At 41.5% G+C, this 72,089-nt stretch overlaps 2 protein-coding genes across 3 annotated transcripts in view; both read right to left on the reverse strand.

Annotated features, from left to right (window-relative positions):
• Positions 1–22,915: 22,915 nt before the first annotated feature.
• tbc1d17 (TBC1 domain family member 17) lies at positions 22,916–53,766 on the reverse strand. 2 transcript variants are annotated; one of them, XM_031905197.1, is made up of 17 exons: positions 53,480–53,645; positions 50,865–50,963; positions 49,873–49,944; positions 44,928–45,045; positions 40,856–41,063; positions 35,671–35,782; positions 35,128–35,289; positions 34,873–35,004; positions 34,579–34,682; positions 33,523–33,617; positions 32,880–32,996; positions 32,700–32,800; positions 27,277–27,376; positions 26,612–26,709; positions 25,701–25,817; positions 24,133–24,219; positions 22,916–23,465 (listed from the first exon to the last, which is right to left on the reverse strand). In XM_031905197.1, the coding sequence occupies exons 1-17, from the start codon at positions 53,582–53,584 to the stop codon at positions 23,253–23,255; spliced, it is 2,040 nt and encodes a 679-aa protein (XP_031761057.1). In that variant the 5' UTR covers positions 53,585–53,645; the 3' UTR covers positions 22,916–23,252. The 2 variants fall into 2 exon arrangements, with proteins under 2 accessions (XP_031761057.1, NP_001072902.1); NM_001079434.1 differs by lacking the exon at positions 53,480–53,645 and adding an exon at positions 53,673–53,766 and having other exon boundaries at positions 23,151–23,465.
• A 5,275-nt stretch (positions 53,767–59,041) lies between these two features.
• Positions 59,042–72,089, reverse strand: part of bax (BCL2-associated X protein) — a 14,853-nt gene continuing 1,805 nt past the window's right edge. Inside the window, 5 exon segments of the mRNA NM_203854.1 lie at positions 59,042–61,174; positions 61,788–61,892; positions 61,991–62,126; positions 63,738–63,893; positions 64,264–64,312. Of these exon segments, the coding sequence (NP_989185.1) occupies positions 61,073–61,174; positions 61,788–61,892; positions 61,991–62,126; positions 63,738–63,893; positions 64,264–64,312 (548 nt within the window). The 3' untranslated portion in view covers positions 59,042–61,072.

Below are 72,089 nucleotides of genomic sequence, written 5' to 3' on the forward strand. Positions count from 1 at the left end.
AGTGCGTCCAGGTTTCTTTTCCCTCACAGGAAGCGCAGCTAATATATGGGACACATCTTCAAGAGCCAGCTGCTGTACAGAGACATCTGACCTAGTTTTGGGCTTATAACGCTATCTCTGCTTTAAGGAAGCATCCGGCTGTGGGCTGAGCAAGAATCCCTTGTATGGTACCGGGACAGCATTAATTACTGTGCAGAACATGCCAGCACAAGGAAAATCGCACCGGGACACTACACTTACATGACTTGGCCAATAATTCATTAAAGTGTAGATTGGAAGATTTACTGTATTTCAATCATCCTGATTTTTCTGCCATGGTGCTCTTAATGCATAACTATGGAGCCAAGGTGTCCCTTCATACAGGTAATGATCACAAGAAACATCTCAAACAGCTCAAATGAGCAAACAGATTTTTTATATTTAATTGTGAAATTTGACTTGTGCTCTGTTAAACTTCAGTTACACTTTACTGCTGCGCTGCAAGTTGGAATGATATCACCCCCTCCCTTTCCTCCCGAGCAGCCGATCAGCAGAACAATGGGAAAGCAGCAAGATAATAATTCCCTGACACCTGTACTGCTAAAAATGCTCATGTATGCCACCTAATGGTAGATATGATAACAGCACTCAATAGTAAAAATCCAAGTCCGGTTCACCCAGTTCATGACTCCTCCAGTTACATGGGAGTAGGAGAAACAATAGGTTACCTGAAAGCAGTTCTAATGTGTAGCGCTGGCTCCTTCTGAAAGCTCAGACACAATGCAGTGAGATGGCGCCTACACACCAATATTACAGCTACAAATACATTTGTTGGTTAAAGAATGACATTTCAAATGGTAGAGTGAATTATTTGTAATGTACACAGTATCATAAAATAAACTACACCATAAAATCATAACAGAATCCCTTTAGCTGGCTGAGGAGCTACCCCTGCCATCAGTATACTTTTCACCACCCATATACTGTGGGATTTTATGTTGATCAGTTTCCTTTTTAAACAGGAATGTTTCTTTTACTTTCCCTCTGTGTGAAGGTCTCTTATTTTGTCCATGCCTCCATACACTGTGTGGCTTATTTACTCCACCTAGTATCCTTAATATATCTCATAAATAAATTCATAATAGTACTTCCAAAACAGTCAATATTTATACCACCCCCTTACCAGAAACCATAGTTTACTGTTATTCTCTCTATCTCTGATATTCAATCCCTTTCTTTAAGGCCACCAACCTAACCGCTCTATTGACCCTTCTGATAGACCACTGTCCAGCATCTTCTGACCTTAATATACTGCTTTTATATCTCAGAGATAACTGCCCTGTGTTATCAGCAGCCGTGCCCCTTTGTGCAGTCACAGCGCTCACCCTAATACCCCTGATCTTGGCTGAATTCCCATGCAAGTATTCTCTGTGCCTTCACTCACTGTGATGAACAGCCCTCTAGGGAATCTCACGTATCTGCTCTGCTCTCCCATTAATCTTTTCTTTTTCTTCTTCCCTAGAAAAAGAAACATCACTATCAGACTCATAAATCCACATTAAACATTTTTTCTATCCCTAACACTCTGTTTAATACCACGCTGGTGTCTTCCTTCATACAGTTTCCATAAGCCTTTATTGGCTACTTCAGCATCAAGGTGGAGTCTTGTCACAGGCTGCCGTTCCCTCCTAAGCTGACCCAATACCTTTAAAGTATTGGTTCAAATCCTTGTAATCCAGATGTTTCATTTTGGGGTTTTCCACCCAAAAATGTAATACATTGCATTTTTTTCAGTGGTTTTAAAGTAGTGGTAATATTAATTAGTAATATTCTCTCTCTTTTAAGATGAGATAAAGACCTACCCAAGAGGGTGACAGTAGTGTAAGGTAAAGACCTACCCAAGAGGGTGACAGTAGGGTAAGGTAAAGACCTACCTAAGAGGGTGACAGTAGGGTAAGGTAAAGACCTACCCAAGAGGGTGACAGTAGGGTAAGGTAAAGACCTACCTAAGAGGGTGACAGTAGGATAAGATAAAGATCTACCCAAGAGGGTGACAGTAGGGTAAGGTAAAGACCTACCTAAGAGGGTGACAGTAGGGTAAGGTAAAGACCTACCTAAGAGGGTGACAGTAGGATAAGATAAAGATCTACCCAAGAGGGTGACAGTAGGGTAAGGTAAAGACCTACCTAAGAGGGTGAGAGAAGGGTAAGGTAAAGACCTACCTAAGAGGGTGACAGTAGGTAAGGTAAAGACCTACCTAAGAGGGTGACAGTAGGGTAAGGTAAAGAACTACCCAAGAGGGTGACAGTAGGGTAAGATAAAGACCTACCCAAGAGGGTGACAGTAGGGTAAGGTAAAGACCTACCTAAGAGGGTGACAGTAGGGTAAGGTAAAGACCTACCCAAGAGGGTGAGAGAAGGGTAATGTAAAGACCTACCCAAGAGGGAGACAGTAGGATAAGATAAAGATCTACCTAAGAGGGTGACAGTAGGATAAGATAAAGTTCTACCCAAGAGTGAGACAGTAGGATAAGATAAAGATCTACCCAAGAGGGAGACAGTAGGATAAGATAAAGATCTACCAAGAGGGTGACAGTAGGATAAGATAAAGATCTACCCAAGAGGGAAACAGTAGGATAAGATAAAGATCTACCCAAGAGGGTGATAGTAGGATAAGATAAAGATCTACCCAAGAGGGTGACAGTAGGATAAGATAAAGACCTACCCAAGAGGGTGATAGTAGGATAAGATAAAGATCTACCCAAGAGGGTGATAGTAGGATAAGATAAAGATCTACCCAAGAGGGTGACAGTAGGATAAGATAAAGATCTACCCAAGAGGGAGACAGTAGGATAAGATAAAGACCTACCCAAGAGGGTGACAAGACAGAGGAATGTTCCCTTTAAGCTTTGTGCTTGTGCCCATGCACACAAATATTGGGGAAAGTGCACACAAATTGTGTTGTGCATAAAGGCTTTTGTGTGTAAACACCAAATTTTGGATTTATTCTGACGAGCACACAAGTTTAAAATGTGTGCACAAGATAATTTATTGGCACACATAGCCAAGAAGGAATTTGAGGGAATTCTGGCTGGGAGTAGTAGTCAAACAACAGCAGGAGAGACGCAGTTTTGTTCCTGAGCTATAATAAGAGAGAAGACAAGGGGTGCATTGCAGAGATCCAGCAGCAGCAGTGTCTAAGCTGATTACTGGATGTATTGAGAGAGGTTTGCTGCAATGCACAGCGCACTGTCAGTTCTGCCTGTAATACTACTGCATTCCCTGCTCTGTACATTGCTCTCTAACTTCTCTGCAGTCCTCTGCTTTCTCCTATACTGTAACAGCCATTACTGGAGCAAGCACGCTAGGGGTTTCATTTCAAATTTAGATGACATATACAATATGGGCTTGCCATTTGAGCTAGTATATGTGTGGATATTTATGCTTACACATCATACAGCATCTGCAATACATTTGACATATCCTCAGGTTTGTGTACTAGTACTAGTTAGACAGCTTGATACCCCTAGAGCAGGGCTGTCCAACTGGAGATCAGATGTGGCCCTCCAAAGGATCTTTAGTCCCACCAGTCTGCTTGGAGTCTCCTTGGACTACATGACTACTGACATCATCAATTTTATTTTATCCGGGCCTTGAACATGCTATATGAGAATTAATTGCCCCACTACATGTGTTAAATTGGACAGCACTGCCCTAGAGCATGCAAGATGGCCAACACTGGTACGTTTATCCTGAGTCTGATCCTGACCTAAGAATACAGAATCTGTATGTTTTCTTCATGCCAGACTCCAGGCAGGATCATTGGCTTCTGATAAAAATGACCATAGTTAATGAGATTGTAAGCTCCACCGGGACTGGGAGTGATGTGTCCTGACATTTATAAATATGTAACTGGAAAAATGGAAATAGCAAGAGAGTTATTTATGTGTTACATAATGACAGCACTGTATATTTCACTATAGCTACGCGGGGAAGCCCAGGCTAATGTACATGTACAGTCTCAATGCCCTGAACAGGGCACGTATTAGACTGATCCACGCTAAAGGGGCTAAAGGGCACATAAAATATCAGCAACATGTGGCAACTCAGCTACTGACTACAAGCAAGCTCATTAGGAACATTCCCAGCACACAGTAAGCCCTATGTGTAGTATTAAAGTGAGAGTAAATGCATATTAAATTGAATACATTGCACTGAGGGTGCTTTCTCTTTAACACACAGAATCCAGTATATAGGCTTTATATATATAGTATATAGGTGGCTCCTCCTGCAGTTTTTGCCCAGGAAGTGAATGGAGTTTGCTGATCTCCCCCAGCAGCCAGCAGGTTAATGGCACTGCAGCATTCTCTTGCCCCTGTCTCTGCATCAGCACAACTGCATCCCTCCCTGCACTGCACAGTCCATTCCCACCATGACAGATGTGTCACTACTGGATTTCCCCTTGTGCCAATAAACAGACACGGGCTTCTGCCTACTGGGCTTTTGTTATGGCTTCGTACTCCTTCCTCATTTGCTCAATAATTCATGTGATGAAAAATCTCCATTAATGGGATATATAGGAGCATGTTTACCAGGCATAAGGGCACAGATACATGGGCATTTTTTCATGTATTTGATACCAACTTGAAATGTAAAAATTAATAACTTATATATCAGTGAATATTGCCCTTTTACATCTATAAGACATAGCAATTACTAATGTAATTAGTCTGGATTCCCCCCTCCCCACAACACCTTTGCTTATTATGACACTTTGGCACAATTGTATTAGGAATGTACATTCCAATCTGCACCCCCCCCCCCCCCCCCCCCCAGATATTCCTAAACTACAATTAATACAATTTCCAAAATGTATCCCAAGTCTCACCCCTATTGGTCCTTCAATCCAGCCTTGCCATACACTGTTTTTTTACCCCACCTGGTTTGGGGGCCTCTGTTCTTGAAGTTAATTGCTTCTGGAACGTTTGTATGTCTCTGAGGGGCGGCAATGCTATGCCAAAGGCAGTTGTTCCACCCCCATGGCAGTTACATACCCCAGTTAATATATCCGTCATGTCTAGCAGTATTGACTCTCCATTCTATTCCCCTGTCTATACTGCTCTTCTGACAAATGGCAGAAAGTATTTGGAGAGTCACATAAATGATATGTGTAGTCTCTCTGTTAATTATGGGTGTTAGCGCAGGCCAGCCGAATATAGGAGAGTACTGTGTATGACCCAACCACAGGCAATTGGGGAATGAGCCTGATATGTACAGGCTGTAATAAACTGAAGGGAAACCGAAGTCGGCGTTCTGGGAAGGTCAAGAAGGTTTTTTTTAAAGGTCAGGTCGGTGCTACAGAGATGCCAATAACAGCGCAGTCTGGTCTAATAAAGCACTAAGCTTTGTCAGAGTTCTGCTGAACTACAAGTCCCAGCATTTGGCTACAGCCAAAACACAGAGACAGTTTAGTCTACAAAAGGCTCAACATAATGGGAACATGTTCCTTATAGATCTACATCATCAATATCTTTAGGGATCTCCTATTCCTGAATATTATCAGTTGAAACATATATCAGTCAAGGCCTGCAAGGGGCACTCTATAATCCTAAGCCCCCACAGATATGGCATTGCTGAACTTATCTCAAGATACTGCAGTTGCTATAAAATGACAACATCACCTTTACATGACATCATCACAACGTCACATCCCTATATTATAAGAGCACATTACCAGGAAATGACATTTTCCCTCCTGTAGAAACTCCAGTAGGCCAGACTTTGGGGTGGGTGACCAGTGTAGCCATGCAAGGGGTGCATTATCCTTCTAGATCAGAGCTCTTTGTGTTCAGGACCCCCTTTTAGTTAAATATTTGGTTGTGCTCAAATCAAGGTTACCAATGTATGAACCCATTGCACTGATTGTATTCACCTATAGATACATATCTGCTATCCTCAATAGTATAGGCCAGCATCAGAGTTTGGGAACTGCTATTCTAGATGAATCCCTGTAACAAACAACAGTGTCAGACTGGGCCACCTGGGTACCAGGAAAACTCTTGGTACCCTGGTGGGCCAGTCTGATACTGGTAGGCCCAGGTGTCCGGGGACCCTCCTGATCTGCCAACTGACTTTGTCAGTATTCCTATACTATGGCCATTCCCCATTCATGTATAAGAGAAGGGGTGTGAGGATAGATGAGTGCATGTCATGTGAATGAAGAAGGTGAGTAAAGAGAGGATAAAAAGTTTTGACCTGTGGTCCAAGGCTTTCGACAATGCCAGTTCGACAAACAACAGCAATTACCCTGCTTTTTTATTTTTGAGGGGCATCCAATGCACGTAAAGCACTGGGACCTGCTAACTCCAAGGCCAGCTCTGGGCACTAGGCAGCTGGAGGGGCTGCAGGGGCCTGTGTGGTACTGTTTAGGACATTCTCTGCCAGTTACTTGTCCTGCATGCCCATTTCACAGTAGGGAAAATCTCCAGCTACAAAGGCTCTAACAAAATGGCAAAATGGTACCAATTTTACTACAACTTTGTTAAAAAATAAACCTTCTTAGCATGTTAGTATTGATATCCCTGAGGCTTATGTGCCATCACACTTTAGGCAGAGCTTAGATTATGGTTTTCTAGGGATGCCCAGATAAATTCTGGAAATGGATTTGCCACCTTGGCCAGTGGCTAAACCCAAACAAAGAGAGCTGGGGCAGTGACGCTGGAGAGGGAGGGCATAATGACAGCGGGCGAGATCATAATGATTTTGGGTGGGAGTATGATGCCGGGGGCGGGGTTAGTGCATCACTTAGATGCCACCTGGCTGTTTTTTTGTTTTTGTTATGCTAATTTAGAAAAACAATTCTCAAAACTCATTTTTAACTGATTTGCTTTTTCTTTCTGTAATAATAAGAAATAACGACTTGATAACAAAGCCATGTTGAGAGAAAAAAATTCACAGTGAGTATCTTAAAGGAGAAGGAAAGGTACAATCACTAGGGGGTGCCAAATGTTAGACACCCCCCCCCAGTGATAGTAATCACTTACCTGAAACCCCAGGCCGGTGCCCCTGTCAGCAGAAAACTGCACCGACACGGGATAGCTGCGTGCAAGCGATCCTTTTCCTCCTGTCTTCTTTGAGAACCAAAAATTGGCTTAGCAAAGTTATAGTTAATAATTATTTTGTAGAAAGTCAAGGGCCCATCCCAACCAGCATGGAGACCCTAGATGAATGTGGCACGCATTGAGTAAAAGCTGCCTATTACAGTGTCAAACATTTCAGTTCAACATCCACTTGACGGTTCAACCTTTGGCCAGGGCTTCCCCCATGAAGGTTTTACTGTTGGTCAGACCCCTTAGGTTATGAAATGGGTACAGTTATATAAAATGATCTGTTTATGAATCATGCAGTTTCAAGGATATCTAGGACAGTAGATATATTTTCATCTCACCTTAACTGACCTTCAAGCTGGGCTTTCAGGTGTATCTAGGAAAGCAAATGCCCATTCCGCCTAATTCTCATCCTAACTGGCCTACAGGCTGAGCCCCTTCTTCCACTGCGCTACTACTCTCATCCCCAGCCCCGCACTTTGGGAACCACTGTCCTTATTGCATATTAGAAGGGTAAAAATGCAAATGGATAATAAAATTGAAATTACTGCCAAACTGTCAACCCTCCAGCTGTTTCTTGTTTGTCCTCATCTATTTAAACAGTATGTATTGTATGACAGAAGCCACGTATGATTTACAGTTGTACAAAAGGGTCACAGAGCTCTAGTGGCAATGGTTAAACCCAAGTGACTCTCAGAATCTTCAGATTCTGCAATATTCTCTACCTAAGGTCAATGGGCAATTTTTATGAAAGGATTTGATGACCTCGGCAAGAATTTATAAACCCCCACCCCAGCCACTGTCACTGCAACACCTGTTCAATAAATGCTTGGTGCCCTTGTTCCTGCACAGCACAAACACACACAAATGATTGCAATCATAATAAGCTCTACTTGAGTTATTCCTGAAATTAATATTGATTATAAATTTCTGCTTAGTAGAAGATGCAGCATCTGTGTAGATCCGAAGCTCTACTAAGCGCAGAGAAGGATGGGAGGGCTGAGGAGCAGCCAATCAGGTCTTTAGTAGAATGCAATGACATCATACTGCTGTTGAGTCGCATTTTAGGTCCCACGTGTGTATTGGAACAAGGGGGTGGGAGAGAAGAGCCAGGGCTCAGTGTTACACTATTTACACATAGCATATGGAGCTCCCAACACAGTGATAAATGAGAATGGCGATGAATGGTGATGTGGACTGACAAGAAACCACCAGACCAAACTACTGAAACCTTATAAATTAGTGAATGTAATTAATGAATGGGAATAGAACCTAAAGTGGTACATAACAGAAAGTCAAGGCCCAATTGGGTTTGTGCCCGGTGGTGCAGTGCAAGTGCAGAAGGTGCTGGGCCACATCACAAGTCACTTTAGGCTGCACAGCTGTAGGCCACAAACCTCTCTCCTATTTCCTTCTGTTATTATTATTAACATTTATTTATAAAGCGCCAACATATTCCGCAGCGCTGTACAATAAGTGGGTTTCATACATTGGACATACAGAGTAACATATAAAGCAACCAATAACCGATACAAGAGGTGAAGAGAGCCCTGCCCAAAAGAGCTGTCAGTACCTGCCAGCCAGATACCACCAAACAGGACAGCAAACAGCCATGGCTCTACAGACCATACCAGGGATTGGGACAGAGAAGATATTTGAGTGGAGATACTCCATGCAGGCCCCAAATCATTCTGCAGTGAGTCTGTGTGGCGGCAAGTTGGGTTGTGTAGGGCTTCTGTACTGTGGAGAATTAGCTGCCAATCTGCAGAGAGGCACTAATTAATGTTTTTGCCTAGGGTGCCACAACGCCTTGGCACAACTGTAGCATTTACTCTGCTGGCAGTGAAGGGGATCTCATTGATCCAATGGGAGTGGCATTAGGTTGTTGCTCTGTTGCTTGGAACATTGCTCTTTTGGTCTGTCAATGGGTTCTAAAAGTGGCTAGCACCCCAAAAGGATTTTCTGTTTAGCCATGTTTTTTTCCCACAGTGCAGTATTGTTCAAGAAGTCCAAAATGTTGTGCCTGGTAATACAGCATTGTACACCAGTGGGTAAATGGAGTGCAATTGTGAGCGTTATAGAATGATCATGCTGCATTGGCCTATCTTTACTTTTGACTTTGGGAGAGCTAAAATGTATGATGCAAAGATGCAATGTGCAATGGGAGCTCCCTAGCACCTATTTACATTAATGGTCACCACATATACCCTTCCACGCATCTAACAAGTGTGCCTGCATCAATCAGCGTGGCCCATTGTTTCATCTTGCTCTTTTCCATACAGGAGAAGTCATTAGGCTTGAAAGAAAACCATTTATGCGGCACAGAGAAGCTTTCTCATGAGTCCATGCTCTACTGGGAATCCATCCACACATGATGAGGATTCAGCAGGTCATTAGTAGATCTTCTGACAGGATTAGAGCAGAGGCTACACTGGCAGAGGAGCAACCTCACAAGAGGGTATCTGTGCAAAGCCGCTGTTCATTTGTTGGCCACAAAGCCAAGAGTTAAGCCAGGAGACCATTGTCTATAATGCAGCATCACTTTCAGGGTAAATATGCTAACAGTCCCTAACTTCCATACACAACCTTCTTCAGGTACCAATAACAATGGGCAGCTCTGTGGGTATTGCAAAAGGTACACTATATTTATTGCTTCATTGGTTATATGAAGAGGACGGCGATACCTTTTCAGCTTAGCTCCAGTAAAAAATCCAAATTAAGAAACAAGCCTTGCCCCACCCACCTACACCCTTTCCTAGGGTCACATGCCAATACATTAAGCAACCGTGACATTTACTGCTTTGTACTGCTTTGTAAGTGCAACCTAATCATGATATTGGCCTGCAACATAAAGAAATATAGACTCCGGATTGCACCGTCCATGCATTTATAGACAGAATCACCAATAGAGGGGAAAAAAAGATAAATAGCCAGAAAGATAAAGATGGTTCAGCAAAAAGGAGGGTGGATGGTATGTAACAGCCAAGCTCTTTCCATCCCCAATATCCCATAACTAATTAATGCTCCAATATTGATTCTCCCCCACCCCTAATGCTTAAAGAGTTAGGAGGGGTTTGTGCTGAGAGAGCATTCCTCCTCTGCTCTATGAACTGAGGGGGTAGGACCAAGGCAAAAGGCTAGTGCAGAGAAATTGGCTGAGCTAAATCCTTTGCATTATGGGAAATTCACAATGCTGTGAAGGCTTTCTCTGAAATAGATTGGGAGATTAACCCCTCACTCACCAGGGACACCAAGGCACTATGATCAACAGCTCTTGTTTTTTCTTATACATTATATGGGAAAAGGTGGGAAAGCAATAACTATTCAAAAGTAAAAGAGTAATCGACCATTTTAAATCACAATTTGGAGGAAAAAAATATGTGCTAAATATATAAATTCTATGCATTTGCTGCATTCTCTACTGCCAGTATGGAAGATGTGCTAGAGGAAAAGGACAAAGGAAATTGCCTATATGCAGATATGTTTTTTCCCAAAGGACCTTTAAAACATAAGAATCCAAAATAATACAAGGGCCCTGTCCTTCAAGGCTTGTAGCTGGGAAAGGAGTGAAAGTGTTGTGTAGAGAGGATTTCCAGGATCAGGATGGCTTAATGGGAAAGGGAATGGGCTTCTATGATGCAATGGAAAAGGAGCCACCTGGGAAAAGGAAAGCGTTTCAAGGAGAAATTTCTCTAGAACTGAGCTTGAGTTGGGGAATATTTCAGCTTGGAGAAGGAGATGTAGAAGACGTTGAGTTATAATATTTGGCTTGAATTCCTGGTGTTAAGTGCCAAAGTCTATTTTGAATTAGTGCCAGCGGGAATGGTTTAGAATGGGCGAGAACAGAAGAGCTAAATGAAATAGGAACAAGAGAATATGATATAGAAATAATCAAGATAGAATGTGATAAGTGTTTTGCAGGACCTTGTATGAGAGGGTTGGATTCTAGAGATGTTCTGCAGAGGGTTTCGGTTCTAGAGATGTTCTGCAGAGTGTTGGATTCTAGAGATGTTATGCAGAGAGCTTGGGTTATAGAGATGTTCTGCAGAGTGTTGGATTCAAGAGATGTTATGCAGAGAGCTTGGGTTATAGAGATGTTCTGCAGAGTGTTGGATTCTAGAGATGTTATGCAGAGAGATTGGGTTATAGAGATGTTCTGCAGAGTGTTGGATTCTAGAGATGTTATGCAGAGAGCTTGGGTTATAGAGATGTTCTGCAGACGGTTTGATTCTAGAAATGTTCTGCAGGCGTTTGGATTCTAGAAATGTTCTGCAGACAGTTGGATTCTAGAGGTAGCTAGAGGTAGCTTAGGCATTGCATGTAATGGGTTCTTTGCTGTTTTTAATGGATTGAAATAAATGTAAAGACATTTTTTGTATTCATTTACAAGTGGTCTTTGGGCTCTTATTATTGTATTTAGTAGTCTTACCCCCCTTTGGTCACCAGGGGGAGTTTTGCCTTTTACCACTTTATATTAGTTGCCCGTTTTCATTTTGGAGTTCCAGGCATCTCCGATTTTTTGTTATTTGGATTCTAGACGTGTTCTGCAGAAAGAAGGACACAGAGTTGTGGTATCTGGCTATAGCTAGGGCTACAGTTAAAGAAGAAATTGGCTTTCAGACGTTGGTGTGACGCTAGGAGTTGCAGCACAACTGGAATCTGAAGTATATACTGAACATCACAATATAAAACATAATTTTTCTTTGTGCCTTTCCTGCTCAAGGGGCCCCTCTGAAGCTAAGGGCCCATGTCAAATATCCTTTAGGCTCTACCCTACAACCAGCCCTTTTAAAGCCAAGCACTATCCCTGTACAACATATACGGGTGGCCTTTAGGAATGATATATACACACAAGCTGCTCTCGCCTCTGTCAGCCTAACCTCTCCCTGGGGAGTCTGCAAATGCTGATTCTCCTACATGTGATACAGCTGAGTAAAAGGTTTCCTACCTGTACCGACCCAAAAGCTATTTAATTTGAGTGAGAAGAGCATTGCCTATGGTATCTAGGCCATTTGGAAGGAATATGCCTTTCAGCTGACTTACAGCTTTAGTCTTTGGGTTGGGTGTGCCAGGGCCGGCCTCTCAAGTGAGCATCTTTGCCAGGTCTCTATAACCAGCAGCTCCTCATTATCTCTGAGAAAAAAAGGATAAAGCTTTCACTGTCCAAAGAAACAGCTGTAGTTTCTGAGATTATTGACTTGCCCCGTGATTCATCAATCTTCTTTTACAAACATGGTTAAAGTGTTATGACATAGAACAAGCCTGGAAACAGCTAAGGAGAAAGCCTGGTGCCTGAGGGCATGCTCATCCGTCACTGGGGGGGGGGAAGCTGGTTCAGCCAAGGAGCCTGGGTGGCAAGGAGAGGATTTTTTTTCAGCTGGATGTATAATACATAATCAGACATTTACTCTTATTCATGCAAGTCATCTGCTAAATCTCAGCTTTCAAATGGCCCTGATAGTGTAACTGTCTTCTTCTTCTGAATTCTCACCATTTGTTTCCATAGTGTTTGAACAGATGCACACCTTGATGCAGGTGCGAGAGTGCAAAACGTAGACTTGGGACCACTCCATTAGCTTTTTAATCTTTTCATCCCACCTCACTTATCCAGCATTATCCCTCAACCACTGATGGGGAGGTTGAACCAAAACCCATAAATAAACCCTACTTTTGAGTGGTTAGGGTGGGTGGCAGGTCCAGAAGGCACTAAGGATATGGTCCAAGATTGTTCAGTCCTGTCCCCACCTTCTTTGACATCACTAGTGGGCTTTGTCGGAAAAATGTCTGCATTCTGGGGGTCGGAAAGAAGCAAGTTATATTTTTTTACCCCAATGCTCACTATCTGTAACCCACCAAGTTGTAATGTGTGTCCCCTTCATACTGATGATTTTTTTCCATCCTCACTGAAAAAGCTCTGTGCACCCTGTGAGACCAGCAGCACCCATGTACTTTAATTTATCTAATTTCTGTGAATAAAGAGATTAGAATTGCGTTGTTTTATTCCTTGACATCTGTAGAAATAGCACTGAAACTTCTCATAATAACAGAGGTCAAACCCAAGCTGGTAAACTGATATTTATGGCCAATGCTGGCCCAAATGGGCTTAGGACCACTCCATGCTATACAAGCATCCATGTTCCAATTAGCTTTTTATTCTTTTATTCCTACCTCACTTATCCCTCAACCATTGATGGGGAGGTTGACCCAAACCCCATAAATAAACCCTACTTTTGAGTGGTTAGGGTGGGTGGCAGGCCCAGAAGGCACTAAGGATATGGTCCAAGATTGTTCGGTCCTGTCCCCACCTTCTTTGACATCACTAGTGGGCTTTGTCGGAAAAATGTCTGCATTCTGGGGGTTGGAAAGAGGCATTGTTTTATTCTTTGACATCTGTAGAAATAGCACTGAAACTTCTCATAATAACAGAGGTCAAACCCAAGCTGGTAAACTGATATTTATGGCCAATGCTGGCCCTAGTGGGCTTGTGGGTCAGTCATCACTATGCCAAGCATTAATGGGACCCACTGGAAGGTTAAATCTAGATAACCCAGCACCCAAACTTCTAGGCCAGTGGGCTACATTTGTCATAGCCACATCCAGTGGCCACGCTCATTTGTATTACTAGTGCAGGCACTGAATTCCACCTGTATAAGAGATCCTTTTCTCTAGCTTCCCCTGCCTCAAAGCCATTCCATATGTCCAAGGATGATCTGCCACCTAGTGGTGCAATAAAAAACAAAGTCACCCTACGATCACAGCAGCATTGATTCCTAAGCGCAACTCGATGCAAAATAGGTCATAGGAAAAAAAAAACATTCTGTTTCCCATGATTCATTGTTCCACCAATGCATTGCAGCCCAGTCTGGCATTCAGAGTGTTAAAGGCACATTTCACCACTCAGTGACTGTACATTTTCTGCATTTTATGTGGATATTGACTGCACCATCTTTTAACTGCTAGTCAATATGCTTATCGATTGATTCTATGGACCGTGCTGCTCACCCCCAGGAAGGAATACAATGATTAGCATGGAACCAGCTGTAAAGCTGAGACTACATCTGGCTACAAGGGGCCAATCTTCCTTCTGAATGGCCTTGGGGGGTGTACTGTTGGTTTGCCTAATGCTAACCCTACATATTTATTACAGTGAAAATAGATCTCACCAGAGGGGAACTCTCTCTTTATTGCATATACAGTATACATACTGTACACATATATAGGAGAGGACTGTGACAAAAAGGAAAATACAGCTGGTGTGCCACAAAATGTGAAATTCAGTGAGGAGGCTCAATCACAATGGTGTAGATTTCGCCAGGTCTACAAATTGGTACCATGTAGAAATAAAAAAATCCACTGGAGAGCCAAATGCGTTCTGTGTTGTTTATTAGTTCAGAGATGCATAGCACTACATGTTTCGGACCGCTGGGGTCCTTCCTCTGGTGCAGTATATACTGCACCAGAGGAAGGACCCCAGCGGTCCGAAACATGTAGTGCTATGCATCTCTGAACTAATAAACAACACAGAACGCATTTGGCTCTCCAGTGGATTTTTTTATTTCTATATATAGGAGAGGCCATATTGCTTATGTTGGCACATTCTCCATGAAAGTAAAGGTCACAGCAGAGCCTGGCTGTAGGTTGGAGCTGAGGTGCAATGGTGAAACTGAAGAGAAAGAGGGAAAGAGCTGTCTCCCTGCTGCCCGGCTTTGCCATGCCGTTAATTCAAATGGACTGCAGCTCTGGCACTCACCCAAGCAGTTGGCACTAGATAGGGTATTAGGGTGGCGGTGGGCACTACAGTCACTTGCGTCCTGGCAGAACATCCCCAGGCCCAGCTGCTACTCCATTCTAACACCAATGATACATGTATTAATACCCCAATCTAGTGCTTCCATTTTCTTCTATAAAGCCCAAGACCAGCAGCTTCGTGATGGTTAATATTTTTTGCCCACCTCAGCTTCACCCTAGGGCTGTTCAGTGGGTCAGAAAAACATTGGCTCAGAGACTAAAATCCCAAGACAAGTGGGGGAGAAGGGCTCCAGGCTGCGCTAAAGACAACCCAGGGTGCTCCCCCATGCTGCAATGAACTTGGGATATTCAGGGAAATGTCAGAACTTGTTCTAATCAGGAGGCGGATTTCTCCCAAGTCGCACGCAGAGCGGAATCTCCTGGGCTCCATGGGCTGATTACTCAGCATTTGCTGCAGATTTGCCTTTAAAGAGAATATATTCCTATGAAGGGCAGGGAGTGTATGCAGTATTTCCCCGGAATAAATCTAAGGCACAGGCAGCTCTGAAAATCAGAGATTTACTGAGCTTATTTATATCTGTGCTGCCTCCAGCTTCCCTTAGCGTGCACACTATATATATTATAACTCCTTTATTTAATGGCTCTAAAGGGCCACAGTGACCTGGGAAATGGAGTGAAGGACAGAGTCATCAGACTGGCCCCAGCCAGCAATGTAGTGGCCAAGAATGTTATACCATGATGCTAGGGGATGGCTAGTGCTGGGCTTCTCTTTCTTTCTGAGGGCCGACTGGATCTGTCGCTGACTTTGGTTGTTTGATCTAGAAAACAAGTTTAAAAAAAGCAGATGCACCTCCACTCCATCCACATACTTGCAGTCTCAGGGGAAGCAGCATGGCAGCACTGTTCAGCCAACCCAAAGGAACTTCAGGGGAAAGAATAGGGGTAAAAGGGGAAATACAGAAGCCCTTGCCAGATGGAATTAGTGTATTATATACAATATAGCGGGCCCAGACTGGTATTCAAAATAAGCCCTGGCCGTGGGGCAAGGGAACAGGGGGGAGGAGCCGTGGGGCAAGGGAACAGGGGGCAGGAGCCGTGGGGCAAGGGAACAGGGGGCAGGAGCCGTGGGGCAAAGGGAACAGGGGGGAGGAGCCGTGGGGCAAAGGGAACAGGGGGCAGGAGCTGTGGGGCAAAGGGAACAGGAGACAGGAGCCGTGGAGCAAAGGGAACAGGGGGCAGGAGCCGTGGGGCAAGGGAGTAAGCGGAGACAGTATGGCTGAATTTACCACCAAGCCGAAGAGGTCCAAGCTTATGGCAGTGTCATTTAGGCAAGAAGTCTTCCCATTTGGAATCAGCAGCACACGCTAAAAATACACCCCTGGGCGCACAGTAAACCTGCATGAGATGGTTGTGTATTACAAGTACCCTGACCTGTATTAAAGCACTCAGTCTGTGGCCATGGCACTTCTCTGCTGCTTCTTATATCTCTATATATTACAATATACTGTATATATTCACACAGTTGTTGAGCCCAGCAGATCGGTACAGGTATGGGATCCCTTATCCGGAAACCCGTTATCCAGAAAGTTCTCCCATAGACTCCATTATAAGCAAATAATTCAAATTTTTAAAAATGATTTCCTTTTTCTCTATAATAATAAAACAGTACCTGTACTTGATCCCAACTAAGATATAATTACCCCTCTTTGGGGGCAGAACAGCCCTATTGGGTTTATTTCATGGTTAAATGATTCCCTTTTCTCTGTAATAATAAAACAGTACCTGTACTTGATCCCAACTAAGATATAATTACCCCTTATTGGGGGCAGAACAGCCCTATTGGGTTTATTTAATAGTTAAATGATTCCCTTTTCTCTGTAATAATAAAACAGTACCTGTACTTGATCCCAACTAAGATATAATTACCCCTTATTGGGGGCAGAACAGCCCTATTGGGTTTATTTAATGGTTAAATGATTCCCTTTTCTCTGTAATAATAAAACAGTACCTGTACTTGATCCCAACTAAGATATAATTACCCCTTATTGGGGGCAGAACAGCCCTATTGGGTTTATTTAATGGTTAAATGATTCCCTTTTCTCTGTTATAATAAAACAGTACCTGTACTTGATCCCAACTAAGATATAATTACCCCTTATTGGAGGCAGAACAGCCCTATTGGGTTTATTCAGTATTTAAATGATTTTTAACAGACAAATTGTGGAGATCCAAATTATGGAAAGATTACTTATCCACAAAACCCCAGGTCCCAAGCATTCTGGATAACAGGTCCCATACCTGTATAACTGAAATGGAGACATAAATGAGAGGAAATACCGGCGCCTGTAAGATCAGAGCATGCAGAATATTCTAATGTTTCTATTCCCAGCCCAAGTAGAATTTACCTCGTCGCCGTTGAGTCACAGAGATGTGCAGATTTCACACACAGAAGACAAATGACCAGATGGAAACTGACAGCTGATTGCAGAGAATATTCTATAATATCAGGGTGGAACTTAAAATGAACTGATGATAAATGACTTAACTGCCACGGCATGAAAACAAGTACTGATGGCATTTAGTAAACGGAGACGCTCTGAAAAGCGACTACAGCAACTTCATGTATCTAACTGGTAAGTATCAGGCAGCCCATTAAAGGGCAACTCCAGCTTCAGTTCTTCTCTTTCTGCCTTATTTGAAATCCTGGCAGGGGAGGAGGGACTAAAACATTGATGTTACAAATTGTAACAACTTCTCCACAGCTTACAGACAGCATGCAGGAACTACATAACCCATAATGCATTGCACTGTGATGTTCCTTTCCTTACTGACATCACATGTGCAGGGAATTGTGGGATTGGGAGGATGCAGGCTGAAGGCAGGCTGAAGGCAGGCTGAGGACAGGCGACTACTGTTACATTTTATTTGAGTCACAAAGTAGTCAGCCAGATCAGCAGGGGAACAGGGGGCGGGGCTTAGGGAACTGTTCCAAACCATATTATTACATTAAATATCATGAAAAGGCAGTGTATGTTTTAATTGATGTATATTGCAAACTTGCTTGAAATTATGTTTTCTTTTCAATAAGCTTAAATTGTGTTTGGGTGGAGTTACCCTTTAATCAAAGCTGCATTACAATGTCACTATAGAACAGTCTAAATTGTACTTTAACCAGTCACACAGGGCTTTAGTGTAAGACTGAACACACAGCAGCTCAGTAACACTGCAGAACTGCCCTCTTACAATCAGACCCTGTATCCTATTCATTTGACATCAGTGCCTTTATTTTGGCCAGCGCCCCATCCTTTGTGCCCAATGGGCTGGTGTGCACGGCGAAAAGCAAAGTAGGCAAAAAGGCCTGCAAAGACAACAACCTGCACTATATTAATAGCCTCTGCAGCACAAAAGCAGCCGCCTTAGGCATCAAAATAGCCCCAGATTGGTTCTGTACACATTGCTATATACAAGCATCAGCTTTCTATGTTTCTAACATGAGGTGGGCCATAAAGCTGGGCTGGCTGATTGACTAATGGACAAGTAGGGCCTAAGGATGGGATGACTTGGGATATTTTAGATGGGATCATGGTTTCAGTGTTCTTTTTGCACACACGTACAATGATTTGCTAGATATCCTTCCCGTTTAAAGAATGCTACACAAAGAGTGCATCCCGGCTATACAGCAAGCAGCCCCCCAGTAACAACTCACTGCAGATCTGGGAAAGAGAAAGCGACATATGTCCGTTAAGAATTGCTTTTGGTTTAATGCATTTTTAGCATGGAAGGGCATTATGTAAAGAGCGGGCATGCCAAACCTGGCATTACACAAAGTTATTCAATAGCAGTCATTTTATTTCTTAATTCACAAGGTGAAAAAGAAAACTTGGCATGGAGTGAGCTCAGAATATGATATGACAGGATCCCGGGCAAGGCTGCCTTCCCCTTCTGAGCAATACAAACCCCTATAGCAAACGGCATTAGTGTCAGAGCCCACCTTGTCCTGCCCACCTCAGCCAATCGATGGAAATATATTCATATAAGCATATTAAATACAGAATACAAACAGTTATGATACACATACAAAGATGTATAAAAAGTGCAAAGATCAATTAACATAAAATCCTACATATTTTCAGGCCTCTGACCCAACAGTCACTGCTGAACTATTACTCCCAGCACTGCTGGATGAAATGGAAAGTTATAGTTCAGCTTCAGCAACAGACAAATCCCCATGGAGTTGTTGTTTGCCATAGGAGGGGGGGGTAATTTTTATGTCCCTTCAGCTGTTTTTGAACTGCAACTAACAAACACAAAGAAAGGGCCACAGGTAGGGCAATATTGATACAAAGGGTTCCGGATGCCATCTTGTTTTTCTTGCCCACTTTTCCTACCTGCAAGTGCTGCTCTGTGGGTCCCCACGCCCTACTATGGGCAAAGGCAATTCCACTTTTAGATCCACTTTAAGATAGCTCTGACTTTAACCCCTACCCTTCTACCAGCCAGCTACCTGTATAGTTTAACCCAAACGGACATTAAAGTAAAGGATGAATGGGCTCTGTGATAGAGGCCAATGCATTGATAGGCTGCATATTCCCCCACGGGCAAGACTGTCTCCACCAAGTTGTGGGTTCCAATGCCATATTCCATTCTCAGACATAAATATACAGCTTATATTGTATATTCTTTCTAATGCATGGCAACCTAAGGGATTTAGTTCTGCCTGGTGGGTAAGTACCAACAGGGCCAGATACCGTCAGTAAACTCAATCAGCAACACTGTACCCCAAATGCCCTGCATTCAGAGCAAGGTCACACGTGTGAATGAGGCCTCTATGCTTTGCTGTGCCTTAAACGGTCAGTAATGCTGTAAAACAAATGACACTTATTATATATAATGCACGTATTTAGCTTATGTATTTTTCAGCAGCTTGGGGCAATAGTTTTATGGTAATTCCATTTTCCTGCTCTGTTAGAGGTACCCAGAAGCTGCCATTGGCCAGTAAGGGTAGCTAATGAGTTACTTACTGATCAGACCCTAAGCTTTAGCATTGTCAGTGTGGGTAATACTGTAGTAAGTCATCTGTTGCCTAGCTTTTGCCTCCAGTCTACTTCCATGTTATTCTATGGAGTCAGCTATATCTGGGCAGAAAATCCAGTCTGCTGGGGTAAGTGATGAGCCCACGTAGGCAGTAAGCAGATGACTCAGAAGCAAATGGGGCTGCAATGTGTAAGTTTTGCCCTAAGGCAAAATAACTGTCAGTCATATTATATTCTGCATGGGTGGTCAGATCGGGTCTTAATCATCCCGCTTTGGTACAAGACTTTCTAAATCAGTTTTTTTGCCTATGCTGTTAGCAAATAATTATATATGTCCATTTAAAGCCAATTTTCCATATCTGTTCGCTACTATTTGCTGTACTATTGAGCTACACCAATGTGCATCTCTTCTGTCCCACAGACTGTTGGCAACAGTTTGCTTGTCTGCCAGTAAAGGAATGAGTCTTATGGTTTTCTTTCCTTGTGGGCACACAAGCAAAGCCAATATCTTATATTAACCTTCCTACTATTAACATTTCTCTCCCTCGGATTAAGTCACAAAACAAAATAATGCAAATACGTAAGTGCAGGAACCCATGCTATGGAACACAAATAAAAAGGGATAAGACCCCATAAAATGAACATTATATCAACAATAAAAACACTTTAAATTCTGTTCTTGCTTTGTGTTAAATAACTGAATAGCCCCAGGCCTAACCCTTCAGATTTTGAAGGTTTCTAGTTAAACAGAATATACTACTATACCCTATTTAAAAGTTGATTGTATTTTCCCTATTGCCTGTACTGACATTAACTTCCTTCTTGGCACATGTGCATGTATGCAGAGGAGAATGTTCTTTGTCATACTGTAGGCTCCCAAAATGTTGGGGTGGTTCTCCCTAGTGGGGGCCAAGACCCTGAATGGTGGTGCTAACACTAAAAGTAATTTAGGGCAAAACCAACTGCACATGTGTAAATAAACTGGAAGCTGTACCTATCCTGTGGCAGAATAACCAGGGATTGGATGGTATAAAGGGCATTAAATCATTAATGGGGGCTGCTAAAGGCTGAGAATAGGCTCAGACCCATGTAGGTGAGACATCCCTAAAGAGAAAGCCAAAAGAGCATATCATTATCCCAATAATATAAGGCACTATAGATTTCTTATGTCTCAGAGTTATTTAGAGATGTTATTCCTTCAGGGAAGCTTTGCCTTGTCTCCTTCAGATTCTGCCTCCTTAAGAGGCATTTTTCAATATTTATAATATAATAGTTATTCTCTTCCCAGAGCCCTAATGTCAGTCTTAGTGATGTGTGACAATATTCCTACATTTAACCAGGACATTAAAGTAAAAATCATTATCTCCTCAGAGGGGTAGTTCCCCGTTAAGTTAATTTCTAGTATGATATAGAATGTCCTTTTCTTAGCAAATATAAAAAGTTTTTAAATTACCTGCCTTCCTCCTCTGCCGCATCCAAGTTTATAAATGTGTTGCTCTGACTACAATTTTATTGTTTTTATTATTTCCCTTCCTATCCAGGCCCTCTCCTATTTATCATCCAGTCTCTTATTCACACCACTGCCTGGTTGCTAGGGTAAACTGGACCCTAGAAACCAGAGATCTGCTGGAATTTAAAAATGAAGACCATACTGAAAGTTAATTCAAAGGTCAACAGCCCCTTTGATATAAGGCTGTTTTTTCTTTAAGAATTAGTGTCCCTTAATATATTAGGTATATTAGAGAATTAGGAAATGCACTTATTGTGTCCCTTCACCAACTAAAGTTCTCATTAGTGCAGGTTTTGCATTCCAATATGCAGATCCTTCTTTCCTTTAAGTCAGTTTCTATTTAAGATTTTTATCTTTTAGTTCTTTTACATGTGTAAGGAATGGCCGTATCACTGTGAAAAATCATTACCCAACATCAAAGTGTTGTATGACCATCAGCTGGGGCTATTCTATTGCCTTTGCCGAGGTGTATATATATATATATATATATATATATATATATATATATATATATATATATATATATACAGCAAAACCACAAGAGAAGCAGGCACTCACGTTTAGAATAAGGTCTCCGATGCCTGGGTGCAGTATACAAAAAATGGAAGAATGTACAGGATAAATGGATGCCGCACTCACAGGTCTTATTGTGAAAGTAAAGAAAAATTTATTTTGTCATGCTAACGTTTCGGCTGACTCCACAGCCTTTCTCAAAGTGAGAAAGGCTGTGGAGTCAGCCGAAACGTTAGCATGACAAAATAAATTTTTCTTTACTTTCACAATAAGACCTGTGAGTGCGGCATCCATTTATCCTGTATATATATATATATATTATATATATATATATATATATATATATATATTTATATATATATATATATATATATTTATATATATATATATATATATATATATATATATATATATATATATATATATATATATATATATATATATATATATATATATATATATAATATAACATCCCACTCAGCCCTCCTGTTCTGTGTTTAACGGATACTCCCATCAGCCTCAGTGCAGACTGCATTAAAGGAACAGTAACACCAAAAAATGAAAGTGTATAAAAGTAACTAAAATATAATGTGCTGCTGCCCTGCACTGGTAAAAGTTGTGTGTTTACTTCAGAAAGACTACTATAATTTATATAAATAAGCTGCTGTGTAGCCATGGGGGCAGCCATTCAAAGGGGAAAAGGCACAGGCACATAGCAGATAACAGATAAAACACTATTGTATTCTGCAGAACTTATCTGTTATCTGCTATGTAACCTGTGCCTTTTCTCCTTTTTTCCAGCTTGAATGGCTGCCCCCGTGGCTACACAGCAGCTTATTATATAAATTATAGTAGTGTTACTGTAGCAAACACACCAGTTTTACCAGTGCAGGGCAACATTGCATTATATTTTTATTACTTTAAAGCTCTTTTATTTTTTGATGTTACTGTTCCTTTAATAATGTTGTGTCAGCACATCTATAAGTAAGAATGTCTTGGAGGAAGATGGGGTGGGTTTTGATGTTCAACACTCTGTTTAGTAATGGGCTGTTTGATTTCCAAATGAAGTGTTGAACAGTTTATAAACAGCTGGAGGGGTGTAGAGTTTTGTTTTGTAACAGACAGATCTGATATTCTGATATAAATGGTATATCTATATGAAATAAAAGGGGTGTGGGGGGGCAGTGGGCAAAATTCTCTTAGAAAACACCCTACTGTTAGTGTGAAGATTCCTCTAATAAATGTAACGGGTATTTGCATGTTACCAGTAAATGAGTCTTTGATGGGCCCTGAGTACGAAATAAGGGCACAAGACAACAAGAGACAGCACAGGAGACCAAGTCCCTGCATTAGAGATGGCCAGTCAAGGAGACAGACTCTGAGAGGTTGTAGTATCCTCTGTGGGCAGGATCTCAATACTGCTGTCGGGCTGGCTCGGAGAAACGCTGTCTGTGAGATCCAACTCGTTGACTTGGCTCGGTGAGAGGGGTTGAGGTGGGCTGGCTGTACCTGTGCTGGGGGCTGGGCTCTTCACTTCTGCCAAACCAAGAAGCTCTTTTACATTAAGGGGCAAATCCTGTGAATGAAACAGCACAATGAAACATATATTTTCCACACTGTACCTTCATTGTCCTGTGGTCTGTAGCAGTAATGGATCTATTAGAAAACCCATATGGCTCTCTGACAAATATGCATATAACATGGATATAATACTTTGTCAGGGCTTCAGAAATTCTGGAGTTCAGTTCAGTTGTACACCCAATGGCTGCCCTGTCAGTAGGTCGGTCCTGTCTAGGAGTCAAAATAGGCCCTGGCATTTCAAGTACACAGGGGCCCAAACGCCCCCCCACAGCCCAATAAATAGTGACTGTCTATGGCATCTTACAGCAGCCCCTCTGGCATTTGCCTGAACCCACAGATTGTCAGTCCAGGCTATCCTGTAGTTTTTGACAAATGCACTACAGTATCAGCTGGTTGAGAATATATAGTTAAAAAAAAGGTATAAAACCCTAAGTCACTGTATGTGGGGTGCTCTGGTGACAAAATGCTTAAACATTTTGGATGAACAATATTTACTAATCTTATATTTTAGATAATTAATGGTTAACAGAGAAAGCCTAAAACCACTGAAAGAGAGATAAAAAGGCTAAAGATGGAATCCCCCCTCACCCCCAAAGCAGATGGTGATATAAAGGAAGGAGCAGGCCTTGTAGTATGGACAGTCCTGCACCAGTAGCACTCACCTGACAATTTGCCAACTGCTGATGCAGGGCTTCGGCCCGACACAGAATGTCCTCCACACTCATCTTCATGGTCAGCTCGTTAATGTGCTGCACAGAAATAAAGGCACCTGATAAATAACAGAGGAACAGCGCAGGCAAAATGGCTGAAGGGGAAAGGATCACACAAGATGGAATATCTAACAAGAAAGTAAGATTATAAAACAAGGCAGCAGTTCTTTTTGCGCAGTGAAATATCAGTGTTGGCTGATGGTAGTCTGAGGCTGAGGCCACATGAGCGGCTGAGAACCTGCAGGTTTTACCGTAGCAGTACAGTAAAGTACTGTATACTATGCACTTATAGTTGCACCAACATGAATGGGCTAGCCATAAGCACTGGCTGTTCTACTATACCTACAGCTACTATGCCTTAATGAAGTATGACTCCTGATTTATGATCTGGAGGGTATCACCCATAACACTAGAGCTGGCACAGCAAAATCATTTTACCCCACTCTTTCCCCCCTGAAAGTTAGGGAAGATTATCTATGAAGCATACATTAAAATTGCTCATGAGTCGAAGTTCTGGTTGCGCTTCCATTATAGTTACACCCCTGATTGTATACAGTAATTACAATCTAATCTAATTATAAACTAATTAGGCTTGTGATTGAGTATCCCATCTCAGCCAAAGCCATGGGCTCAATCTCAAGAACAATTACCTGGATCGTAAATTAACATATAAAATTGTATCACCTCTTATCACATTCTCTTGTGCCAAGACAGGATACTATAAGCAGCAGCACTAAATGTAAGTTAGGCCCCATGGCATACACAGACAGCTTGACAATAAATACTGCCCCCTGTGGCAGGTCCATGAGCTGCTATTATCATATGCATAGTGATAGTGTCCATAGTAAGGTATGATAAGCACCATTAACTCTGGAATAAGTATACACAAGTATTCTGTAAACATAACTGGCTGTCAGCAGCAGCAATAATTTATCCTCATATGCCCCCACTACAAAATAGGCAATTTATCCTTTTGTTTTTCCTTTTATTGGGCATCAAAACTTACCTTTAAAGCTCTCAACAGGCATTGGGCATGAAAGTGTAAGTTACATGAGCAGCAGTGTTTAAACCACATGGGGCTGCGTCAGCACACGTGGTGGATTTCGGCACACAATGGCATGAGTGTGCATTTCCACTCTGCAATCCGTTGCATGGGCCTGCAGCTGTTCCAATTGCAGGCAACAAAGAAGGCTGGTGCAAGTGTAGGGGCGGATTCTCTGTTTTATCCACAAGCCAAGAATCCGCCACATGTGGCATTAGCCTTAAAATGAAGAGTATTAATTATGAATGATAATTATGAGGGCCACATACATCTTCTTGCTGCTTCTGCCGGGTGGTGTGAAGTTTAGGCTGCCGACAAGCCATTCCCCCTGCCCTGCAGATCGCTGGCAGTCAGTGGGCCTGGGGTGACTCGGCCCACAATGGGCGGGACTCACTGGCCTTTCTGGCCCAGTCCGACACTATAAGAATTACTACTACTTACTACTACTGCTTCTGGTGCTAAAAGTAATAAAACTTACTTTGAGGATTTCATTAAAGCCATAATCAGAGTTCATCAATGCCTCTCGCTCCAAGTCCAGGATGCCACAGCCGACCAGAAGGTGGAAATTCAAAGAGGGCAGACCCGTCCACAGGACCTTCATGGAACCATATAGATATAGGGATACATTAGAATGGAAGTTGAAAATAACAGATTTTAATCAGATGGCATCATCTTAAAGAACTTGAAAGATTTTCACTGAAGAACATCTGATATGTGGGAAGCTGGATGTGCTCCAATATCACAAAGATGCAGCACTGTATAGGGGTTAACCCATTTTATACTGTGTACTGCTGGTGCTACAGAGCACAATGTGTAATTGTTGATGAATGTATGCTAGTGCCAATTCCAAATTCCATCTTTCCAAATTGTCTGTAGCATGTCTAGGGCAATAATATCACAACTGTGGTCCTGTGGCGCAGTCACAATTGAGATATCACTGCTCTAGACATGCTACGGACAGCATGGTAAAACACAGGCACAAAGCCCACAAAAGAAATGTTGACCATAGCAGTTCAAGTTGTATGATCCAACTGCCAAATGCATACATCTGTGGCAAATTGGGAGGCAAAAGCCTGGAAGAGCAATTAACCAATAAAGAAACTCTTTCAGCAGCTGATCAGATTACTGGAGCTCCAGGGGAGATCCATGCACTAATTTTTAAACATATTTATAATTATACTGCTCCTAAACAGATTCCAGGCTGAACTGGATTTGGGAAGATGTTGTGCCAAATGGACATTGTACTGAAATTGCCCATGTTGCCTGATAGTATCTGCCAGTGTGTAGCCAACTATAAAAGATTATAGCCTGCTGGTTTTATAAAGACATGCAAGCCAAATGGTAAGAACAGGTTCTTAGTGCAAAGTAATGGATGATAGAAAGTCTCACCTCCCAAAGAAGAAGAATGTCTTGGAAGGAAAACTCCCGCTTGAACCAGATAAGCAGCCACCGGAAGCAGCAGCTCAAGTTCCCAGAGTCCTTGGAATCTTAAAATAAAAAAATTAGAGTTGGAATACCATGTTCATATACATATATATACACACCTATTTCAAAAGGGATTGGGGGGTAAAATGTTAAGCACCCCCAAGTGATTTTAATCGCTTACCTCGTACCCCGGGCTGGTGCCCCTTTTAGGAGAAAACCGCACCAGCCCGGGGTACCTGTAGCGAAGCTTCCTCCTTCCGGCTTCATTTCGCTGCGACTACACAATAGGCGGAGAGTGAAAAGCCGACTTCTCTGTTAAAGTTCAGCTTTTCACTCTACTGTGCATGCGCACGCGAGCGAACAAGGAAGTAGGAAGCGCTGCAGGTACCCCGGGCTGGTGCTGTTCCCTCCCAACAGGGGCACCAGCCCGGGGGAAAAGGTATGCGATTCAAGTCACTTGGGGGGTGCCTAACATTTTAGCACCCCCAAGTGACTTTGCCTTTCCTTCTCCTTTAAAGCAATGGTTCTTGTGTCCCCCATCTGTGACTGTTTTTCTTTAGTGCATATGGACAGGTAGACATAGGTAAAATAGTTGGAGGTGCATTATATGGGGGGGATATTTAACATACCCAGGAAATCGCAGAGCACTGGATCCAGGACACGGAGGAGGAGGTTTAGCTGAGCCAGTTGCTTCTTCATGCTTTCTTGGCTTTCCTCAAAATTATGGTGCTGAAAAGCAAGAAGAGGATTTCATTATGGCAGGCTCAGACAACCTACAGCCCTTCACATGTAGTTACCTCTCTCTACAAACCAGTTACAGCCCAACAGTACAAGTGATTGTAATCCCTAAAGATAAATGTTCACTGGAACTACAGCCTGTAAGAAACTGGGGCATAGAGGCACTTCTAGCAGCCCAATGCCCTTATGACTGAGCCCTCTAAACAGCTTAATTTATCTTGTGGGGTCCATGTTGTGGCCCTCCATTCCTGGCTTTCTCAGGCTAAATCATATCCATGTGGCAAGATACCAAGGCACAAGTGTGGTTAATAGTTTGCCCCTTTGGTAGTTACCATGCGTGTGCTAATTCCAAGCCTACCTGGCCAGTACACCAGGCTGCAGAGGTCTTATTTAAAGTGGACTTGTTATTGATGGGACGTCTGGGGATAGTTAATGAGCCAAACATTGGTAAGAAACCAAATGAAAAATGTAGTTGCCAGATGATCCCCCATGAGCTGAAAACTGGCCCACTGCCTGCCTGGGCCCTCTGGGCTCCCTGGGTGGTGCATTCAACTATGTAGAATGCAGCCCTGGTGGAAAATAAAACTAAATTGCACACACACATGAACACAGCCAGGTCCCACTATGGCCAGAGCACACCCACGATCAGCATGAACCCTGCTGCCTTCTCTCTGGGCCTTCCTCTGCCACAGGGCCCCAGATTGGGCACCGTCATATTGTCAAGTACTGCCAGGCACAGAGCAAGACAGTTATATACACACACATTATATAAAACACCCCCCCCCCCCCCAGGAGCCGGTGCCCCAGCCCGGGTTGCCTGTAAGCAAGCAATTCTCTTCCTTTTTCTGTATTTGTGACACTTGCGCAGTAGAATGAAAAGCCGAACTTTAATAAAAAAAGACTTGCTTTTTCCCTGTATTGCACATGTATCGGCCCCAGGATCACGAAGAAATAAGACAGGAAGAAAAAGATAACTCGCTCGCAGGTACCCTGGGCCGGGGGCAGGTTTCTGCTGACAGGGGCACTGGCCCGGGGTATCATGGGGGTGATTACAATCACTGGGGGTGCCTAACATTTGTCACCCCATACCTTTCTTTCTCTTTTAACATCTAGAAGTAATTAAGTGCATTGTGACTTTCATGTATCTTAGTAATTTTCACTCCCCACATGGGGTGTCATTTACCCTTATATTTGTACCCTCAGCTCCTTTCCATTGAAGAGGCCAGAGAGACAGAGGCAAGCAGATGGTAGCAGTACAGCTATAGGAGTCAGAGAGTGAAATTATCACTAGAATAGCACTGTAATTTGATTCTGAGTCGGCCTGATTTAGAGGCTGCTTTCAGAGAACAGGGTGAAACAAGGTAGCATAAAGCAATGCTAGTGTGGTTTTTAGCTTGAATGAGCTACACTGAAGCCAGAACATTAGGAGACACCTTAGTAAATAAGGATTGTGTACATCCAGCACAAAGAGCTCAGACTGAGCCAGATTTCCAGTTGTACGCTGTTATTCATCCAATGCAGACAGGTTCAGAAAAGCATTTTTTTTTTTTCTTACTGCACATTAAATTTTAATAGGTCTTACACACTACCTGCTGTGCTATGTAATTATGGATTCTCTTTCATGGCAGGTAAGAACATTTCCTGCTAATATCCAACAAGCGATAACAACTGACACAGGCAAACATCTCTAAGGGTGGAAACATCATACACTTCTTATTTAAAAGGGAAAGTATATCTGTTTATTACACAATATTTACATCCTTTTCACCCCCACCAGATAATGTAGGGTGCTTACTACATGCACTCAATGCTTCTTTTCTGCACATTTGCATTTACACATAAATAATGGAGCTGCCATATTGCTTGCTTCAGCTGAATTGAAATAGTGTTACATGGAGAATGCTACACCAGAAGAATACAGTGATGCAGCTCCAGGCCCGGACCAGCCCATCACTTCCACAAGTTGGCCTATAAAAGTGTTACTGTGGCACCGAGGGGAAATACACCCTGTTTCTAGGCCATGGTTCACTGGTTCATTCCCATCGATCTCCCCTCACACAGACAATAAAGCACAAGGCCTTATTTACATACTGACTTATTTGTATGTAATTGGTTATGGCTGCTTCATTTTGGTAGCCATCTTGTATTAATATGGAGTGCCTCAGGCCCAGACTGGCAATTTGTGGGTTCTGGCAAATGCCAGAGGGGCTGCTGTAAGGTGCCATAGACAGTCACTATTTATTAGGCTTGTGGGGGGCTGTTTGGGCCTCTGTGTACTTGGAATGCCAGGGCCTACTTTGAATCCCAGACCTGGGCAGCTCCTTTTAAATGTAATAATATGAAGAATATAAAAGGTTTCATACAAGAAGATCTTTGTCAGAGTGAAAAGCCAGGGCAGGTGAGAGTGCGACTTTGTTTGCACTGCTCAGTCTGCCAGCAAAGGGGTACACCAGCTAAATGCAAAATATTCAGATATTTGCAGAACTGTGTTTTATATTGGGAAGTGCTGCCCAACGTTTCCATGGAGTGGCCAATCATTCACTAGGCCACATCTGAGAGACAAAGGCCACTAAAATTATGAGGAAGTGCAAAAAGGTCACGGCTAGGGGTACATACAGTGGTGTGAAAAACTATTTGCCCCCTTCCTGATTTCTTATTCTTTTGCATGTTTGTCACACTTAAATGTTTCTGCTCATCAAAAACCGTTAACTATTAGTCAAAGATAACATAATTGAACACAAAATGCAGTTTTTAAATGAAGGTCTACGTTATTAAGGGAGAAAAAAAACTCCAAATCTACATGGCCCTGTGTGAAAAAGTGATTGCCCCCCTTGTTAAAAAATAACTTAACTGTGGTTTATCACAGTTCATCATCACAGTATCATCAATTTATGTAGTCACCCCCAGGCCTGATTACTGCCACACCTGTTTCAATCAAGAAATCACTTAAATAGGAGTTACCTGACACAGAGAAGTAGACCAAAAGCACCTCAAAAGCTAGACATCATGCCAAGATCCAAAGAAATTGAGGAACAAATGAGAACAAAAGTAATTGAGATCTATCAGTCTGGTAAAGGTTACAAAGCCATTTCTAAAGCTTTGGGACTCCAGCGAACCACAGTGAGAGCCATTATCCACAAATGGCAAAAACATGGAACAGTGGTGAACCTTCCCAGGAGTGGCCGGCCGACCAAAATTACCCCAAGAGCGCAGAGACAACTCATCCGAGAGGCCACAAAAGACCCCAGGACAACCTCTAAAGAACTGCAGGCCTCAATTAAGGTCAGTGTTCACGACTCCACCATAAGAAAGAGACTGGGCAAAAACGGCCTGCATGGCAGATTTCCAAGGTGCAAACCACTTTTAAGCAAAAAGAACATTAAGGCTTGTCTCAATTTTGCTAAAAAACATCTCAATGATTGCCAAGACTTTTGGGAAAATACCTTGTGGACCGACGAGACAAAAGTTGAACTTTTTGGAAGGTGCGTGTCCCGTTACATCTGGTGTAAAAGTAAGACAGCATTTCAGAAAAAGAACATCATACCATCAGTAAAATATGGTGGTGGTAGTGTGATGGTCTGGGGTTGTTTTGCTGCTTCAGGACCTGGAAGGCTTGCTGTGATAGATGGAACCATGAATTCTACTGTCTACCAAAAAATCCTGAAGGAGAATGTCCGGCCATCTGTTTGTCAACTCAAGCTGAAGCGATCTTGGGTACTGCAGCAGGACAATGACTCAAAACACACCAGCAAATCCACCTCTGAATGGCTGAAGAAAAACAAAATGAAGACTTTGGAGTGGCCTAGTCAAAGTCCTGACCTGAATCCTATTGAGATGTTGTGGCATGACCTTAAAAAGGCAGTTCATGCTAGAAAACCCTCAAATAAAGCTGAATTACAACAATTCAGCAAAGATGAGTGGGCCAAAATTCCTCCAGAGCGCTGTAAAAGACTCGTTGCAAGTTATCGCAAATGCTTGATTGCAGTTATTGCTGCTAAGGGTGGCCCAACCAGTTATTAGGTTCAGGGGGCAATTACTTTTTCACACAGGGCCATGTAGGTTTGGATTTTTTTTCTCCCTAAATAATAAAAACCCTCATTTAAAAACTGCATTTTGTGTTTACTTGTGTTATCTTTGACTAATAGTTAAATATGTTTGATGATCAGAAACATTTTGTGTGACAAACATGAAAAAGAATAAGAAATCGGGAAGGGGGCAAATAGTTTTTCACACCACTGTATGTTGCAGTTGCAGAGCCCTAGTATAGAGGATTCATGGTGTCTCTCTGTAGAGGTTATGATAGTAGTGATGCCAAACCCAAAGGGTTTCTGGCTTTTTTAACCTGCGCCCAAAGCACCCCGTCTCATGAGCATTTATATAGGTGGAGACTTCAACAGAGGAGGTGGGATATATAATTGTGATGTTATAGTGGGGTGAAAATGTTTTTAAAACAACCATGCCCACCTGTACATGACCTGCACCAATGTGCAATCATTGACCCTGGACCTGCTCGCCCACAGGTCTTGCCAATCATTAAAGTCTAGAGAGATTTACCTGCTACTCATGGGTCATAAATGTCACTATTTCAATTAACCATACCCCTGGCGGTATCAGGAGGTATACGGGAGGTGAAAAGGCTTGTGGCCTGCCTACCGGAAAAACAACGGCTGCTTGGGTAAAGCTAAACTTGCAAGCTGAGCTTATAAAACCTTCATTAAAACTTGGGAAGATAAATCAAAATGAAAAGTCAGCTATCTACAGTTCCACTAGGCAACCTCAGTGCAATGCATTGTGGGTTATGTAGTTCCTGCATGCTGTAAGCTGTGGAGAAGTTGTTACAATTTGTAACATAAATTTTTTAGTCCCTCCTCCCCTGCCAGGATTGCAAATGATGCAGAAAAGAAGAACAGATTACAGGAACAGATTACAGTGATATAAAAGGGGTTTCTGTGCTTTGTGGGGCTCTTTAACACATTTTGGTTCAGAAGCAGGAGTTCCCCTTTAGGGCTCTGGCACATGGGGAGATTAGTCGCCTGAGACAAATCTCCCTGTTCGCGGGCGACTAATCTCCCCGAATTGCCATCCCACCGGCGAAAATGTAAGTCGCCGGTGGGATGGCACATGCTGCGCAGGCTATTTCGGTAAATCGCCGAAGTTGCCTGCGCAGCGTGTGCCATCCCACCGGCGACTTACATTTTCGCCGTTGGGATGGTAGTTCGGGAGATTAGTCGCCCGTGACAAGGGAGATTTGTCACAGGCGACTAATCTCCCCGTGTGCCAGAGTCCTTAAATAGTGTAAAGTTAGTTCACTTACCACCAGATCCATGAATCCGGCAAAGCACCAAAAGGCATCAACCTCATTTTGTGTGACAAAGAGAACTGGGGAGAGGAGATCGCTCATTCCTTGCACATAACCTGTAAGCAGCAGACATGATCCTTTAGATCACAAATATGAAGCACTGAATTTTAGGGCTGAGTACTATATTCCGCTTACCCAAATCAAAATTATACATGCAGTAAGTCATTAGCACGTCGTTAAGGAGACCTAAACCCGGGTTGTCGTTTCCTTCATAGAACTTGTTGTTTCGATCCGTACGGCTGACGTCCCTTTCTGCCATAAAGTAACAGTCAAAATATTAGGGAGGTTTTCAAAATGTGCACTGGCTCTTTAAAAACAAGATGAGAATTTGCTGTGGTAAAATTGGCAGGCCTGGACCATTACTGTTATAGGGCTACTGGAGCTCTTAGCTTGGTACGGCAAGGTCACTATATAATATACATCATATGAATAATCTTTTTCAGGGTTTAGTTCTCCTTCAAAGTAAAAAGAAGATCAGCCAACAAATGTATGGTTTTTACTGCCCATGTCTTCCATTCTAGCACTACTATAAGTTATGACCCCTGCATGAAAAATGATTGTGCAAACATAAATATAAATATTCCCTGCTGCCCTAGAAAACTGCCCTCACTTGCCTATATACTAAATACACCCTTTCCTACTTATCAATAAGGCAGATTTTCCCTTTAAGAGTGCAGAGAATACTGCATCTGGCTGTGAATGCTGCATGACCTACAATGTTCCCTTCAACAGATCTGAGAATTTCTTAGTAAGCGTTATGCAACCAGGTATGACCGACCTATCAGGCTCCGATAGCCTCTCAGCAGAGTGTTCCTCTTCTCCTGATCTTCAGTAACAGATTTCCACTGCAGCTTCATGCGGAAATATTCATCCCTGGTAGCAGCAAGACAAACATGGGGCCATGTGTTAATAACAGGCAGTGCTGGCAGCAGGCCACGGAGAGCTGTCTGGCACAATCATTCCACTGCAGTTTACAATACTGACACCCACATTTCTGAGTATTTCTGGGTGTTGTTTACTTGCCGCACAAGCCACATCAAACCAGTGGGAGTGCACAATGGGAGTTGTAGATCAACAAGTTTAAAGAAATGAAGGTTTACAGAATGTAGAGTGAATAGAGAAATAGAGAAATGAACATTTTGCAGAGCTCTGGAGCCTTCTGCCCACTGGCTGCTCACCTGCAGCTCCCAATGCCCTCTCTCTGTATCAGTAATTTGTGCAGCCATGATCTCTGCCTTCTCCTTTCTTTTACTCCCAGCAACTCCATGCTCTCCCAATGACCAGTAGGATGAAGTGGTCCTTCCTCCACTGCTGCTCCCTGCATTTCCACAGCTTCTACCCCTTCTCATGTGCCCTTATCCTGATGCCCACTCTGTGTCCCTACCACTCCCTGTGCCTTTGTGCTCTTTCACCCTCTCACTTGCCCCTTTCCCTACACCACTCACTGTACCTATAAAGGTCTCACCCCCTCCCACCGGCAGCTTCCCCAAAGTATCCCCAGGGCTGCTCTTGCCATGAGGTAAGATGAGAATCTTGCAGTGAGCAGCCAGTTACCAGAATCAGAATTTCTGGGGGGGGGTTTCTGTTTTTTATTTAGCTCTTTGCACTAGGGTTGTAGATCATCTGATGATGAGCAAGTAAAGGATCCTAAGAGGTCTGCCCGCAAGTGTCACAGCAAAGCTGCAAACAGACCATATGATTTCATAAGGCATCAAAAGGAAGGTAATTTTTCTAAAGATACTGCAGATCCGCAGACTATAAAATATCTTTAAATAAAGTTTTATTGGCTAGCATTAGAAAGCTCTGTAGCCTGTAGATAAGCCTTTGAACTTACGTCTTTTCTCTAACGGTTGTCTTTCTTTCTTCCACTGTACTGTTCCATGAGTAGTAGCCAAGAAGGAACTTCCATGCTTCTTTTCGTGTCCCAGGACTCAAGCCCTGGAACCAGACAAGCAAAGATTTGTTCCATTGCATCCAGGACTGAGTGAGTACATCTGCATTGGCGCTTGGAGAAGCAGTGTTGTACCATAGCGGCAGCTTGTGGCCAAATCTTGTAACAGCACTGCAAATGCAGCAGCTATGCAGGTACCAATAGAGCTGGGACGGCACAAAGTGTAGACACACTCACCCCTGAGAAGATCCTTCTTTTAAGGGCTTCCACCTCTACCACATGACCCTCTGGATCAAAATAGGACTCCCATTCTTGTTCACTTACAGGTTCCTGGCGATGCACAACTGGCCGTTCTCCCAGTTCAACTTGCTAGAAAGATGTTTTCAAAAAAATACATTTTTGCTTTACTGTACAGAGTAATGTGGCACTTAGTAGCCACCATGTTAGCACTTGCTTTAAAACCAAGAAGAAAAGCATAATAACCCTACTTACGCAAGTAATCACCTCGAACCCTGGCTCATCCTCCAATCCAACAGCCATCTCTGACACTGGCCGCTGGTGAGCTCCATCCTGGGGGCGAAGGGCGCCTCGGAAAAAGTTTGTGACTTTGGAAAATCCCCCAAATGTTGCAGTGTAAGGATCCCCAAAAAACCTCTAGAAACAGGAAACATTGTTGCTTTACTATTAAGTGGTATCAATAATATTGCTTTAGCTTTCAAGGCACTTTAGACTATACATAAGAAAACACTGTACAGAGATCTTTTTTACAGGACTGTGTTGAGTACAGGATTCACATCCAAAGAAACATGCCTTGGAGTTTCCAATTTAATTCCTCTATTGTTTATCCTGCACCCCACCAGGCTTAGATAGACAGACTGGCAAAGGGAAAAAGGCAACAACAGTGGAAGCATGAAGCTGAGCAGGGAACAAACCCTGGGTAGATGTGGAGGGTTCTGCTTAAAATCCATTCAACGTTGTTAATTATAGTGCAGGCTTAGAAGAATACAAGGCCCAACAATAACAAAGGCGACTTACAGAAAATAAGTAAAAAGAACCATCATCAAACAACTGAAGCTCATCGAAGGAATGGGACAGCGCATGGGAGTCATGTGGATAGACCAAAAACAGCCGGGAATCTTTCGGAGAGCTGTTATAAGAAACACAATTCAACTTAATTAAAGCTGCTTCTGTTTTGTAGCACACATAATACAACACATACACACACTGAATGCAAAACTATATAATTATATTGGAACTCTGGTATCAATATTTGGAACCAAAGGTCAAACAAGATATAGATCTTTCTAATACTGCAACTACTAAAAACAAATCAAACGTTAAAAATTTTTAATCCAAACAATGAGGAATACAGACTTAAATGAGCAATTTGGAATTTTGGGAGTATTGTCTACAAACTGAGCCCAGAGACAGATCATATATAAATGTTAGCTGAAATACAGAGCTACAGGACTCCCATTACACTAATGCATATAGAAGATATGCCCCTTATAACAGAGGCGCTCGTAGGATGCTGGATGCCACGGTTCAACAGCAATGGATGTTTATACAGGTATTTACTTTGCCCTGGCAGCATTCCATGCATTTTGGAGACAAAGTAAAGAACATTAAAATCGAAGTTAAATGAACTTGTAGCACCAGGTACTTGCTGGTTGAATGGAAGGCCAGCATTGGTTAGAAAGGTTAAATGTGTTCAGGACTGATTTTAGGCAAAGCTAAAAAGTGAACCCAGTCCCAACCCTAGCCTGCCCGTTCCCAACCCACACCAATGAACCACCTGTATCTATAGATCTGTGCACAACCTGACCATCTCTGCCGGAGAAGGAAGTGGGACATAGTAACATCCAGTGCAGGTGGACTTGCATTCAGGGCCAAATGGGGCTCATTCGATCGACTGATCTCTAGGCCAACATTCAGGGCCAGGGCACACAGAGCGTTAGCTCCGCTGCTCTCAGCCTGCGTTTGTTTTTTCAGACTGAGAGAAGCGGATCCACTCCCTTCCCCAGTTCCGCTGATCTGCACTTAAAAGTACAGCTTCCGCTTGCATGCAGCTCAACGGAGCTGGGTAAGGGAGCGGATCCGCTTCTTTCAGTCTAAAAAAAAAAGGAAGGCCAAGAGCAGCTGAGCCAACGTTCCAACCTCTGATCATTATAGGCATCTGTGCAGGCTTGTTGGGAGATGGCGGTCTCAATGTGCCAATGTGGCCCCACCCAACTGGACTTTCAAACCTGCAAACCAGATATCTGTCAGGGAGGCAGATGGGAATGGCCCACACATGGCCAAATAAGATGCAACTTGGTCTGAAGGGCTGACTTGGCAGCTTAAATATGCAATGTATGGCCAGCTTAAAAGTAGAAAGAATGAACCCTCCAGAATAATAAGGACCCCCTGGGGGGATGAATCACATTGATAAAAGCTGATTATCTTGATTCACAATTGTTACATTTTGTATGTTCATACATCAGTGATGCAGCAAAGTCCATAATAAAAGGTAAAGGAAGTCATATTTACTGGTTGCTCATTCACACTCCCAAGTGAATAAAATTGATTCACGCCTCCACTAAGTCAACCAAGATTTGTTTAATTCCTAGTGCATTTTAGCCATGCCCCCAATTATGCCCCGACTCCACCCAGGTCATGCCCCCGATTGCTCTTCCTGCTCTGCCTTGTGCCCCGTTTCAAGCGCACACAGTAGTATTGGGTGACTACAGTGCAAATCAAAGTTACTCCATACTGACATGTCTGAGCTAAGCATCATCAACTTGTTCCATTTTTACAGAGATCCCTTACACCACTCAGAACAAGGTATGTGCATTATAATAACATTACTCAAATGTGTTACTATAATGTGCACCAGAAATATGTTTCAAATTTCCCTCAGTTACCTGCCTGAAGAATTATAGCAAGTTTTAAGAATACTATCAAAATCTTGATGCCATACATACATGGGAAATAATCTAGCTACCAAACAACTCTACAACACTACCTCTTATTTACGTGCACAAGAGCAAAATGACACACACTGGCCCTGGACTGGGATTTAAAATAGGCCTGGCATTCCAAGTACACAGAGACCCAAACAGCCCCCACCAGCCCAATAAATAGTGACTGTCTATGGCATCTTACAGCAGCCCCTCTGGCATTTGCCAGAATCCACACAATGCCAGTCCAGACCTGACGCACTCCATATTAATACAAGATGGCTACCAGTATAAAGCAGCCATAACCAATTACACACAAATAAGTCAGTATGTAAATAATGCTTTGTGCTTTACTGTCTGTGTGAGCGGAGATCGATGGAAATGAACCATGGCCTGGAAACAGGGTGTATTTCCCCTCAATGCCACAATAAAACTTTTATAGGCCAATGTGCGGAAGTGATGGGGTTGCATTCTGGTGGCTTTAGATTCCATTTACAGCATAAAACCCATTCGGGGACACATCAGCGCTAGTTAAGGTTCCGCCAAGCCAGCGGCCCAGTGCATGACTCAGCAGCTGTCAGCAGCCATCGATTCCTGCAGCGGGCGGATTATACGACAGTAAGTGAAACTACAGCAAACCTTAGTTAGGACTTGATGAAACTCCATAAATAATAAATCCGTAACCAAATGGTTCCGCTCAACGATTCCTTCGGCCTTGACGTTTAATGGCACTGCGGTCACAGGCAGATTCAGCAGTAAAGGCTGGATGTTTTTACAGCATTAAGCCTATCACAAGCTGCTATGTGCTTTCATTGGAGCCCCAATACGGCTCTGCGGGACTACAAGTATCCAGCACCTCAGGCTGCCAGTTACAGTTGAAGAGGCAGAGGCCATCATCAGCTGTAACCAATAAGAAACTGTATCCATTCGTCACAGCAGGTCTCCCTTATACCTACTTAGAAATGGTTATGGTTAGAGACCCCCACACATCAGCTTAGCCATTTTGCTCAACTTACCTGGGATAACCCCCTCCTTTACACAGTCTGGAGAAAGGCCCAGGACAAACAGATTAAATCCATCTTACTCTGTATGGCTGCCCTTCCTAAGAAACCCCTAACTCGTACAATCTTTCAACAATGAGCAAGACAGGGGATTCAGTCAGAACTACAGGAAGCCCCTGAACTATTTCCAGTAATAATCTCCCATCCGTTCTCATATTTCAAAGCAAGGAGTTCCATTGCAGTGATATTGTACATAATGCTGCAAACCGCAACTGACCACAACAGTACAACAATGGATCAATATGTTCCCACACTTAAAGGAGAAGGCTAGCGAAGGTTAGTGGGTAAAAGGTTAGCAACTTTTTTTACTCAATACAAACAGGCAACCCCCTTTAACTATTTTAGATATTTTAAATGCATCCTAATACTTTATTACCTGGCATCAATGGCAAGAGATGTCTATTAACTTGACCCTAACTAATGTGCACAGAACAAAAAACAGAGTCTGGGGTTTCTCTCTCTCTCATATGTTATTACACTCAACACTTTTAGATTGACCAGGACTCCCTGTACCCCCTGTATCAGTCAGTATTTGTATGCAATCTGTATGTTTGATGTATGCACCCTTCATACATCATACAGCACTGCAGAATATAACACCAACGCCAGGGCTGCCATCAAGGGGGTGGAGGGTGACTGTTGTACCAGGCCTAGTAAAAACCTTGGTCCGAAGGGGGCCCGGCTGTGTTGCGAAACTTACGCAAAATGCGTAAATTACATACTGTATAGAGTTACGTTAAAACTTAATTTACAAAACTTCTGCAAAAACTGACTTGACGGGAAACTAATGTAACTTACATAGCAGCTTATGTAATTAATATATCAGGCAATGACAATGAATTAAAAAACCAATGGTAATTTACACTTACCTCCAATAAACTTTATTAGCACATTCATTACTTATTTTTTCTATTTATATAAATTAATAATGACTACTTTGGGCCCCTAAATTTACACAATTTACATAACTTATGCAAACATATGTAACTTCCATATCAAACAATGACAGCACAACGCAGGGGCAGAAAGGAGTGTAGGGTTTAAACTCAGTGTGATTTCCACTGACCCCCAATGGACTGACTGTTAATTAGCACATGAATTAATGGAACAATTTACATGAATATCTTTTTAGAGTAACATCAGCTGTTTATATTGGGAGCCATGAATTATATGAGGGTATCCTACATGTACTTTTTAGCAGTGGAATGACTGGTTATTGGGCCCCAAAGAAAGACCATTTGGCCCCCACATTTTGGGAACAAGACATGAATATATATTGCACGCTTGTGTTCATGGGGGGTCATATAAAAAACTTGTATGAGGCCCAAAAGTTTCTGATGGCGACACTGAACACCACCACATAGTGGAGCTTGCTTGGCTATGGGTACAGCGCTGCAAGATGTCTACTTCACTGTTTACTTGGCATCAAACATTTGTCTATGTGGCAGCATAAGAAATGCTTTATGTAGTATAAAGGCTCTGCCTTTAGGGAAATAAATGCCAGTCACTAGCGCAGTGGCTTAACTGTAGTGATGGCTGACACAGTGGTTGGTGGGAAACAGGGGGCCCACAAGTGGGAAGGATCTCTGGTAACCCTCAATTTTGGGGAGTGGGAACTAAAACACTGTTGCAGGTGCAAGCTACATCACTGCAATGATCTAATTCCAGTTGGCATCATTTCCGGCATTCGCTGTTAAAGCAATGTGTCAGTCCGATTCTTTTATTTTAACTTGGGTGCACCAATTGACGCAGGCCACTGTAGGAGCTGTGGAGCTATGACCTGGTTGGAGGCGGAGGTCCAGGCGCAAATGCGCTCAGTTAAAGCAGGAGGAAGGCAGAGAGCGCAATTATATGAAAAGGCAAGGAGTGCATGTTGATTTAATTAAAGTGGTGGTTCAGCTTTAAGGTAACTTTTAGTATGTTCATTTTACCTGCTTAGAATTCTAAGCAACTTTTCAGTTGGTCTTCATTATTGATGTTTTGGTTTTTTTTTTTTAATTATTTGCCTTCTTCTGCAGCTTTCAAATTGGGGTCACTGACCCCAGCAGCCAAAAAACGACTGCTCTGTGAGGTTACAGTTTTATTGTTACTTTCATAGCTTATTTTTCTGTTCAGGTCCTCTCCTGTTCATATACCAGTAGTAGCTGTACATCAGACACATCTAAAAAATGCAAAGGTGGTCCATATTTAGTATTCCCTATTGAAAATAACAATACTCACGTGGCTAATATGATGTATTTGCGCAGGGCTTTGAGAAGAGCCTTTGTTCCACCTTGATGAAAATGCAAAGCCTGATGGGAAATGCCATCTTTTGTAATAAATATGAGGTAGGACCAGCCCAAACCAGGCTTGCTTTTCCGGATGGACTTCAGATCTGCTAAGCTGATGGTAAAGGCCCACTTCCCACGGTGACCAGATTTTGGGGCTTCTAAAGAAAATAGTAAAGGGAGTACAAAGAATTAGATTTGTCTAGTGCTTCTGCAAACAAAGAAACAAATAAGCTTATTCTGAGATGCCCTTTAAAATGACATTACACAGATAGACCCATAAAAGATTTAATCCCTTTTGGAGGCTTTTGGCACTTTTTGGGTTGGATTTGGTTTTAATGACCCCCCTACATTGATATTCTTTTTTTTTTTTTTTTTTTTTTTTTTAATAGCAAAATTGTTTTCACGCAGACTGCAAGAAGTAAATCATCCTCAGACTCCTGTGAATCGTTGCTCCCCAGTGGCTAGAAAAACTGTAAAATGCTTGCTTGATTGTTTAGAGCAATAACTGAACATCTGTCAGACATGGAACTGTCCTTGTTAGACTCAGAAAGCAGAGACAACACAGCTTGTTCAGTAGGGGCCTGCTCTCTACAGTTCTACTTGCTGTGCTGATGCCAACTGATAATAGATGGTACAGGTATAGAATCGGTTATCCACAATGCTAGGGACCTGGGGTTTTTCAGATAAGAGATCTTTCCATAATTTGGATTACCAAATAGAATTGTTTTGCCAACAATATAGATATGTATAGCTTACATAGCATCATGTACAAGGTACAGGTATGGGACCTGTTATCCAGAATGCTTGGGACCTGGAGTTCTTTCCTTAATTTGGATCTTCATACCTTAGGTCAACTAAAAGGATTAATTATATCTTAGTTGGGATCAAATACAGGTACTGTTTTATTATTACAGAGAAAAGGGAATCATTTAACCATTAAATAAACCCAATAGGGCTGTTCTGCCCCCAATAAGGGGTAATTATATCTTAGTTGGGATCAAGTACAGGTACTGTTTTATTATTACAGAGAAAAGGGAATCATTTAAACATGAAAAAAACCCAATAGGGCTGTTTTGCCCCCAATAAGGAGTAATTATATCTTAGTTGGGATCAAGTACAGGTATTGTTTTATTATTACAGAGAAAAGGGAATCATTTAACCATTAAATAGACCCAATAGGGCTGTTCTGCCCCCAATAAGGAGTAATTATATCTTAGTTGGGATCAAGTACAAGGCTCTGTTTTTTATTATTACAGAGAAAAATCAAATCATTTATAAAAATGTAAATTATTTGATTACAATGAAGTGTGTGGGAGATGGCCTTTCGGTAATCTGGAGCTTTCTAGATAATGGGTTTCCAGATAATGGATACCATATCTGTAATGTTTTATTATTGCAGAGAAAAAAGAATCATTTTTAAAAATTAGAGCTACAGGTATTTGCCTAAAATTGGGTCTATGGGAGATTGCCTTTCCTTAATTCAAAGCTTCTGGATAATGGGATTTTGGATAAGGGATCCCATGCCTGTACCTGTCTAGCGCCATCTTAGGAGTGGCAACCCAATATATCAGTGACCTTACCCCTATGCCAAGTCTGTACAAGTTACACAAGTAGTATAGCCCTGAATGGGATTAATCCCCTATACATATTAGCTGCCACAGAAAGCCTTGCAAACTGCCAGAACAATTGATGGAGTGATCAGAAAAGGAACCCTGTAGCACAACTGTTAAGAAAGCATGGCCATGTCCTTAAATATTTTGAACTGATGTGTACTGTGTAGGGGAAAGCATGTTTTTCCTCTTAGACCGCTAATCCCTGCAGAAAGGAACGCTTTCACTCTTGTTCCAATGAAAGATACAGGCCTTTGGCATATTTTCCCTTTATAATAGTCAACCTGTTTGAAAGAACATGTTCCTAAATAAACAAGAACTATTCCTATTCACACCAGCAGCATTTCTATTCCTGCCGTGCAATTCCATCCCACCATGCCTCTTGCCAGCCTGAATAAGCATCTGCTGCCCACTGTTTATCAGTATGATATTAGCGCTCCCAAGTACAAGGGTCATTGGCACATTATCAGAAAGAGCACAAAGGCATCTGATGCATGCAATTATGCCAGTTATGCCTGGGTCATGCTCAGAAGAAGTTATGTTGCATCAGATTTCATCCCAGGTTAAAATGGTGAAAAACCCTGACTGTAATAAGTTCCTTAAAAGGAGATTATACCAACCAATAATGGATTTAAAAGGTGTAAAAAGTTTTGTGTTTTTTTAAAAGGTAATTCTACCCAAACACAAGCTTTTCGAAAAGTAAACACAATTTCAAGCAACTTTGCAGTTTACATCAATTAAAAAATGTGCAGTCTTTTCATGATTTTCACTAAGCCCCGCCCCTGTTCCCCTGCTGATCTGGCTGGCTACTTTAAGACTCAAATAAAATGTAACAGTAGTCGCCTGTCCTCAGCCTGGCTTCAGCCTGCATCCTCCAAATCCCACAATTACCTGCACACGTGATGTCAATAAGGAAAGGAACATCACAGTGCAATCCATTGTGGGTTATGTAGTTCCTGCATGCTGTCTGTAAGCTGTGGAGAAGTTCAATCAATGTTTTAGTCCCTCCTCCCCTGCCAGGATTTCAAATGATGTAGAAAAAGAAGAACTGTTTTGCAGCTGGATATCAGCATATAAAACAATGTTTATTCATGTTTTTGATGGAACAGATTACAGTGATATTAGGAGTTTCTTTGTTGTGTGGAGCTCTGCAACAAATTGTGGTCTGGAAGCCGAAGTTTTCCTTTACTTGCAGTGTAAAATAACCACAGTCCCACACCCTTCACCCAAATGGCAAATAAACATTTTACCAAAGGCATGCAGTGCTACTCTGTATGGTGTTATAACTTGGCTCCCAGCATCCTGAGGGTCATACATATTGTACTTAAAGTAACTATTAAACTACAGTACCCTGATATAAGAAGGTACCATGAAAACACTATCTTGTATGGAAGCCTGAAGCTGCAGCCCAACAGCTGCAAAACCCCAGGGACCTCTTTTGGTATTATTCTGTTTGATTGGTACCCCCCTTGTTTTTTAAGGGATAATATAACCCCCTGCTAACATTTATAGAAGGATATAAAAGGTTACCTTAGGGGTTCTATGACAGCAACTTCCTGATGGCTCATAATGTTGCATATATGGACCTATCATGACTTGCCTAGCAGTCTGCTTTGTACCCCAGATGCCTGAGCCTTGTTAATGTGAAGCTCGATCCTCAGATTAGCAAGCAACATAAAAAAGTGGAACAAAGCAAGGCTGCCCCAGAAAAGGTTTATTAAATTGATACAAACAAACCCTATAATTATTTGTTACCCATCTCTCAGTGGAACAGCACTGATTAAACCCTAACCATAACTCTATGACCACAAAATGCCAAAATACTGAAGGGCTTGAGCAACCAATACATGCCTTCCACTGTAGCTAATTTCCTGCTCACCTCCAAACACACAGTTTTTTTCTCACAGGAACAACTGGCCAATGGTATAATGCCATCTGGGAGTCAGATATACATAAGGTTATATGCCAACTGTCTTTGTTATCAACACTGACAGCATAGGCAAGGGGACTTACATACAGCCCTGCACCATCTATTGTGAGCGTTATTCTACAGATAAATGTAGCAATGTGAGCACTTTTGCAGTTTTCTGTTTTTAGCAATTTCTGAGATATTTGCGTTTTTACACAATTAATACATAGCACACAGCACATAATAAGTACATAGTAAATACAAGTAATACAAGTAAGCACACAAAAGGAAGGAGACTGTTAGGATGGCTGACATGCTCACCTTCAAAAAAAGCTATTGAGCTGAAAGCCTGGTATTAATAGTCTTGACCTGCCAATATCTCAGAAATAAACATTAAAGGAAAATAAATACAAAAGTGCTCAGAGGACCACTGAGTAAATGTATTTTTAAGGCATAACTCCCCTTTAAAGAACAGAACTATAATGTGTGCAACTCTAACGTACTTGGCTCCTCTTCTTGAGGGCGACCTTTAGTTCCCACAGTACTGATAACAGCCCAGTCTGGCTCATACCCAGGATCAAACAGTTCTTCTGTCCGGCAACTGGCGCTTCCTGGAGATTCCTATTAAAACATTAAGAAAACACCAATTATGATGCATTTTATACACTTGCCCTAGAAATATGTTTTTCTTTTAATATAACTAAGTATAACAGATATGGCAGCCAACGGGGGCAGCATTTGATACATAGTACATACACAGTATACCTCTATAAATATGAGGACATTTAAGGACACATTATCATTAGGACAAATTACACCCAGTTAAAAGTTACACCCGTGGCCTCACCCAAACCGTACCCACTTATCCTTGACCTTTTTTGGATCTGCAATTCAACGCTGTCACATTAAAATAGGATAAAGCTGGATGGAAACGCAATCAGATAGGATCACACAGTGGTCGGTCTTAACTGCCTCCTAAGGGTGAAGACACACAGACCTACTCAGTAGCAGCTACTTGTCACGTCTACTGAACACCAGAAAATACTAATGTGCTAAAACACATGCAGAGACAATTATCAGTAAATGATCAGCAATGTCTATCTTAGTAGACATGACAAGTAGTTGCTACTATTAGATCCATGTGTCTTCACCCTAAGGGGCCATCGCTCTGAATAATGTTTTGGCAGATAGGTACAGACCACCTTAACTGAAAATGATAATGTAATAAACACTATTCTTAAGGTGGCCATACACATCTGCCAATTCAGGCCCTTCAGACTGATTAGCCAGCTTATCTGCCAAGTATGTAAGAGGCCCACCTAATCGAAATCTGGATGAAAATTGACCATATATGGAACAGACAGGTTTGGCCCAGGGGATTCAGGAACGCATTGGCTTGTTGGTGCGGTCCTTGCCCTGACAGCTTCTATTCCCATAGTTGTGATCTGATTGTTTGGCCATAGGGCCCAATGATGGGAACAATCCTATATTTCCCACCCTACATGGGCATATCAGAGAAAGATCCATTCATTTGGCAACCTCGACAAACGAGTGGATCTTATAAATTTACAACGTTTCGTATCTGCAACCCTTGTGTAATATTGACAAAATGTATGCAGTCTAAGGATATTACTGTATTCAACCATTTACCATAAAGAGGTATTCTTTTAGGTAGCATTCTGCTCCAGTTTAATGCCATACAGTTATTTTATCTGTGAAAGCCAATATATCTATATAATGTGGCCTACTTCATCCAGTGGCCTTCACCATGCATAGAGTATTGGGGACATGGCCCCCATACTATTGGAATATTATAAGTCTGTGACAATATGCTCAAAATACATTATATAATAAAACTCATCCCTCTTGCTTACGGCAGAAATACTTAAACCCACAAGAGATCAGAGCAAATAATAGTCTATTGCTTCACAATATATGCAATCCATAGTAACTTCCAACAGGTTGGGCCTATATTTCTTTCTGCAATCTCCATTTGCCAATCCCCCCTCCCTTAGCATGAGACAGCCTAAGCCCGATCTCTGGCAATTCTCCCTATATAAATCACCAAGAAGGCTCCTCTATTGGATTCCAATGTAACCCAATCAATTAATTTGCCTAGCATTGTATAGTTCAGCTCTCCTCTAAACCAGTAAATCATTCAGAATCAATTTCTCTCTATATTTATACAAGCTTGTGTGTTTGTCACCCCGTAACACTATATACTCCTTGGACAGTTCTATAGGATTTATAAGAGAATCATTAATGATATAGATCATCCAGGAAAAAAAAGCTTTGATGACTTCTTATAACATCCAGGACTGCAGGTCTGAAACCTTTTATCCAGAATGCTTGGGACCTGGGGTTTTCTGGATAAGGGGTATTTTGGTAATTTGGATCTCCATACCTTGAGTCTACTAAAAAAAGAATTTAAACATTAAATAAACCCAATAGGATTGCTTTCTATTACCCAGAAATGTATTAGTGTTTGTTACATAACAACAATAAGTAGATTACCAAAGGGGAATGTTTTGTTTATTTTTTTTCAAAGAATCACACACATGTGATATATATATATATATATTTAAGCTAAAGCGCTTAATATCTTATAGAAATAAGTCAAACGTATTTAATATTTTAGAGCATTACTCTCTGTACTACATCATGCTCACGTTACAGTCTGTGTTTCCCGCCACACTGGGTATTTAAGTCTAGTTCTGTGTTTGTTTGTTAACTTTGAGAAAGGCTGCAGGAGTAGCCGAAACGTCGGTTCTTCACTATGTTCTAATAAACTATTAATCTTCGTGATAAGTCCTGTGTGAAGCGGCCCCTTTTTTGATTGATTATCTACACCTCTGAGGACTGCACCCAGGCTTCTAATGCCGAGATGGCCCTAAAGCAGCTTGACGCCCAAGCTAAATCTCAGCGCGAGTAACAAAACATCTAAAAATACCTTTGTATCTAAGTCAATCTCAATTCTGGTCAGTAAAGCATATGAATTGCATAACTATGTGAAAATGCAGGAGAAGGCAATTTTGCTCAATTACCCAACACAAATGTTTTATTGGCAGAGATTCAGATTCGTCTAAAAAAAAAAGGATATTATTTAAAAGTTTGGCTGCCCACCCTGGAGATTTAATGCCATTGACAAAACATTGTGTGTTCTCACCCTTAAAGGAGAAGGAAAGTCATTTTGGCATTTTACTGCCAATAGATTCGCCACATTAGTGCCAATTAGAACACTATATTTATTCTGCAGAAACCTTTACCATACCTGAGTAATCAGCCCTAGAAGCTCCCTCTATTTAAGATAACAGCTGCCATTTTAGCTTTGTCTTAGTAGCTTCCTGCTGCTGGTAGCATAGATCACACATTATTATTGGGGGGGGGGGGGGGGGGGGAGTGAATTCTTATGCATTCTTATGGGAGGGGAAAGGAGAGAGCTGTGCAGACTCAGCCCCTGGAATGAAGCATTCTTCTAAGAGAGGAAGCCTAATACCGAAGATGATGTTTAAACAAAGGAAGACAACAAATCCTGTGTTTCTTCTTCTCCTGCCACTGGATGGGCCCTGGACAAGAATCCCATTAGTGGGTCCAATCCACCCCTATGGGGTTTTGTATTAAGGCTGTCTACTAGAAGAGTTAATTTAAAAATCACTTATTGATGGATTCCAAACCCCCATGCAATTATATATTTGTGGTGAACTCGAAGAGCAGGATCAGCAATTATATTAACTGGGGGATAACCAACATTTTGTCACTCCCTGAATGTGTGATTGCATTTGACTCCTGCAAAACTCCTTACACGGGGTACTGGGTCCAACAGACATGTCAAAAATGGATAAACTGCAGACTCAGGCTCTCCAGACAGAGACAGCAGCTTATTGGCCCATTTACGGGGGACCTCTTGATGGCCTGCTTGGCCAATATCTGGCCTGAAATCAGCATTTATCGCACAGGTAAGAATACGCCTATTGGGCGAGGACTACATTGGTGCACTGATATGGTCCTTTACCGAGGGGTCTTGTTATGATCCTACTGTGGGTCTGGAGATCCAACCAGATCATACTGATTTGGCCGAGGTTAGTGACCAAATTGAGTATTAAAATATTGGGGACTGGAATTATGGAAGCGGTAAACTGGTAATTTAAAAGGGGTGGTACCAAATTTATTAAAGTGCTTTAGACACAACAGGTAAATCCAAGTATGGTAACAGTTTGCTGGTCAGTAATTCTATGTCACAAATTATCTGTGCAAATTAAATGAGGAAAGTAAAATGGTAACAATAACACCAGGGATATCTCTTCGGCACTTGTGTATTATCACTTATGAAAATGCTGTGAATGAATTGCACGTTATTTTCTATGACATTAAGTGCATCTACAATATTTGTCGACTAAATAATGGAGAGATTTTCTAGTGCACAAATACACCACTCAGCAGTGCTCTTGCTTATAGTCCCCTTGGCCAGACCTAGGGGCCCATTTATCAATATACAATTGGTTACGAATAGAAAAAAATCGTATTTTTTCTAACTTTTAGAACCGTATTTTCCGCAACTTTTTCATACTTTGCGACAAAATCGTATTTGTTGCAATGAGTACGAAAGTTACGGAATTCATTCAAGCTTCAGTATCGTGACTTTCTTTGGGCCAGGTTGGAGCTGCAGAGTGCCATTGAGCCCTATGGGAGACTTTCCTTGGGCCGGGTTGGAGCTGCAGAGTGCCATTGAGCCCTATGGGAGGCTTTCCTTGGGCCGGGTTGGAGCTGCAGAGTGCCATTGAGCCCTATGGGAGACTTTCCTTGGGCCGGGTTGGAGCTGCAGAGTGCCATTGAGCCCTATGGGAGGCTTTCCTTGGGCCGGGTTGGAGCTGCAGAGTGCCATTGAGCCCTATGGGAGACTTTCCTTGGGCCGGGTTGGAGCTGCAGAGTGCCATTGAGCCCTAATGGAGACTTTCCTTGGGCCAGGTTGGAGCTGCAGTGCCACTGAGTCCTTTGGAAAGCTTCCCACATCATGCATTGAAATGTCAAAGTCAGAAAGGTTTTCGCGTCGTTTACGATCGCTGGGATATGAAAATTTTGTGATTATCAGATTGCCATACATAAATGATCGTTTCAATACGAAAATTTCGGAACTTTGGGATGGTAAGTACGAAATTTTTATATTTAAATGAAAAGAATTTTCGTGACATTTTCGATCATCAGAAATGATCGGATTTCGTGATTCGTATTCGTACATTAGTGAATCGCACCCCTTGTCTAGCAGGTTTTATGACTAATCTAGCAATTATCTGGCTCTTGATGGGACAGAAAGCTGCAGACACTGTGTACACATACAGAACTTATTAGGTGTGATTTTAATGATGAAAACCAGAGAATCTTCAGTAAAACCCAGAATTAACCCAATTTGAATACTGACATGCGAGAAACACCTTGAAACCATTCACTCACTTTTCTATAATGAATCTGTGCTGCATCATCATCCTCTTCCACAGGAATCCACTGCAAGATCACATCCGATGGCTACAGGAAGGGGGATTAGAAATGGATTAAACAACAATAACCAAATATAATCGTCTATACAAGTACATATAACATCAGGCATCCTTTCAGAGGGTTTTATAGTCTAACTCTCAGCATCTATTGACTTTCTATATGGCCAGCTTTAGAAGTTTATTGTTGCTTGTTGAAGTTGAACTACAGGAGGACAATGACAAACAACATAAAATACCTTTTCTGGTACGGGGCAACAAGTACCTTGCTAGGGATAGTTCTGTACATGTCTGCTGCCTATTCTAGCGAAGACACAAGCAAAAAACATATAACAAAACTGATCCACTATGGTCCGCTAAGGGGCATTCAAACTAAACAATCCAAAGTAAATAGGACCATAAGATAAATTCTAGGAACCCACCTACAAAAAAACACATACAGATGTGTAGAGTTAGGGACCTAAATTAATTAATCACTGTGACCAGTTAGCAGACTAACTACAAGGTGGCTTCTTCTCAGAGTCACATTTGGCCAAAGCATAAATCTGCCCTTGTGACCAATCAAAAAAACTATATTATCACAACAAACTTGCATGTAATTTACCATAATTGGATTCCACGGAGTACAAAAAAAGTATAAATTTGCATTGAAGTACAAATGCCACTGCTCTCGGTACCCTACCATATAAGTATATTTAACTTTGCTTAGCTCTTATTCCTTGGCTATTAAAGGCTGGGAGTCATAATTCTCTAAATGGTTTCTTATTTAGAAGGACTAAGAGTTATCAGATAGGTAATGTTGGTATATACCACTGAGGACACCACATCATTGTACGCAGAGAAACAGGGAAAATACAGAGAATTCAGGTAGTTCACTTAATAAGGCAATACCCGCCAATATTAATATTCAAAGAATTTTATGTCTGTAAATACACCTTTGCATATATTTACTTTTTCAATAATACGGATGACGCCCTGGATCATAGAGTCCTGATCATTCTGTCTCTTCGCACTGGTGTGAAGGAAGACGCCATTTTTCTCAAATGCCAACTGCAAACAGAAATAAAATATTACTTTTAACAGAAATATTTCAATGTCAGCTAGTTTTTATGAAGAGCATATTAATTCAAGAACTATATCTCCCAGCATATCTCTGTTAAATTGCAGAGGGAATGCTGGAAGTTGTAGCTGGGCATTAACTGCAATCATAGCTTAAATACACCTTTTAATTCTTGCAAAATCAGTCATAGGCTGTGACTAAGTGCCCCATGGAGGCACAAAATGCACAAGGCTATTTTTTGTACATTATATTCTCCATAAGCTGAAGGTCTGAGGCATGAGCACCTGTACCCACCGCTCGATGAGGTGAGTAGACATCATTTAATGACCAGTTCTCTGTGTTTAAAAGTAAATAACTATGCCTAGTCTGTTTTGTGTTGGGTTGGACAAGCTGCATTCATTATGTATTTATAACTTTATTTATAAAGCAATACAAGGATACACAGCACTGTACAGTCTTACAATATACAAAGTGGATTGCCCTTAAAGGGAACCTATCACTCCTATATTGTTTCCCCCACCAGCCAGCACTGGGCTACCTTTACCAAGAGAAGAGCCCCCATTGCAGGCAGCCATGTTGGGGCAAGCGCATGAGCATAATGATCGAGTGCCACAACTCGTGCATTATACGCATGTGTGTGATGTAGGAGAGTGATTTACAATGACCGCTCCTACGTCAGGAGCATGTGCATAGTGTTCAAATGGGGGAGATTGTTATGCCCATGCACGCTTACCAACATGGCCCTCCTGTTGCGGGTAGCCCAGTGCTGGTGGGAGTTTTTCTTCTATTCAAAAAACTATTGTTTCCCCCAAACGGAGTGTGGGCTCTATTAGGATAATGACAAACAACATAAAAAGCCTTCCCTGGTACAGGGCAACAAGTACCTTGCTAGGGATAGTTCTGTACATGTCTGCTGCCAATTCTAGCTAAGACACAAGCAAAAAACATATAACAAAACTGATCCACTATGGTAACAGCCAATTGTTCACTCAAAAGATACAGTTTAGTTTTTTCTTAGAAACAGAGTCAGTGTTCCCTATGCAGGAATTCAGGGAGTTTCATTACAAGGAGAAGTAACACCAAAAAATAACAGTGTTTTAAAGTAATTAAAATATAATATACTCTTGTCCTGCACTGGTAAAACTGGTGTACTTGCTACAGAAACTCTATTATAGTTTATATAAATAGGCTGCTGTGTAGCTATTCAAAATAAAAGGGAGAAAAGGCACAGGTTACATAGCAGATAACAGATAAGCTCTGTAGAATATAATGTGGCTTTATCTGTTATCTGCTAAGTAACCTGTCCCTTTTTTCCTTTGAATGGCTGCCCCCATGGCTACACAGCAACTTTTCTTATATAATCTATAGTAGTGTTTCTGGGGCAAACACACCAGTCGTACCAGTGCAGGGCAACATTATACTGCAATTACCTTTATACACTTTGATATTTTGTTGTTACTGTTCCTTTAAGGGTGAAGACACATAGAGCTAACAGTAGCAGCTACTTGTTGTGGCTACTAAAATAGACAATACTGATCGGAAATAATGAAGGAGAATCCATCCGCTAAACAGACCTTAAGAAGAACTGACTTCTGTTACACTGTTTAAATCCATACCAAGGGAGGGATAAACAAAGTGTTTTCAGTTGCCATTTCAATGACAGCTCCCATAAGGAGGATAGCAGGGGCTGCCCAGCACTAGTTGCTTGGCCACAGGTTGTACATGGCGGTGTCGCTAAATAAACTAGCGTGCCAATTCTGTGGGCTACAGATGCTGCGGAACCCCTTGCCCTGCTCTGTGCGACAGAAAGCTGTAGTTACATTCACTAGAGCCAATATCACTATGATGATGTGCTTGGCCACAGGTTGTACATGGTGGGCGGTGTCGCTAAATAAACTAGCGTGCCAATTCTGTGGGCTACAGATGCTGCGGAACCCCTTGCCCTGCTCTGTGCGACAGAAAGCTGTAGATACATTCACTAGAGCCAATATCCCTGTGATGATGTGCTTGGCCACAGGTTGTACATGGTGGGCGGTGTCGCTAAATAAACTAGCGTGCCAATTCTGTGGGCTACAGATGCTGCGGAACCCCTTGCCCTGCTCTGTGCGACAGAAAGCTGTAGATACATTCACTAGAGCCAATATCACTGTGATGATGTGCTTGGCCACAGGTTGTACATGGCGGTGTCGCTAAATAAGCTAGCGTGTGGGCTACAGATGCTGCGGAACCTCTTGCCCTGCTCTGTGCGACAGAAAGCTGTAGTTACATTCACTAGAGCCAATATCCCTGTGATGATGTGCTTGGCCACAGGTTGTACATGGTGGGCGGTGTCGCTAAATAAACTAGCGTGCCAATTCTGTGGGCTACAGATGCTGCGGAACCTCTTGCCCTGCTCTGTGCGACAGAAAGCTGTAGTTACATTCACTAGAGCCAATATCCCTGTGATGAATGAGAAGGTTCCCGCAAGGGCAGGACACAATACACAAATCACAAGACTCGCTATCACCTGATTATGGAATAATAAAAGACCTAGAGGCTCCCCAGCTCCCCCTGCCGGCTCCTCTCTGATCTGCCGCGCAGTTTCTCGCCTTCTGTATAAGGAATGAAGCATTACGGTCTCCCCGTTCCCCCGCCAATGCTCAGCGGCAGGTATCGGGAAATAAAATCTGACACCGATGCCACGGCGAGAACCAGCTTACCTTGTAACCATCTGACTCCATGACCAGACACATCAAAACTTCCGTATTTACGTCACCTCCGCTAGTTTGACAGCTGGCCATTGGGAGACGGCAGAACTGAGCGGCTGGGGGCGTGTCGTGACGTCACAACCAAGCGACGGGAGGGAGTGTCGCACTATATCCCAGGAAAGGAGGCTAGCAGGCAGCTTCTGTGTGTATTGACTGCATGGGCAGACTTATTACTCCTGTAAGGAAGTGAGTGTCCCTCCAACTGCTGCACACAGGCACAACCATTAAAGCAGCAAGTTGGCAAATAAGCAAGCACTTTCTATATGTGTTATAAATGGGAGCAGTGGTGTACCTAGACTAATGAGCCCTATACATGATGTTAAAGGAGAAGGAAAGGCTAATAAAGAGTTAATCTCAAGCTGCAGGCATACCTTCAGTTGTATCAATAGTGCAAAAGTCTCCCCATATTTCTCCCGTTAATAAGATCTAAAGCCAAACACAGAGAAAAAAACACTGAGCTGGGTAGAGAAGATTCCCATAATGCAATGCTCCTGCACAGACTTGGGGACTTGGACTGTAGGCGGCGCATGCGCACAAACAGGAGCGCTCCCCCTAGCGTCTGGTTGCCATGACAACCACCACCCTTACAAACAGTGCTGGTGGAGGGGAGAGGCAAGCAGCGAGGGGGTGACGGGAGCGGATGGTGGACGCAGCGGACAGGCAAGTGCTGGGGGGGGGGAGGCACCTTTCAAAGAAACACGGTGGCGCTGTTCACTGAAAGGCAAGCGGGGCGCTGACAAGCGGCGAGGGGGGGTGGGTGCTGACAAGCAGCGAGTTGGTTCTAGTATGTGTATCTCTGTAAATCATTAGGCAAGCTACAAATATAGCGATTTTACACAGCAATAGTAGTACTATTTAATAGTGTGCTTAATAGATTACTAATGTGAGTCTGTACATCGTGACACTGAGTGATAGACTGAGGTAGGACTGTGAAGGCATAAATGAATAGTATGATAGGTAGATGCCCAGCATCAGGCCTTGGCCACTTAGTTTATTTATAGTATATATCGCTGCCAAGAGAAATGTTCCCTTACTGGTACAGTTATCTTTATTGCAGCATCAGCAAACACAGACTGGAGACAGAGAAGACATGGGCGCCAGGTGTCCCTACAGTATTTGCAAGTCTGGTTAAAGGAATAATGTCATGGGAAGACATGTTTTTTCCAAAACACATCAGTTAATAGAGCTTCTCCAGCAGAATCCTGCATTGTAATCTGTTTTTCAAAAGCACAAACAGATTTTTTTTATATTTCATTTTGAAAGTTCACATGGGGCCCTATTCTTCATTTCCCAGGGTGCCACAGCCATGTGACCTGTACTCTGATAAACTTCAGTCACACTTTACTGCTGAGCTGCAAGTTGGAGTGATATCCCCCCCCCCTTCCCAGAAGCCAATCAGCAGAATGATGGGAAGGGAAAAAGATAGCAGCTCTCAGTAGGTATCAGAATAGCACTCAATAGTAAGACATCCAAGTCCAAACAATACATAATCTGTAAGGATGTTTTGTGCCTCAGAAATATTACTGTGACCGTAAGCTTGCAAGCATTTCCCACTTCACTTGCCTTGCGCTGTGCTGGTTCGCTGTGCTATTTCATGTTTTACCATTTTACTTACCTCTAAGGCATATGGCTAGGGCTGCTTGGGCAACTAAACAAAAATGGGTATTTTATACTACACCAGCCTACAGGTTTAGCATGTCTATAAACATCACTTATTCAGGGCTCAAACGCTGTCACAGGGCTCACCATATTGGATTGTTACGAGTGTCAGTGACACTGCACATGCTCAGTGTGCTCTGGGCTGCTGTAGGCTTAGGGGTTGTCACAAATCATCAAGCAGAAAATGTACCTGTCATAGACTGATGTTATAGGTGGATTGCAAAATTGCACTTGTTTCTATGCTGTCATGTAACCTGAATAAATTACTAATCAGCACAGTATTGTTATGTTTATTATAATATATATTACAAATTCACACACACAGTATATAGTACCATGAAACTATATGAAAGCTGAATGTGACAAAAATAAAGACAACATTGAAGCTTGTGTTAAGATTAAATGGATTTTAAAAAAACCATTAAGCAACAATAGCATCACTTTTTATCATTTTCTGTTTGTAGAATGCCTCATACAGCAAAGGCTACAGTGACACCTAAGGGAATATCTTGCAACAAATTCCACACAAGGGCACTTGAAGTGTGTTGGTACCAAGAGCTTTTATTTCAGTTGGATTACACATTTGAAAAAAAAAAAAGTCTTGGCTCACCTTCCAAAATATAATACAGTTACTTAATATAAACTGCTAGATTTGCATAGAACACACCCAACACTTTGCAGTGTCAATGCAATGATTCAGCACAAAGCACCAGTTACGGAGGAGATGTCTCAGTGGTGAGAGACAGAGGTAAAAGTTGGAATCAGGCTTAATAATCCTCATTTGCAAGTCAAAGAAATGAATACTCTTGTAGAAAAAAAATGTCATTATCATAATAATTATGGCACATGGGGTCGATTGATCGCTGCTACTTGTGGCAGAACCACCAGACCAACCACTGCTCATTACCGATTGCCTCTCATTGAGTTGACAGGCTACTTGCATGCCAGCTCCATAGGTCCAAATATTTCATGTAATAATAAGTTCAATTAATAGTTACACAGATATATTAGAGGAGGCTATTTTGTAGCTAACTATAAAAAGGCTCACTATTCTGTATGGCCAGCAGTTTATATGAAATATGGCACACTAGGCATTTAACATCTATTAAACTTCCATCATTAGCAGCAGGTCTGCTTTCACTTACATCAACTGGAAAAGCATTGAGAATTTCCATACCTATATTTAATACATCCAAACGCCTTGTGCACCATAGCTTTATATAGGTAACAATGGTGCCTACTACTAGCAAGCTACAGGTAGCAGCTACCTGTTTCCCTCTGTGACATAAAATGGGTCCATACAGGCAAATCTATTTGTTTGATTCTCTACTGATTGTAAATAAGAGTCTTTTGGACCCACAGGCACTGGCAGATGTTGGACTTAAACTGTCTGTAAAGGATATCAATTTCATTTTTACACCTTATGAGTAACATACCTATAAACCACTGGGTCCTATAGCAAGACATATGTGGCTTTAAAAAAAAACTTCATCTAGGGGCGTATAAAGTGGTTGATGAACGATTGTCTAATTCCAAGTGTATCAGTCTAAAAGTACATTATATTAAAACGATTTAACTGCTGCATTTAATATAGCACATTCCTAACAAGAGATTCTGAAGAGCAAGATATTAAATACAAAACCACTCGTTTGTTGTGAACATTTCTGAAGAGAAAGCTGCAGAGCTTGTAGCTGAGGTATAGTAGTATCAAGTATTTCCCCAGTAAGTCTATCATTGCACTGAAACCCCTGTCAAATGCTTATGTTCAGAGTATTTGGTAAGGAAAACTATCATTGCTTGCGCTCAGTGTGAAACAGCATTATGTTGTGTAGGGTAATGCTCCCTTTCACAGGTGCTAGCTTTAATACATATACAACACCCCCCAATAAAAACATACTGTATTAATGCACAATGTAAGCTCTGGGGCAAATCTGTATCACATTAAATGACATGTTTATTTGATAGACAAATACTCATTTTCATACCTAGTCCTTTGCCCAGAGAGCTTACAGAGATTTAAATGCATAAACACAAGGATGTCCGATAGTTTCTCTTAAAAGAAAAACATGTAATAAGTTATACTATCACTAGCAAAATATTAAGTTAAAAATAACACAAAGTTAAAAACACCTGCTTATCTGGGATGCAGTATCACAGAACAGCCACAGAGGGCGCTAGAGTCAAGATCAAAGCCCTGCCGGTTGGCCATTACTGCTTTAAGGCATGGACTTTCACAGCCTAGTGATTTGTACATTAATTAAAAAGTGGGGTTTCAAAGTAAATGCAAAAGTGGCAGTTACAGTGAGGGTGACAGCATTACTCTTTGTATTGTATTTGTATTGTATTTGTATTTTTTTTTTCCTTTAGGGATGCACAGGATTTTGTGGGACTCGACTAAATTACAAATCTTTCACATAGGATTTTGCGGAATCCAAACCCTTATTTGCTTATGTAAATCAAGCTAAGAAAGGGGAAGGGAATCCATGCACGTAGATTTTGTACTTCCCTTAAAAATGAAAGAGCTTTAAAGTAATAAAAATATAATGCACTGTTGCCCTGCACTGGTAAAACTGGTGTGTTTGCTACAGTAACACTACTAAAATTTATATAATAAGCTGCTGTGTAGCCATGGGGGCAGCCATTCAAGCTGGAAAAAAGGAGAAAAGGCCCAGGTTACATAGCAGATAACAGATAAGTTCTGTAGAATACAATAGTGTTTTATCTGTTATCTGCTATGTGCCTGTGCCTTTTCTCCTTTGAATGGCTGCCTCCATGGCTACATAGCAGCTTATTTATATAAATTATAGTAGACTTTCTGAAGTAAACACACAACTTTTACCAGTGCAGGGCAGCAGCACATTATATTTTAGTTACTTTTATACACTTTCATTTTTTGGTGTTACTGTTCCTTTAATCATGTGACCTAAAGGAGTCACTTTGGCCAAAGACTTGGATTCTGCCTAATCCTGCCAATAACAGCTAGGATTCACTGAACCGTGCAGCCCTTTTTTTATGAGGTTTCTGAATCTATTTGTTCTGCAGTTTTCCAGATTTGGAATTAAACTGCAATCTAAGTTGCTAGGGAAACCGGACTAGAGTAAAAGGAGGCTGGGAAAGGAATTAATAAGTCTAGTCTCACAATCACTGACCCTAGCGACCAGAGCAGTCTTTAACAGTTAGGCTGGAAAGCTGCATAATTAACAGGCACACAATTAAAAATAAAAAAACTAAAATGATAAAAATAAAGCCATTGCAAATTCTCTCAGGATACTCCACTTGCACAAACAGTAATAACTGAACTTCCCCTTTAATTACATCCACCACTGTCACCAACTCGGGACATAGCAGTCTGGTATACAGATTGGTCTTAATGAACCTAAATGCTTGTTGGTGCATTTATATATTTATATTGATACCAGTTATTTATGAAGCAGTCTGTCCCTCCCTTAGTTAAGATCCTCTTTTAAAAGAAAAAAAGCTCACCAGGTTCAGGGAAGTTTTCTGCAGAGATGGTCAACACCATCTTTTAAAACGTTCCAACTATCAGTCTTAAAGGGATTGTTCACCATTGAGTTAACTTTTAGTATGACGTAGAGAGTAATATTCTGAGACAATTTGCAATTGGTCTTAAATTTTTTTTTTATTTGTAGTTTTTTTTTTTCTTTTCAGTTTTTGTTTGGCAGCTATCCAGTTTGGAGTTTGAGTTTCAACAGCTGGTTGAGAGGGTCCAAATTACCTTAGCAACCAGGGAGTGGTGAGTTATAGGAGAGGAATAGAAACTATGTTATATAAAGTAACAATAACAATAAAACTGTAGCCAGTTTTGGGCTGCCAGGGTCAGTCACACCCATTTGAAAGCCGCAAAGAGTTAGGAGGCAAATAATAGACCAATTGAAAAGGTGCTCAGAATTAGCCATTCTATAACATATTAAAAGTTAACTTAAATGTGAACCACCCCTAAAAGTTTTTATGCCGAAAGGTGTCTGAAAAGGTGCAATGAATTACATATATATAATATATATATAATATATAAAGTCATTTTTTTTAAATACATATTTAGATTCTTAGTGCTTTGTAATATATGCCTGCTACTTTCTTCTCTCCCTTGACCACTATACTCCCTAGTGCTCAGAGGGGCAGCAGTTCCAAAACAAATATGTAGCTATATGAGGGTTAACAGTTAAGCATCAGGGGGGCTGCCAATAAAATACACACAAAATTTGAACAGGATTGCGATCAAGGGAGAGAAAAAAAGCTGCAGAACGGATCGCTCTCCAAACAGGTCCAACATTTTTACCAGACATATATTACAAAGTTTTATCATTTAGTGCTAAGAATCTATATATTCATTTTAAAAATGACATCCCCTTTAAGTATGTTGGGTCTGGCTACTGTGTGCCGCTATTAGTGTAGTGGCAGAAACTAAATCACATCGCATCTGCGTTTCACTGCTGGATGGACAATAACCGTATCTGACGTGGAGGTGGTCCACCCCAAAGTCCCAGGCGCTATAAAGAAAGGAGTATTTCACATAAGAGGACAAAAGACCAGACCCAAAATACTCATCTGTACCCCTAGGGCCTTTCAGCCTTGCTGTGCATTTTTATGCCTCATTTCACTGTGCCCATGGGGCCTGTATCTTAAGGAAAGGACACTAATGAATGCAGAAAACTTGTCTGGATTTGTCGTTTTGTGATTTTGGCAAAATCAGCACTGGTGTCTCCTCCTTTGGATACAGACCCACAAGGCAGTGTGAAATCCTATAGTCAGACAAAAAAAAATGCAAGGTAACCCTGGTGCCGAGCCTAGAACTGCCCACAGCAAACTGGTATGAGGTATTCATGTTCTACTGAACTGGAAAGGCAAATGTGTGACTGGAAAAAAAAGCAGTTACCTACATATTAAGCAGTAAATTATTTCTGTTGTCTGAGTAAGCAGATAGTTCTAGTTAAACATCTCTGATCCAGACTTCTTACTAAAATCTTTTATATAAATCAGAATTTTAAGAGCATCAGTAAATGAAAACTGCCTAATATCTTGCTAGTGACTACTCTGCTCTCAAGGAACTCCATTAATGCAAAGTAATCACAGGCATGAGGGCTCCTAAAAGCAAGTAATTCCTCAGTGAGCTCTAAGTCCAATTCATTGAAACCTTAAAAAAATGTCCAAGGACCACCCCTGAAAAGTGCCGGTTGTGCGCGTGATTAACACACGATGCGATTTTCCCAGCCCTGAGAGAGAAAGTTTTTTGCTCTGTAAATAACGGAAATTGGAAACTTCAGGGTGCAAATTATGCAAAAAATGGACATTCCTCTTAGTTCTTGTCTGACTTCTAATAATCATCTGCAAGCAGGCGTGCTCCCACGCGCGGCTCTGCATTCCTCTATTACCCATGCACATTCTAAGGTTTTTGCCCCCACAAGGTAGGGGGGAGAGGGGAAGTTCAAGTATTATATCAAACAACAGTTTAAAAAGTCAAATTGTTAAAAAAAAAAAAGGCACAGGAAAAAAAAAAAAAAAATCAAACATGATCCCCAAATTAATTGTCTGAAGTTCTCAGCCCCAGGACGCTTGCAGTAATGTTCTCTTGGAGCCTGTTTAATGGAAGCACCAGTTTGTCAGCACAGAGGTGGATCCTAAATAGCCATGTACTTCCGGTATAAAAACAGGTATAAAAGCGCTGCGTCTAAATATTAGGACATCTTCCAGATGGCAATGGTGGCAGTGAGGACACCAGCTAAGAACACACCAACGGTTTGCCAAGTAGGGGTACCAAAGTAGGACAGCATGCCTTCCTATAGAATAGAGAGGGGAAAAAATAAAAAGCTGTTATTCCTAAATATTTCAAATAACAGAGAAAAGTCATCTAATCATCCACATGTCCAGTAAGGTCAACAAAAGCACACCGAAAGCTAAAGTCAGTGGAAGGTGCTAATTTTGTTAGGCATCCCTCTAATCTCCTATGTCCTACACTGGGTCAGCATACCTATTCTGTGGAAAAAATAGCCTGGGATAGATTTTAGCAAGAAGGACTATCTTCCCCATACTTCCCAGGCATTCCTTGCACTTATTCAGCTTTGATGTACGTACGATACAGTACTGGCCAGAAAAGATTGATTTTATGTATACGCCAAGTTTGAAAGGCAGATGGACTAGAGGAAGATAGTGGCAACCCTACTATAAACTACTCTGGGCCAGTGCATTTTTTCACAGCAGAAGAGCACTGGCTTTGGCTAAAAGGAAAATAATTTAATGCAGGGACCTAACAAATTGGCATCATCATTCACTCCCATTCACTAGCTTTCCTTGTCCTTTAAAGTGAAAATGAAGTTATTTTTTCCCAGCATTCCCTCACTATTTTTTTTCTTCTGGGCACAGCTTTCTGTCGATAACCAGATCCAAACTCACCCAGCCTCCTTGATCCCGTATCCACTGGACCACATATTCCCGCAGGTATTCCATGGTCCAGTTAATGATGGTGCGAATCATTTCAGGAACTTTTGTGCAAAGAGCCTAAAGACAAAACACAAAAATGAACATCCTTTAACATCAATTCTACTTTTTTTTTTTTTTTTTAAATCAAATATATTGATAAATGTTCCATGATTTACCTTTACAACAAGTTTACAGGCAAAGTAGAACAGAGCAACAACTCTTCCCCAGTTGAAGACCCCATCTGCAAACAGCTCCTTGGCTACATGAAAAAATACCTGCTTTGGCGAGTTGCACGGTACACACTCAATTCTCCTACACAGATAGGAGATAAAAAAAGACAGGCTGTCAATAAATGTTGATGAAAGACTTTATATATGGAGCAATTCAACAGAAATCCCAAGACCTTGAAAAAGGTTACCAAACAGTATAACCTTAGCCACAGGGCAACTGTGCAGCCACCAACCACAAGTACCGCCTGAACTATTCCCTTGGATTGAGTCTTTAAAGTAGTTTTTAGCTTGTGTATACATAATAATTTTAAAAACTTTAAGCTTTTTATGGCTAGTGTATGGCAATGAAACAAAGGATATATATTTACGTAGGAGAAATTGGTTTATAAAAATTGTACCCTTTTTACATGTGTCCTAGAGAAAATCTTTTTAAAGGAGAACTCCACCAAACACAACTTAAGCTTTTTGAAAAATAAACATAATTTCAAGCAACTTTGCAATATACATTAAAAAATATGCAGCCTTTTCATGATTTTTAATGTAATACTATAGTTTGGAACAGTTACCTAAACCTGGCCCCCTGTTGATCTGGCTGACTATTTTGAGACAAAAAAAAAAACAAAAAAAAAAACATTAACAGTAGTTGACTGTCCTCAGCCTGCATCCTCCAAATCCCACAATTCCCTGCATACGTTATGTCAATAAGGAAAGGAACATCACACTGCAATGCATTGTGGGTTATGTAGTTCCTACATGCTGTCTGTAAGCTGCAGAGAAGTTGTTACTATTTGTTACATCAATGTTTTAACACCTCCTCCCCTGCCAGGATTTCAAATGATGCAGAAAGAGAAGAGCTGTTTTGCAGCTGGATTTCAGCATATAAAAATGGTATTTATTCATACTTTATGTATTAAATGGCTGTAGTTGCCATTTAATGATTTTATGTTTCTATAACAGAATGGTCCAGAAAATGTGCTTGAAGAACATTATAATAATCCTGCAGTTAATGGGGGGAATGTCAAACAAGGCTAAATCCTGGTGTAGCCAACAATTAAGATAAAACAGATCTGGGCTGCTGTTTAAAAGTATCTCATGGTTGCTATGGATTACAAGACACTGTAGTAATTTTGAGCCTGTAATTCCCAGTTTCTTATCTTTTAAATTTTACATATGAGGACAAAAGTGTTTTAAGTCTAAGGCTTATGTCACACAGACACAGTGGGATGAGTATCTACTACTACTAACAGGTTTCGCAGATATAGGTTTCCATGAAAACAATCAGATCTATATGAGATTTGGGCAGTTCAGACCATTGCTGTAAGCCCTTAAAACTTATGTCCCACGGGGACATTTGAGCTAATGCAGGCTTGAGTCATGAAAATGCTGAAAAAAAAGTCCATAAACAGTAGGACCCCTGGGAAAATGTAAAATTAGGGAAATGCATTATATTGGTAGAACTGTAAAAAAATTATGTAAAATGCGGGAAAATATCAAATCAGGTCAAATGTCAAACTAAGGTTTCACAGTCGCCCCTCTCTCATCTTTGATGTCTGTTGGGTACAGGATATTATTGCAATGCCATCATACAACCTAAGGATATAAAATGTGGCTCCCCCAACTGCTACCACTCAACAGCAACACTGAGAAGATAATGTGTATGTCAGAGTAGGGGTAAGATTCAAGCAGCCAATACCTCTGCAGCTCTATGTTTGCATCCAGCTCGTCACCTATTTTCCTCAGACACTCACTAAGCCGCTTTATAGAAGGGTCACTATGTTGGGTGGAGCCTGGGAATAGCGCCCTCGCGCCAGCTACATCAGGGTTGTTTTGCAGCCGGTCAGAGATAAACCTGATAAGTAGAAAATAGGATAACATTAGTACAACATATTCTATTTACATCCAGTCTAAATAAGATATTGTTATAATATTGTACAGGAAAGACTTAATATCAAATTCCATTTAAAGGAGAAGGAAATGCTAATAAAGAGTTAATCTCAAGCTGCAGGCATATCTTCAGTTCTCTCAATAGTGCCCTTAAGTCTCCCCACATGTCTCCTGTTCAGATGATCAGAAGCCTCATAGGAAAAAAAAAAAATCGCTGAGCTCTGTAAAGAAAGTTCCCATAATGCCTCGCTCCTGCACCAAGACCAGTGTACATGCTCAGTTCAGTGTTTTCAGCTCAACTTTTGACTTACAGTATAAGAAAATCTAACACTCACCCATTAAGCAGAAGCTCTCCTGTTTCTAGGATCTGTTCTGTGGATACACCTGTAGGAGACAAAATATATATACATATATATCTCAATGCAATGCAGGATAGGGTACTACTTCTCAGATTAGCATGCTAGTTTTCACTTCTTGTTGTAAATACAAATCTTTTTAATTTTCAAGACTTTTTAGTCCAGTCCATCCCACCAGTGACACAAAGCTCTGGAAAGGGATGTCCCCCCCACAAATATTGAAAAATAAAAAATTGTATGGTGGGCTGATCCATTTGTTCAGCCCTACGGGAAACAAATCTGATCATGAAAACCAATCTGTGCTAGGTTCCAACCAAAGACCAATTAATATTTAGGCTGGAAGAAATCCAGTTGGCTGGAATTAAGAACCATGGCCAATGGGGAGATTAAGATCTCCCCTAAAATCCACTGGCAATAAAGTGAATCACCAGCGGGAAGGCTTACACGTCGCTTTTGTGTCATGCAAAGATTCCTCCTAATACAGTTGGTGAGATATCCTAACAAGTGTATTTCTCCCTGATATGGCCACCTAAGGTGGGCAATATCGGCCTGATTCAATTCACAACGACGGGGATACAGACTTTTGGGGCAATGACCAAATCAAACAGCCAATGCAGTCCTCAATCAGACTAGAAAATCAAACTTGCCCTATCAACATCTGGATGATTTTTGGTCAGATATTGACCGTGTAGCCCCCTCAGATGGTGCCATACACAGGCCTCCGTTGAATCGGGATCGGTCTAAAGGGGCCGAATCGGCCGCTTAAATCTGCCACATTTAGGCTGATGCACTATGGAGAGATTAATTGCCCACAATAAATCTAGTAGCACAAACAGCTAATCTCTCCATAATGCCTTTCCACCGGCAACAATGTGAATCGCTGGTGAAAAAGGCCTATGCATTGCTTTGTATGCCTTTTCACCTGCGATTCACTTTGTGGCACTTCGGAGAGATTAGTCACCAGCGGTAGCAGAGATTTATCACGGGCAGCTAATCTCCATGGGGCATTAGCCTTAGACTGCCAAAAGGCTGCTTATAACCTTAAAAGGCAATTATATCTGTTTACCTTTTTAATTTGTCTATTAGAGATATCAGATATAAGAGAGTTATTTTCCTTTCTCTGTTCCCCCACCAGTTTCTGTGAAAGAGCTACTGGCTAAGCAGCATCTGTCTAGCCTCAGTCCCTATAACCTCCTACATACCTCATACTGTGCTAAAATCCTTTAAATAGCAACGAGTAGGGGACGTGGCCTGACCAGTTAGGGGGCTCAGTCAACCATCATTTTGGATCATGGCCAGGTCAGTAATGGAATGATCCAAAGCAGAGACAACACAGAGGAAACAAGAAAAACTTCTCTTTTCTGCTGCAATATTTATTGACCACAATGCCCCAACACAAAATAACACATGAAGACTAACATGGACTCACACACCTAACAACACAGAGAACCCCTATTCCACCTGTATAAGTTTCCAAATTGAGCTGTATGACACAGATTCTAAATGGGATCTCAAACAGGAGGGCTGCGCTTGAAGTTTGTCCTGCTACCTGCAGCTGATGTCCTTAGCTCAAAATCACCAAACCAACCAGTCCCACGGGAGATATACTGACATGTTTACAGCTTTAAAGGAACAGTTCAGTGTAAAAATGAAACTGGGTAAAACAGACTGCGCAAAATGAAAAAAAAAAAAAAATCAATATAGTCAGGCAAAAATGTAATCGATTAAGGCTGGAGTGGGCAGAAGTCTAACATAATAGCCAGAACTCCACTTCCTCCACAGCTCTCTAAGCTGTTAGCAGTCAGTGGCTTGGGGGGTGGGGGCATATAAGACATAACTGTTCAGATAGTTTGCTTTCGAATCTGACCTGCCAGCTCACAAACTAAATGAACAGCTATGTCCCATGTGGCCCCCCCTAAAGTCACTGACTAACTAAGAGGTTAGAGACCCATAACATCCCTAGAGTTTTCTGATCTTGTTTATACATAAACTTGCTTTCAGGAAAAAAATAAAAAGCCAGTGTTATTGTCTGTCCTCCTTGACTGCTAGACAGGGACACATACAAAGGGTAAGTCGGAACACAGTGTTTTCTCAGCTTCCTGGTGTGAGTCACATTCCCATCTGCGTGTTTAGGTATCTCTCGCCAGTTTCCAAGACCACAGACTGGTACCTGAAACTCATGACATTATAAATGTCTAATAATAAATGGGGACAAAATAAACACGGGATTTAATAAATGTGAGCAATTCAACCCACAACATATCTGCATTTGGGGCTGAAAATGCAGTTAAGAGAAACACAAGGTAGCACCTAGACTGGTATTGTCTAATATGCTAAAGGATTTTGACCAGTGTGATTACGAGTCACTGGTAGTAAAAAACTATTTCTAATGGTGAATCACATTTAATGAATATGCTTCCAATTTAAAAAAGGCTATGTAATGGGAGCTTTAATCATTCTCCAAGGCTAAACCACTTTAAAGGAAGTCTTATTTTAGATATAGGAACTGCAGATACAAACTGAACAACCAGAAAGGAGGAATCCACTTGGTACAAAGCTCCTACACTGGCCAAGCACATACCACCCTGATAAGTGGACCTGGCAACAGAAAGATGGCCATGCTCTATGTAGAAAATCACAGAATTAGTGATTTTGTCCTCAGAATGATGGGATACCAAAGCACATCAGCCTGTGTAAGGGCACCTTTATTATTTTTATATTATTACTTATAGAATATTACAGAAGGTGATCTCCCTGAATATGCCCTGATAGATACATGAACTACATCTCACTCTAAAACCAAACATTATTACAGGTATGGGACCTATAATCCAGAATGCTCAGGACCTGGGTAAGGGATCTTTCTGTAATTTGGATCTCCATAACTTAAGCCTGCTAAAAATCATTTAAATATTGAATAAACCCAACAGGATTGTTTTGCTTCCAATCAGGATTAATTATATCTTAGTTGGGATCAAGTACAAGGTACTGTTTTATTATTACAGGGGAATAGTAAATAATTTTTAAAAATTAGAATTATTTGCTTATAATGGAGTCTATGGGAGATGGCCTTTACGTAATTTTGAACTTTCTGGATATTGGGTTTGTGGATAAGGGATCCTATACCTGTACTATAAAGGATGCATACACTACTCCTCTGGCAAGGCTTTCCAGTAGGCATTGAACTATTTTGAGCGTAGAAGCTCGAACAGAGCAGAATGGTAATAAACTTGTTGAAAGTTGCCAAGCTCTTCAGTATGACCCGTTCTATTGCCAATAGATTACATGGCTACATGCTGAATCAGCAATGGGCATGGCTTAAATAGCCCATTCCACTAATTAGAAGGTGTGACAATACTTTTTGGTCATATTGCGTATTGCATAATAATTTTACTTGGAAAATATATGTCCAAGAAGGCCAAAGAAACCCTGACAAACCTATTTTTTACTTATTTGTACATATAATTGCTATTAGAAGTAGTGTCTGCCGGTGCTTTTCTATTCTCTGCCCTGGGGGTTCGGGTAACACAAGGCAGCAAACTATGCGCCATAGAGGTGGAGCAGGCAATATATGATTGACAGCTCAGATTATTTTAATTATAATTACTTTAACTTTCCATTTAGCTCTTCCTATATATCATTTAGATGGCAAATGCCTAAGATTTTGGGGTGATACAAAGCCTGCTTTTATAACTGTGCCCACAAAATGGCACCGGCCTGCTTGCTGTGAATCCCAAGTAAAGTTTATTCTTCTCAACTAACATGAGAGAAAAGGATTTGGGATTATTTCTTAGGGTGACAGGTCCCCTTTAAGTTCACTATGATAGCCAAAGCATATTGTTAAAGACATTGTTGGCCCAGAATGTCCAAACTTTTCTTAGTTTGTAGGCCAACCTGAGTGATAATCTACCCAGTGGAACAGGCTAGAGGCCGGAGCCTGAAGCAGAGGTGGCACAGGGAACCTCACAAACAACTTGTGTTGTGTACAGACTGCTCAGCCAAAGATCACTAGCCAAGTGGCTTTCATACAAACAAACCTTAAAGGAACAGTAACACCAAAAAATTAAAGTGTTTTAAAGTAATTAAAATATAATGTACTGTTGCCCTGCACTGGTAAAACTGGTGTGTTTGCTACAGTACTACTATAGTTTATATAAATAAGCTGCTGTGTAGCCCCAGGGGCAGCCATTAAAGTTGGAAACAAGGTGAAAAGGCACAGCTTAAATAGCAGATAACAGATGACCTCTCTAGAATACAATAGTGTTTATCTGTTATCTGCTATGTGCCTGTGCCTTTTCTCCTTTGAATGGCTGCCCAGTGGCTACATAGCAGCTTATTTATATAAATTTCTGAGGCAAACACACCAGTTGTACCAGTGCAGGGCAGCAGTATATTTTATTCTTATTACTTTTATACACTTTAATTTTTTGGTGTTACTGTTCCTTTAAGTAAAAGGAGGGCTGATATTCTCCTCCCTTATTGTCTATATTTAGACATACCAAAAGGAAGTTGACAACATGTGGGCCAATATCTGACCAAATGACACATAAGTCTCATATTGTTTGATCTGGCTACTGACATGGAAGGCCAAAGAAAATCATTGATTTCTCTACCCTGTGCGTGCTTCCCTACCGGAACATGGAACATAATGTGCCATTGCCCTGCACTGGTAAAACTTGTAATCACAAATGTACTTTAGTTTATATAACCTGCTCTGTAAACATAGGGGCACCCATTTAATATAAAAACATAGCAGATAACCTCTGTAGAATACAAGGATGGTCCACAGAGCTTATCGGTTATCTGCTATTTAACCTGTGCCATTTAGCCCTTCATTTCAACGGCTGCCCACATGGCAGAGCATTTTATTTATATAAATTATAGCCTTTCTAAAGCAAATATGCAGCTTTTACCAGTGAACAGTAACACTACATTATATTTTAATTACTTTGAGAAATTTTATATTTGGTGTTACTGTTCCTTTAAAGGGGACCGGTCACCTTAAGAAATAATTCCAAATTGTTTTCTATTGTGTTTCTCAAGCAAAATAAACTTTACTTACACTGTATAAATTATTTTAATCTTATTTTCTTCAGCCTTAGAATTCACAATTGCAGCAAGCAGGCAGGCTCCATTTTGTGGACACTGTTATCAAAGCAGGCATTGCATCCTGCCAATATCTTGTTTCTGTGCCAGTATGGGGGACTTGGTGCCCATATCCATGCACTGGTTACACAGTTACATGGTGAGGAAGGAGGGGGAATGTGAGGAGTGCAGTGACATCTAAGAAGTTCTGAATTGAAAGTGAAAGTAACGTTAAGGCATAGAGGCGGGGCAGGCAATATATGATTGACAGCTGGGATTTTTAAATGCTTTTATTATGGGTATGGATGTGTTAATAAAAAAATGATTTGGGGTTTCTTGTTTAATTTGAAAAGGGCTTTTATTAAACAGATTTTTATGTCTGGGTGACAGGTCCACTTTAAGTAGCACTGACAATGCTTCAAATGAAAATTCCCTGTTCCCACCATAAACAGAGGTAGTGTAGTACTCCACTCTTCACTGATTGGGGTTAGGGATGCCACCTGTCCGGTTTTCAGAAAGGCTGTAAGGGTCAAAACCTCCTGCCGGTTTCCCTAAATAGGAAAACGGGCAGGACTCGGTAACATTGACGTGGTGATCGGTCATAGCCACGCAATTTCCTAGTCCCGCCTCCTCTGGTCCCCCATTAAATCACTCCCACCCCCTGCCGGCTTTCTTAGCAAGCAGAGGTGGCAACCCTAATTGGGGCATGTGTGAACTGTACTCCAAAGAAGCTAACTGAGCCCCTATAAATAAACTGAAATGCAGCAAAAAAAATTCAGCAGCATTAGAAAGCAGGGAAAAGTTAAATAAAATTCAAGCGCTCTGTACATTAGGCGTATTCACTGTTACTAGGCAAGGCACATATTTCAAATGAAAAAGAATTACTTCTGCATGTATGAAGAGGCTGTTTTCATTTTGCAAGTGTCATAAAATATAAAAGCACTGGCCGTACATGATGTGTTATTGTACGTATCATCTTTCTACTGCATTTCAAGACAATACAATGGCTTAAGGTGAAAAAACACATACAAAATCTTAGCACTATCGGGCTGAGCGCTGGTGTGTGCATTTAAACAACGGAAATACACAGTGTGTGAGTCATATACTGCCTCAGTAACGCTATAGCTGGCATTTGCACAATGACTGCCTGCTGGCTTCTTAATGTAAATACAAATCAGTAGCTGCCTCTGCAAGAGCACCAATATAACTGCACCAGCTTTACATTCAAGCCCTTGTGTTCCATATAACATAACTGTAGGCAAAACAAAACATCGACACTAGTAATGGAAAACAAGCTCGGCTTGATTCTACTGCTTACAGCAACAGGCTGGACATGCATAAAAAGGGGAACGAATTCAAGAGAATGAAACATAAAGCTGCCTACGTGTAAATCAAAGGTTACATGACATCTTGAGTATGGCGCATCTGACGGGTATAAAAACACAGGGAAACAGGAAGGCCCTGAATAAAGGTTAAACCTCTCAGGAGGGCTTGTCCAGAAATAGTACAAATCCCACTGATCAAAGCTGTGCGCACAAAAACCTTCTGCTTGCTACACGCACTTCAGTACAGGTATGGTACCTCTCATTCAGAATGCTTGGGACCTGGGGTTTTCTGGAATTGGGCCCTTTGGATCTCCATACTTAAAGGAACAGTAACACCAAAAAATGAAAGAGCTTTAAAGTAATAAAAATGTAATGCACTGTTGCCCTGCACTGGTACAACTGGTGTGTTTGCTACAGTAACACTACTATAATTTATATAATAAGCTGCTGTGTAGCCACGGGGGCAGCCATTCAAAGGAGAAAAGGCACAGGTTACATAGCAGATAACAGATAAGTTCTGTAGAATACAATAGTGTATTATCTGTTATCTGCTATGTGCCTGTGCCTTTTCTCCTTTGAATGGCTGCCTCCATGGCTACACAGCAGCTCATTTATATAAATTATAGTAGACTTTCTGAAGTAAACACACAACTTTTACCAGTACAGGGCAGCAGCACATTATATTTTAGTTACTTTTATACACTTTCATTTTTTGGTGTTACTGTTCCTTTAAGCCTTTGTTTGTCTCCAATAAGGATTAATTATTTCTTAGTTGGGATCAAGCACAAGGTTTTATTATTACAGATAAAAAGGAAATGTTTTAAAATTTTTAATTTTTTGCTTAAAACAGTCTATGGAAGATGGCCATCCCATAATTCAAAGCTTTCTAGATAAGGGGTTTTCAGATAAGAGATCCCATACTTGTCTGGACTCTTGCAATACTCTTGCACAATGGAATTACTACAAACGCAAGTGGTTTTGGTGCAATTTTCTTTGCCACCTATCAAGAGCAGGCATGCTGCCACTGTGACATTACTCTGTGATTTGGAACGTGACTCATGATATTGCATACAGAAAGTAAAGCTTCCTTTTGATATTGAACTGTCTATTTATATAGTGCCTACATAGTCTCACCAATAAATTAACTTTTAGTATGTAGAGCAGGTGTCCCCAACCTTTTATAAGTGTGAGCCACATTCAAATGGAAAAAGTTTTGGGGAGCAACACAAGCATCACAATAGTTCAGATGGTTATCAAATAAGAGCTATGATTGGCTATTTGGAAGCCTCTATGTGCACTTGCAGCCTAGATGAGGCTCTGTTTTTATACAACCAAAACTTGTCTCCCAGCCAGGAATTCAAAAATAAGCACCTGCTTTGAGGCCAATGAGAACAA

Source organism: Xenopus tropicalis, chromosome 7 (assembly GCF_000004195.4).
Source record: "Xenopus tropicalis strain Nigerian chromosome 7, UCB_Xtro_10.0, whole genome shotgun sequence".
NCBI classification, from domain to species: Eukaryota; Metazoa; Chordata; class Amphibia; order Anura; family Pipidae; genus Xenopus; species Xenopus tropicalis.

What these genes read in the sequence shown, in the direction of transcription:
- tbc1d17 (XM_031905197.1), bottom strand. Translation starts at nt 53,584, where the DNA reads ATGCTTCATTCCTTATACAGAAGGCGAGAAACTGCGCGGCAGATCAGA. An exon ending in AGGCTATCGGAGCCTGATAG is followed by an intron (nt 32,997 to 33,522) that starts GTCGGTCATACC and finishes ACTTTATGGCAG; the next exon opens with AAAGGGACGTCAGCCGTACG. An exon ending in AGCAGTTGGCAAATTGTCAG is followed by an intron (nt 23,466 to 24,132) that starts GTGAGTGCTACT and finishes TTTCATTCACAG; the next exon opens with GATTTGCCCCTTAATGTAAA.